This window comes from Tachyglossus aculeatus, chromosome 25 (assembly GCF_015852505.1).
Source record: "Tachyglossus aculeatus isolate mTacAcu1 chromosome 25, mTacAcu1.pri, whole genome shotgun sequence".
Lineage (NCBI taxonomy): Eukaryota > Metazoa > Chordata > Mammalia > Monotremata > Tachyglossidae > Tachyglossus > Tachyglossus aculeatus.
In genome coordinates, this window is record NC_052090.1 from 27,030,089 (window position 1) to 27,091,036 (window position 60,948).

The window sequence follows — 60,948 nt, forward strand, 5'->3', positions numbered from 1 at the left end:
TCCCCAAAGAACCCCTACCCCATAGACCAGCCTTCAGGGGGTGGGCTGGAATGCTGCTCTTGTTTCAGGACCAACAAACTTGCTGCTGAACTTGGTGAGCAAGAGCAACGAATCACTTGGGCAACGGGTACAAACACGCAACACACACACACACACACACACACTCTCTCTCTCTCTCTCTCTCTCTCTCTCTCTCTCAGGCTGATGGGACTGTATGACCAACAAGCGGGGGGGAATTAGGAAAGGCCTCCTGTACGACGAGGTGAATTTTTAGGAGGCTTCGAAGGAGGGAAGGAAAATGGTTTGGCAGAGTGGGAGGGAGTACCAGGGAAAGGAGGGAGCAATGGGTTGGAGATGGAAGAATTGGGAGGGAGGGACAGTTAGAGGACTAGCTTGGAGCGAGCAAAGAGTTGGGGTTGAGAAGGGTAGCTGGAGAAGAGAGCAGCTAGGTCAGAGGGAGACAGCCATTGGAGGACCTTGAGAAGAAATAAGTTGCCATAGGAGGTTTTTGGAAAGAGAAGTGATATACTTTTTTAATCAATCAGGCAATTATTTGCATTTATTGAGTGCTTACTGCGTGCACAGCACTGTACTAAGCACTTGGGAAAGTACGATATAAGACTATAACAGACATATTCCCTGCCCACAACTTACAGTATAGAAGTGGAGACAGACATTCATACAAATAAATTATTATTGATAATAATAATGGAACTTAAGTGCTTACTATGTGCCAATCAGTGTTCTAAGTGTTGGGGTAGGAATAAGGTTATCCCCTGTCCCACATGGGGCTCAAAATCTTAATCCCCATTTTACAGATGAGGGAACTGAGGCCCAGAGAAGTTAAGTGACTTGACCAAGGTCACACAGCAGACATGTAGCAGAGCTGGAATTAGAACCCAGGTCCTTCTAACTCCCAGGCCTGTGCTCTATCCACTAAGCCCTACTGTTTCTTTAATTAGGGCTATGTGCATAAATGCTGTGGGGCTGGGTAGGGGGATGGATAAAGGGAGCAAGTCAGGGCAACGCAGAAGGGAGAGGGAGAAAAAAGAGGGCTTAGTTAGGGAAGGCCTCTTGGAGGAGATGTGCCTTCAATAAGGCTTTGAAAGATGGGCCTTGAAAAGATGATCAGGCCTAGACTGTAGCATAGATTAAAGAAGAGCAAGGCTGGAGGTGGGGAGGCCGGTTAGAAGGGTATTGCATTAGTCTAACTTGGGGCTGATGGTTTGGACAAGGTTGATGGATGGAGAGGTGGAGAGGCAGAGGCAGCTCTCCGTATCAGTTAATCAATCAGTCATATTTATTGATCGCTTACTGTGTGCAGAGTACTGTACTAGGCACTTGGGAGAGTACAATATGACAAAGTTGGTAGACATTTTCCCTGCCCAAAATGAGTTTCCAGTCTAGAGTAAAGAGCCGCAAGATTAAGATACAGGCTGATTGGGAAAGGAAAGGGTTACTGTTAAGCCTCCTGACAGGAGGGAGGTTTCTAGGGGAAACCAACTCCCTAAGATAACCCTGGACTGTGGGGAGAGAACAGAGGGGGAAAATACAGAAACAGACTTGCAGCACCGACTGGAACTTGCCTAGGCGCCCCCATCCCCCACCCCCCGCTGGGATGGAAGTGGTGTTGACCACCTGAGAGGTGACCTCTGCCCTCGCCATAGCAACCAGACATGCACAGCAGAGGAGATGACGATTTTTCCTTAGCAAGAGACTCGCCTGAATGGTCCTGTCCAGTGTACATAGCACAAGAGAGCATCCTATGTAGATGCGGTGGTCGGTGTGGGCGGAAGAGGAAATGACCAGCATCGCTCTGCCCTCTGCGTGGAGCTCGCAGGAAGCAAGGGGAGAAAATGTGCCATCTGAGTGCAGGACAGATGTTTTTGTCTGTGGAGTCTGCGGGCTGGGGCCTGAGCCCCCCAAGGCCTGGGTCTCCTGCTCTTTGGGTCTCGTTGGGAGACAAGGGTCTGTTCACCTAATGAGCATTGCTTTCTGTTAGGTAATTCAGAGGTGATAACTGTCAGCTCGTTGTGGACAGGGAACGTGCCTACTAACTTGATCGCAGTGTACTCTCCCAAGCGCTTAGTACAGTGCTCTGCATATGGTAAGCACTCACTAATTATCATTGATGATGGTAAAATCAGCACCCGGATACCCCAGGCGTCCGAGTGAAAGAAAACAGGGGGAGGAGTCGGCTGGGATCCTAGATAATAAGACTGAATGTGGGAGGTAAAAGCAGAGAAGAGTCAAATCGATCAGTCGTATTTATTGACCACTTATTGTGTGCACAGCACTGTACTAAGCGCTTGGGAGAGTACACTATAACAGATTTGGAAGAGATGTTCCCTGCCCACAACGAGCTTTCAGTCTAGAGGGAGACACAGCCATTAATATAAAGAAACTACGGATAAGTACATAAATGCTGCGGGGCTGAGGGAGGGGTGAATCAAGGGTGTGAAACCAAGTGCAAGGGTGACCCAGAAGGGGGTGGGAGAAGAGTCGGTCAATCCATCGATCAATCTAAAAGCAGCATGACCTAGTGGATACAGCCCAGGCCTGGGTGTCAGAAGGACCTGGGTTCTAATCCCGGATCCACTGCTTGTCTGCTTTGTGACCTTGTCAGGTCACTTCACTTCTCGGGGCCTCAGTTACCTCATCTGTAAAAAACGGGATTAAGACCGTGAGCCCCACGTGGGACAGGGACAGTGTCCAACCCAATTAGCTTGTATCTATACCCTAGCACTTAGAACGCTGTGCTAAGCACTTGGGAGAATGCAATATAACAACGTAACAGACACATTCCCTGCCCACAACAATCTTACGGTCAAGAGGGGGAGACAGACATTAATAGAAATAAATAAATACATTCCGGATACAGACATAAGTGCTGTGGGGGTGGGGGTGAATAAAGGGAGAAAATCAGAGCGATGCAGAAGGAAATGGGAGAAGAGGAAATGAAGGCTTAAACAGGGAGGGCTTCTTGGAGGAGATATGCTTTTAATAGGTTTTGAAGGTGGGGAAAATGATCATCTGTCACATATGAAGAGGGAGGGTGTTCCAGGCCAGAAGCAGAATGTGGGCGAGAGGTCTGTGGTGAGATAGACGAGATGGAGGGACAGTGAGAAGGTTGACATTATAGGAGGGAAGTTTGTGGGCTGGGTTGCAGAAAGAAATCAGGGAGGTGAGGTAGGAAGGCGCAGGGGGATCGAGTGATTTAAAGATGATGGTAAGGAGTTTCTCTTTGATGTGAAAGTGGATGGGCAACCACTGGACGTTCTTGAGGAGTGGGGAAATATGGACTAAATGTTTTTGTAGAAAAATAATCTGGGCGGCCGAATGAAGCGTACTTCCCAAGCGCTTAGTACAGTGCTCTGCACACAGTAAGCACTCAATAAATACGATTGATTGATTGACTGGGGTGGGGAGAGACAGGAGGCAGGGAGGTCAGCAAGGAGGCTGATATGGTAATCAAAGCACAATAAGTTAAGGCCTTGGATTAAGGTGATCTCAATTTGGATGGAAAGGAGAGGGCAGATTATAGTGATGTAGTGAAAGTTGAACTGAGAGGATTTAGTGATAGATTGAATATGTGTTGAATGGGGGGGGCGTTGTCAAGGATAACGCCCAGGTTATGGGGTTGTGAGACAGAAAGGATGGTGGTGCTGTCTACAGTGATGGGAAAGTCATGGGGAGGACAGGGTTTGGGTGGAAAGAAGAGTTGAAGAAGACACCAAGATGGACGGCATTATGAAAGTGATTGGAGGTAGCAGGAGAAAAATTTCTTATCGCCATGCTCATATAAATAAATGAGTAAACTCTAGTCATTAGACCTGATGGATAAATGTGAGGAGCATCTTGTGAAGTGGTATTGTATTATTTTGCCACTGGTGTTTCACGATAATAATAATTATGGTATTTGTTAAGCGCTTACTATGTGCCAAGCACTGTTCTAAGCACTGAGGTAGACAAAGGGTAAACAGGTTGTCCCACGTAGGGCTCACGGTTTTAATCCCCATTTTACAGATGAGGTAACGGAGGCCCAGAGAAGTGATGTGGCATGCCCAAGGTCACACAGCAGACAGGTGGCGGAGCTGGGATTAGAACCCATGTCCTCTGACACCCAAGCCCGTGCTCTTGCCAGTAAGCCACAGACACATTCTAATGACCCAGCGCTTAGAACAATGCTTTGTACATAGTAAGCGCTTAATAAATGCCATCATTATTATTATTTAATAATATTTTGAAACCAAAAATAATAAACTGGCATTGGTGATACGTACAATTCACGTTTCATAATTGCCAATCATAACAGGAAGAGTCAGAATTCCACTCCCGTCGAGAAGCCGCAACTGAAAAGCGGTCTGTCGTGTGTCCATAGGCAGGCTGGTTGGGATTTGCTGCTCGTGGCTGTTTGGGGTGAATTTCACCAAGCTAAGTCCAATTCCATAGACCCAACGGCCCCCTGAACTGAAACTCTGGGGGTGTCTAGTTCAGCTGCAGGCTTGGTGCCTGGGAAGATGGGAATTTGGGGGGACCGAGGGAGGCTGATTCTAGGGATGCAAGAAGGCCGAGGCCAGCACTTTCTCCAGGTCTAAAGAAACACTATTCTTTTTTACGGTATTTGTTAAGCTCTCACTACGACTGGCACTCTACTAAGCGCAGGGGTAGATACAAGCTAATCAGGTGGAACACAGTCCATGTCTCACATAGGGCTCACAGTCTTAATCCCCATTTTCCAGACGAGGAAACTGAGGCACAAACAAGTGAAGTGACTTCCCCGTAGTAGCAGTAGTAGTGGCTTCAGCAACATTTATTGAGTGCCCACATGGGGCAGTGGCACTGTGCTATGAAGGTGATTGAAGGTGATTCTCCCCCTTTTAGACTGTGAGCCCACTGTTGGATAGGGACTGTCTCTATATGTTGCCAACTTGTACTTCCCAAGCGCTTAGTACAGTGCTCTGCACACAGTAAGCGCTCAATAAATACGACTGATGATGAAGATGATGATTGAGGAGTGCGGCCTTCTGAGCCTGTTTTCCACCTCAAACCAAGGTGAGCGTAACAGACAACAGGGAGAAGAAGCAGATCAGAAATATTTTGCTTCCAATCTCGGAGCGTACCGAACCACGTTTGATTTATTATGGTATTGGTGCAGAACCTGCCGCCCCCAATCCCAAGCCAGACAGGACTTTGTGTTCTCATTTCCAGACTGCACGGAACCTTGTGTTCTCAGAACCAGATAATAATAATAATAATAATAATAATAATAATAATAATAATAATAATAATAATGGCATTTATTAAGCGCTTACTATGTGCAAAGCACTGTTCTAAGCACTGGGGAGTTTACAAGGTAATCAGGTTGTCCCATGGGGGGCTCACAGTCTTAATCCCCATTTTACAGATGAGGGAACTGAGGCCCAGAGAAGTGAAGTGACTTGCCCAAAGTCACACAGCTGACAATTGGCAGAGCCGGGATTTGAACCCATGAACTCTGACTCCAAAGCCCGGGCTCTTTCCAGTGAGCCACGTGGCACAGAAACTTGTGTTCCTGGTCCCAGACTGTACAGAACTTTGTGTTCTCAGACCCAAATGGTGCAAAACTTGCGCTGAACAGAACCTCGTGGTCTCAGACCCAGACTCTATGGAACCTTGTGCTCCCAGCCCTACGCTGTACAGAGCCATGTGTTATAATTATTATTGTATTAGTAGTGGTAGTAGCATGGTATTTGTTCAGAAACTTGTGTTATTATTATAATTATAATTGTGTTATTATAATGGCCCTACTGAGAGCTCATCTCCTCCAGGAGGCCTTCACAGACTGAGCCCCTTCCTTCCTCTCCCCCTCGTCCCCCTCTCCATGCCCCATCTTACCGCCTTCCCTTCCCCACAGCACATATGTGTATATATGTTTGTACAGATTTATTACTCTATTTATTTATTTTACTTGTTACCTATCTATTCTATTTATTTTATTTTGTTAGTATGTTTGGTTTTGTTCTCTGTCTCCCCCTTCTAGACTGTGAGCCCACTGTTGGGTAGGGACTGTCTCTATATGTTGCCAGCTTGTACTTCCCAAGCGCTTAGTACGGTGCTCTGCACACAGTAAGCGCTCAATAAATACGATTGATTGATTGATTGATTGATTGATTGACAATTGTGTTTTTTCAGAACCTTGCGTTCTCAGTCCCAAACCGTACAGAACCTTGTATTCCCAGCCCTGGGCTTCACAGAACCTTGTGCTCCCAGCCCCAGGCTGCTCAGAATCCTGCATTATCATGATCACCTGTATATATGTTTGTACAGATTTATTACTCTATTTATGTTACTTGTACATATTTACTATTCTATTTTGTTAATGATGTGCATCTAGCTTTATTTCTATTTATTCTGATGACACCTGTCCACATGTTTTGTTTTGTTGTCTGTCTCTCCCTTCTAGACTGTGAGCCCGTTGTTGGGTAGGGACCGTCTCTATACGTTGCCAACTTGTACTTCCCAAGAGCTCAGTACACACAGTAAGCGCTCAGTAATACGATTGAATGAATGAATGAATGATCATTATTATTTTTATTACTCTATTTGTACAGTCCCTCGTGTTCTCAGCCCCAGACTACAGAACCTTGAGTTCCCAGATCTAAACTGGAAAGAACCTTGAGTTCTCAGTCCCAGATTGTATAGAACCTTGTGTTCTCAAACCCAGACTGTAGAGAAACTTCTGTTCCCAGCTCCAGGCTGTACAACACCTTGTGTTATCATTATCATCATCATTATTATTGTATTTGCACAGAACCTTGTTTTCTCAGTCCCAGACTGAACAGAACCTTGTGTTCTCAGACTCAGACTGTACAGAACCTTATATTCTCAGATCCGAACTGTAGAAAACCTTGTGTTCTCAGACACAAGCTGTACAGAACCTTGCGTTATCATTGTCATCATTATTATAACTGTATTTGTACAGAAACTTGTGTTCCCCAGTCCCAGACTGTACAGAACCTGGTGTTCTCAATCAATACATATCAACTGATGGCACTACTGGCCCTCTATCTACCAAGTGCTAGGAACCGTACTAGTACTGAGGAAAGTACACATTGCTTTCCCTCCAGGAGGTCACCGTTTATCAAGGGAGGTGGACTAAAATGATTTATCAACGGGGCAAGCCGGAGCAGGAAAAGAAGAAGAAGCAAGCAGCAGTGCAAACCCATCGGTTTAGCTTGGTTAGTGAGACTAAGTCACAATTGGAACAGAAGTTGCTTCTGAAAATAAGGTGGGGGGGGCGGGGGGGCTTTGTCCTCTCTTAAATGCAGTCCAGCCTTGTTCCAACACGTGCGAAGGACATAAGCAGCAGCCAAACACTGGAAGGGTCTCGGGGGCTGTGGTACTTGGGGCGGTCACTGTGGCTGCAGCTCTGACGAGCCCATGACTCCGCTCCTTTGGCCTTGGTGTCCTACGCAGGTTTGCTTTTATCTTGTTTATTTGTCCTTGGGCCTCTGTGTTCTTTTAGTGTTTTTATTCATTCAATTGTATTTATTGAGGGCTTACTGTGTGCAGAGCACTGTACTAAGCACTTGGGAAGTACAAGTTGGCAACATATAGAGACAGTCCCTACCCAACAGCAGGCTCACAGTCTAGAAGACTGTTACCGTTCATTGTTTCACCTTCCCTTATGAGTCTGGCACCAGTCCCTTCTCCCCACTTTTATCCTTGTACCAGGAGTCTGGGGCCGTCCCCCGCCCCCAGGATCGGCGTGATCCCAGGATCACAGGCCCAGGGAGCCATTTTGGGCTGACAGCCGTAGCCCCCGAGTCCTCCGGTGCTGGCCGAGAGTGGTGGAGGCGGGAGGAACCATGGAATCATGACTCCGGGTGGGGTCGGGACCCTTTCAATACAGGCATCTTGTGCCCTTTCATGGCCCCATCATTCATTGTCCGTGGGCTCAGACGGGCCTCCCTCCCGGCTCCGCCACTAGGTAACGGGCCAAACGCAATCACTTCTCCTCTCTCCAACACAGGTGCAAAAGGAAGAGCTCGCTGGATGACTTCTTATCCATCTGCCATGGAGGCCCAACCTCTTGTCTTCATTCCGTGGAGAACTGCGCCAGGAACGCCGGACAGCCAACTCCTGGGTCGCGGCTTTTGCCCGGTGAGCCCATAACATCACCCCACTTGCCCTTACCATCACCTTGCCCCCCACCGCCCCAACTGCCCTTCAGGTCCTCTCATAGGCCAAGCAGCCCACCATGAACCGTTCCACTTGAAGTGAGCTCCGCTCCAGACTTGGAGGAGGGCCTTTTCAAGGTGCAGATTTTCTCAGAAACTCTGGGGACAGGACCAGCAACCATGGTACGAGGGGGAAAAGCAAAACCAAAAACCAAACACCCTTTCCTCTCAGTAAATCCCATGGTCTAGTAGGTAGTTTCTGGACCCCAAACTCATGAAAATGGAAACGTTGTTTCAATTAAGGAAACCACTTTCAAGGTGTTTTCAGGAATTCTAACTGGACGGGTCAGATTTTATAAAGCACAACTGTCTCCATCTAGGGATTCTAGGTACTGAAAAATGTAAACTCTACACAGAGGGGGTGATTTAGTCAGGAAGACCTGAAAGAAAGAATAAATTGTGTCTAAAATATTCAACAAAGTCTTTATTGTTCACGGAATTCAAGACTGCCTATAGCAAAATCCAGGAGTACTTACTCAGAGCAGACCATTACTCAAAATGCTTTGCCAGAGGACGCCCACTCAAATACATTCTGCGATTAGTCACATACAATTCGCTTTTGCAGCAGCACGTCAAAAATCGATTTTCTGCACGTCGCAGAGCGCAGGCACTGCACTGTTCCTTCAACGTCCCGCTGCCACTCTCGGAGACAGAATCCTGGGCCGGACGGCTGAAGTTTTGACTCGGGAACGACATCTCTCCTTGGGTTCACTGCCGGGAATCTATCGGTCGGTCAGTGGTATTTTCTGATCGCATCTAATTAATGTAATTAATTGATTATGGTAATTGTTAAGCTCTTACTATGTGCCAAACACTGTTCTAAGCGCTGCGGTAGATACAAGCTAATCATTGGATGCAGTCCCTGTCCCACATGGGGCTCACACTCTTCTCTCCATTTTCCAAATGAGGTCACTGAGGCCCAGAGAAGTGAAGTGACTTGCCCAAGGTCACACAGAAGACACGTGGCGGAGTTAGGATTAGAACCAGGTCCTTCTGACTCCGAGGCCCGGGCTGTATCCACGGAGCCCTGTGGGAACCATATAAGACTTACTGAGTGAGGCACTATACTAAGCCCCTGGGAGACTACACTGGAAATAGCCACCCTCATCCTCATATCTATTTGAGCACCTACTGGATGCAGAGCACTGTTCTGAGCACGTGGGAGTGTTGCTGCTGTGAGCTGATGCTGAAAGCCGTGACTCCCATGAAGAGGAGTCAGGTTGTTGGGATGAAATCCTAAGTGTTGATTTGGGCCGCTCACGGAGCTTCCAGCAGGTCACAAGGCCCTGCCTTTCTCACCCGGCCGTGCACGAGCCAGGGACCAGTCCATCCTCCTCCCATTCCCGGTCCCAAGTGCTGCCCTCTTCCTGCCCCCAACCCCCTCCCCATCGCCTTCTTTTTCCCTCTGGGTGCTTTGAGGGCCCTTAAAGGGACTGTGTATGCGCACAGAGAGATGTCCCCTCTGAGTCAACTTGTTTTCCGATAGTGCCCGCGTTACCCTGGAAATGCAGACTTGGGATGTGCTTATCCGATGGGTCCCCTGGCAGACAGACAGGAAGCCCTGGCTCCAATATATGCCGTCCTAAGGAAGTGATTCCCCACATACAGGGACCATCTTGGCCCCAGGGTGTCTGTGTGGAGCCCCGGAGTCCCCAGAGAAACAGGAAAACACGAGCACAATGGATGCCACCTTTAGGGCTGCCCGCAAAACAGGGAGCACCTGGGCCCCACAGGATGTGGAGGAGCCCCGAGTCCCCCTGAGAAACAGGAAAACCTGAGCACAATGGATACAGCCCGGGCCTACAAGCCAGAAGGACCTGGGTTCTAATCCCAGCTTCTCCACTTGGCTGCTTTGGGACCCTGGGTGAGTCACTTCACTTCTCTGGGCCTCAGTTCCCTCATCTGGAAAATGGTGATTGAAACTGTGAGCCCCATGTGGGACAGGGATTGAGTCCAACGTGATTACCTTGTATCTATCCCAGCGCCTAGAACAGTGCCTGGCACAGGGTGCCTAACAGATACCATTTAAAAAATGGCTTTTCCTGGCACACAACGGGTTAGGCTGAACCATCCACATCTGCCTGGCTGAACTCCCCCACGAGTGAATAATAATAACTGTGGTATTTGTTATGTATGTCAAACACTGTACTAAGCGCTGGGGTGGATACAAGCAAATCGAGTTGGACACAGTCCCTGTTCCACATGTGCTCACAGTCTCATTCCCCTTTTTACACAGGAGGTAACTGAGGCCCAGAGAAGTGAAGTGACTCTCCCAAGGTCACCCAGCAGAGAAGCAAATCTGTCCACACGCACGGTGACCCGGCAGGTTATAGATGGAGGAAGACCAGCCCCCATGGGTAGTTTGGACAGATCTGCACCTCCTTATCCAGAGTCAGGGCACGGCAGAGCTGAAACTGAGTAAGTAAGCAACAAGTGAGCAACAAGAAAGCCGGGCAAGTTGGGCTACACGCTGGGAAACTCAAAGCAATGAGATCAAGCTATAACAGTCAATCAAAGGCATTTATTATTATTATTATTATTATTAATAATAATAATAATGGTATTTGTTAAGTGCTTACATGTGCCATGCACTGTTCTAAGTGCTGGGGTAGCTACAAGGTCTTCAGGTTGTCCCATGTTGGGCTCACAGTCTTAATCACCATTTTACAGATGAGGTAACTAAGGCACAGAGAGATTAAGCAGCTTGCCCAAGGTCACACAGCGACAAGTGGCAGAGCCAGGATTAGAACCCAAGCCCGTGCTCTTGCCACTAAGCCACACTGCCTTGCTTAGTGTGTTTAGAGCACCGTACGAAGCAGTTGGAAGCGTGCATTGCAACAGAGTTGGTAGAAATTATTCCTGTCCGAAAGGAATTTACAGACCAGAGGGGGAGACGGCCATTAAAATCAATTGCAGAAGGATATATAAAGTGCTCTCGGGGTGGGGAGAAAAATCAAAGGCCTTAAGGGTTACAGACCCGAGGGCATTGTCGATGCAGAAAGGAGGGCAAATGAGGGACTTATTTATAAGGTCTTAGGGAAGACCTCTTGGAGGTGGTGCGATTCGATTAGGGCTCTGAAGATAGGGGGAATGGTGGTCTGTCGGAAAGGGAGGTCAGAGAGAGGATGGGGCCAGGGGTCGGCAGCGAGAAAGATGAGATCGAGGTACAGTGAGTAAGTTGGCATTAGAGGAGCAAAGCGCGCAGGTTGGGTCGAAGGTAGAAGAAGATCCTCTAGATTGCAAACTCGTGTGGGCAGGGAATGTGTCCATTTATTGTTGTATCATACTCTCCCAAGTGCTTAGTACAGTGCTCTGCACACTGTAAGCGCTCAGTAAATACGACTGAATGAATCACTGAAGTAGGAGGAGGTTACCAGCAATGTTGGTCTCTTACCATGTGTACAGTTCGCCAGCAATCTAATTATTTATTGTGGCAATGCTGGTGCTACACCTGTTCCAGGCTCTGTGAGCTGAATTTGAATTCCTCTTGATAGGACCACAGTTCATATTAATAATAAGGGGTAATTAAATGTTGATGCCTCTGGTTAGTTAAAAAAAAACTCCAATAAATCAGCTTCTGTCTTTGCACTCGCAGGCATGTAAATATTACAATCGATTAGCTAGGGGAATGCGTGATTTAAGAGAGTGTTTTCTTTCCTCCGATGAGAATGACTGTGGTTGAGAGGGAGTGTAGCCAACCTCTCCCGTCACCTCCCTGATGCAAGTACTGAGTGGCATAGGCAAGCCGGCCCAACGGTGGTTCACTGAATCACGGAATTCATTCATTCATTCACTCATATTTATTGAGCGCTTACTGTGTGCAAAGCTGTACTAAGTGCATGGGACAGTACAATATAACTGTGTGCAAAGCTGTACTAAGTGCATGGGACAGTACAATATAACAACAAACAGACACATTCCTGCTCACAGCGAGCTCACAATCTAGACAGGGAGACAGACATTAATATAAATGAATGGAGAGATAAATAAATACATAAATTACAGATATATACAGAGATATACATATGTGCTGTGGAGACGGGAGGGAGAATGAATGAAGGAGCAAGTAAGAGCGGCACAGAAGGGAGTGGGAAAAGAGGAGAGGAGGGCTGAGTCAGGGAAGGCTTCTTGGAGGAGATGTGTCTTCAGTAAGGTTTTGAAGTGGGGAAGAACAATTATCTGTCTGATATGAGGAGGGAGGGTGTTCCAGGCCAGAGGTCATATGTGAGCGAGAGGTCGGTGGCGTGATAGTTGAGATTGAGGTCCAGCGAGAAGGTCAGCATTAGAGGAATGAAGTGCATGGGCTGAGTTGTTAGAGTAGTGAGGTGAGGTAGGAGCGGGCAAGGTGATTAAGTGCTTTAAAGCCAATGGTGAGGAGTTTTTGTTTGATGAGACAGTGGATGGGCAACCACTGGAGATTCTTGAGGAGTGGGGAAACACGGTCTGAACGTTTTTGAAGGAAAATGATTTGGGCAGCAAAATGGAGTATGGACTGGAGTGGGGAGAGACAGGAGGCAGGGAGGTCAGCAAGGAGGCTGATAGAGTAATCAAGGCGGGATAGGATAAGTGCCTGTATTAGTGTGGTAGCAGTTTGGATGGAGAGAAAAGGGCAGATTTTGGCGATGTTGTGAAGCCAGAAATGACAGGATTTAGTGATGGCTTGAGATAAGGGGGGGAACAAGAGAGAGGAATCAAGGATACTGCCAAGGTTACTGGCTTGTGAAACAGGAAGGATGGTGGTGCCGTCAACAGTGATGGGAAAGGGAGCAGGAGGACAGGGTTTGGGTGGGAAGATAAGAAGTTCAGTTTTAGCCATATTAAGTTTAAGGTGATGGGAGGACATCCAAGCAGAGATGTCTTGAAAGTAGGATGAAGTGTGAGATTGCAGAAAATTGGCTGTAGCGCTCCTGTGATCCTTAATATCATCTGCTAATAACATTAAAAATTTGCTTTTTCTTCCCATTTTTCTTTGGTTATGGGGGAATCCATTGTTACGTTTTTGTTTTGTTTTTATGGTACTTGTTGAGCGCTTACTTTCTGCCAGGCACTGTACTAAGTGCTGGGGTGGATACAAACACACAGAATGTCCAAATGGTCTCCAGGTTTGTGTTTGCTGGTGCAACGCCAATACAATCAATCAACTGTATTACTCTATTTATTTTACTTGTACATATTTACTATTCTATTTATTTTATTTTGTTAATACGTTTTGTTTTGTTGTCTGTCTCCCCCTTCTAGACTGTGAGCCCGCTGTTGGGTAGGGACCGTCTCCATATGTTGCCAACTTGTACTTCCTAAGCGCTTAGTACAGTGCTCTGCACACAGTAAGCGCTCAATAAATACGATTGAATGAATGAATGAATTGTATTTATTAAGTGTTCACTGTGTGTACAGCACTGTACTAAGCGCTTGGGAGAGTTGTATTGTCTTGTTATATTGTTGTTATACAACAATATAACAGACACATTCCCTGCCCACAACGAGCTTACAACCCAGAAGGGGAGACAGACATTAATATAAATAAATTACGGATATGGACATAAGTGGTGTGGAGCTGGAAGGGGGAGGAGTGAATAAAGGGAGGAAGTCAGGGTGATGCGGAAGGGAGTGGGAGAAAAGGAAATGAGGGCTTAGTCAGGAAAGGCCTCTTGAAAGAGATGGGCCTTCAGTAAGACTTGGGAGGTGGGGAGAGTCCTGTAGTAATTCGACTTCTGTCATAATTCCGTCTCCTTGATTTTTCTCCTGCAACTTCTCAGGCTCCGAGGACATTCAAGAGGTCCGCCGACTTTAGCCATCCCTCCACCCTTCTACAAAGTCTCTTCACTTCCTACTTCCGCAGGATCTCGTAACTCCCAGGACCCAGATGCACTTAATGGAGAGTGCAGAAAAACAGTCACCTGCAAAAAAAGTTTTACAATCACAAATCTGCTAGTATATTGATTAATTCCAAAGTCGCGGCTAAGAAATGCATCTCACCCGGCTATACGGATTTTAAAATGGAAAGACATAAATTAGGAGAAATGGAAAACACGTCGGCCATCAATACTGAAATCGCCAACATTATGTTACGGCTTGAATTATGGATCACAGCTTCTCGCTCTACTTATTGCTTCGCTCTCCCGAGCGCCTTGTAACGTCCCCTGCACACAGTGCGCACTCAGCCCACCTGCCCGACCCTGCTTCTTTTGGTATTTGCTAAGCGTTTACTATGTGCCAGACACTGTACAAAGCGCTGGGGGTAAATACAAGCTAATCAGATTGTTGATTGTGAAGCCTGGGACCTGGATTCTAGTTTCGGCTCTGCCTCTTGTCTGCTGTGTGACCTTGGCCAAGTCACTCAACTCGTCTGGGCCTGTTACCTTATTTGTAAAATGGGAATTAAGACTGTGAGCCCCACAGGGGACATGGACTGTGTCCAACCTGATTACCTTGTATCTACTCCAGCCTGTACGTAAGTACTGTGGGGCTGAGGATGGGGTGACTATCATATGTTTAAAAGACAATAATAATAATGGTATTTGTTAAGCGCTTATTAAGTGCCAATGTAGATCCAAGTGAAAGGATGTCAAGTCTCTCCTTTTTGCCCTTCTCCCCCCACCCTCCCTTCATCTCTTTCCCCACCCACTCTTAGGTCCACTCCCCTCTTCTCTGGACCCGCCCGGGCGCTGACCTCCCCACTCCTGACTGACCCCTCAATGCTCACCTGAGTAAACATCTGGAAGAATGGACAAGAAAATCCATCAATCTGTAAGAGTTAGGGTTAGATGAAACAACAGCAAGCTGGGAAAGTCTGGGTGAGAGCAGTTCAATTGGAACCCTAATTGTGGACTGAAGGGTGGGGAGAAGGGGGAATGTGATCTTGCAAACCACCCGCCCCGCAGCTGCAGCATGGCTGCCTGCATGCCTGCCTCCATGTACGCCTGCAGCTGCATTTCCCAGCGTGGGACTTGCCTCAGCTGAAAGGTTTGGAAACGCTGGGCTGCCACTAGGCTTTTCCTTGACACGATGGGGAGCGACAGCCCTTTTTTTCAGCGTGGTGGTTGCAAGCACCTAGTTCTGGCTCTGCCACTTGTCTGCTGTGTGACCTTGGGCAAGCCGTTTCACTTCTCTGGGCCTCAGTTCCCTCATCTTTAAAATGGGGATTGAGACTTTGAGCCCTGTGTGGGACGGGGACGGTACCCAACCCGACTAGCTTGTATCTACCCCAGCACTTTTGAACGGTTTTTGACACGTAGTCAGTGTTTAACAAATACATCGCCTCATTATTATTATTATTATAGGACTTGTGCATTCAGCCCCGGACTGGCATGCCCGTGAGTCGACAGCCGCGAGCTCCAGGCCCACGTAGACCCATCACATGCCACCAGGTCTCCCTTCTCTCCTCGCCCACGCCGGCTGCGGACTTCGGCCCCCTCAGCTGACCGCCTCAGGCCTTCGGGGTCCCTCCCTCCGGAGGCTCCGTCTTCCTCTCCCTGCTACTCAGCACAAGGAGGTGAATCCTCCTCGGTCACTCATTACCACCACTGCTTCTGAAGACACCTTCGGCGGAACGATCCCATAATCCAGGCCGAACCTGCGTAGTTCCTTGGACCTTTCCTCGTGGGGGTCTACACTGCGATTCTGTCATCATCTTCGGGGGTCCTGCTGTGGACCCTCCCCGTGCCCTCCGGTGCCTCAGGCTGGGGAGCCTGATAGTGGACCTGGGCCTCTAAGGAGGATCAGTCGAGCCCATCCCCTACCCCCGCCTCACATCCACCCACCCAACAGGAGAGGCATATCAAGGCCCGTGAAGGCCACGCTGGCCCATGAGAAACTCTGGCATGAAGAAGGAGAGAAGGGAAATGTGGAGAGGAGAGGCCCCAGGCCCCTGCAAACTGGAAAGGAACCCCATGCGAAGCTGGGGTCAGAATCCCCCCAGAAACCCCAGAGGCCCTGGGAAGACTAGGGTAGGGGGAGAAAGCCATCCCGGCACCGGGGCCAAGTCAGGACTCAAACTGCCCCGGCGGAGGAGACAAGGAGGCGGCTCAAACCTGAGAAACAAGGCCCCCGGGGCATACGAGGCCCAAAATAGGCTTGCAGGTGGTGTTGGGAACTTGTCTACCAACTTTGTTATAAAAACATAGTGGCCTAGCGGAAAGAGCCGGGGCCTGGGAATCAGAGGACGTGGGCTCTCATACTGGCTCTGCCGCCTGTCTGCCGTGTGACCGTGGCCAAGACACTTCACTTCTCTGGGCCTCGGTTCCCTCGCCTGCAAAATGGGGATTCAATCCCTGTGCTCCCGGTGACTTAGACTGTGAGCCCCATCTGGGACCTGACAATATTCTACCATCCCCAGCGCTTAGTACAGTGCCTGGAACGGAGTATAAATACCACAGTTATTATCGCTATTATCCCAAGCACTTAGTACAGTGCTCTGCCCACGGTAAGTGCTCCATCAAAACGAATGACTGATAGGGGCTGGAGTTGCCGATGCCGATCCTGCGTCTGCGGGATCCAGACTCCGAGGGTGGGCAGTCTCCGAGGCGCAAAGACAGGTGGTGCCAACGGCTCGCGGCGCGGCCCGACCTGGCAATGGGAAACCGAGGGCACCCTCCCCGGCCTGACTCACCGGACAGCCTCGGGCGAGTCCCGTAACCTTCCCGGGCTTCGGATTCCCGGTTTATGAAATGAGGATAATGATACCTACTCCTCGAACTCAAAAGGTTGTTGTGGAAACTAATTGCATAATGTCTTTCCCTCACTCTGAGCTCCTCAGAGAAAGGCTCTAATACTATAAAGCGCTATTATTATAATTATCATAATTAATACTATTATATTTAATAGAAATGTAACGGAAACAGATTGGTCCTCAGAGGCCGTCTTTTTCCTTCTTCCTTGGACTGCAGCCAGAGGAACCGAACCCTCCCAACCGCACCCCATCGTGCCTTCACCAGGCCGGCGGGCCGGGGGCCCCAGGCTCCATCCTCCCTCACGCGCTCGCTTTCTTCGGTTCCCTGCCCCGGTCCCAGAGGCCGTAGGGAGCAGGACCCTAGGAGAAGCAGCGTGACAGTGGAAAGAACACAGGCTTGGGAGTCAGAGGTTGTGGGTTCTAATCCCTGCTCCTCCACTTGTCAGCTGGGTGACTCTGGGCAAGTCACTTCCCTTCTCTGAGCCTCAGTGACCTCACCTGGAAAATGGGGATTAAGACTGTGAGCCCCACGTGGGACAACCCGATTACCTTGTATCTACCCCAGCGTTTGGCACACGGTGAGTGCTTAACAAATATTACTGTATTATTGTATTTAGGACCACCGTCAGAAGACCAGCCAGGCCGGCCTGAGAAGATTGGCTCCCCGAGCACCAGTTTGGCCGTGGTAGGGCAGTACAGTCCCATTGGAGTTCTGGTGAGCCAGGCTTTGGGTTGCCCCCCAACCCCCACCCCTCGTGCCGTGGGTCCGGGTGGGCCAGGAAGAAGATGAGGGTGGGGGGTTAGGGAGGAAGGGCGGGCGGGCGGGCAGGCTTGCCTCCTTTAGGGACCCCACCACCCTCTTGTCCCACACAGGGTTCCCTCACATCCTTCTGCATCCCTCTGGGGAAGGGTCCTGGGGTGTCTCGGGGTTGGCCTAAATGGATTTTTTTTTTGCCCGAATCACCCATCTGGAAGAAATTCACCCTAATAATTTTTTTCAATAGTACTTTCATTCATTCAGTCGTATTTACTGTGCGCTTACTGTGTGCAGAACACTGTACTAAGCGCCTGGGAAGTCCAAGTTGGCAACATATAGAGATGGTCCCTACCCAACAACGGGCTCACAGTCTATGCTTACTATATGCCGGGCACTATACTAAAGTGCTGGGGTAGATACAATCTCATCAGGTTGGACACAGTCCACGTCGCACATGGGGCTCACAGTCTTCACCCCCATTTTTCTGAGGAATTAACTGAGGCACACAGATGTGAAGTAACTTGCCCATGGTTCCCATAGTAGACGAGCGGAAGAGGCAGGATTAGAAACTGGGTCCTTCTGACTCTGAGGCCCGGGTTCTAGCCACTAGTGGCTTCTCAGTCGGCTCACTCCCCAGCCCCCTGGGCCTCTGCACTCTCTTTATGCTCTCGGGGCATCTGCCTTGGCTGGGACGTGCAGGACAGAGGTCTCAGGCCTGGGTGTGTCTTGGGCCCGAGGCAGGTCAGCCTAATCTTGTCCAACCCACCCACCCCACCGGCCAGCCGGTCCCTCTCGCTCCCTTTAAAAGCTGGAACTGTCCGACCTAGGCTGGAGCCTGGCTCGGTTTCGGTCCGGCGGCCTGGTCATTCGTTCATTCATTCAATCGTATTTATTGAGCGCTTACTGTGTGCAGAGCACTGTTACTAAGTGTTTGGAAACTACAATTCAGCAACAGAGACAATCCCTGCCCATGACAGGCTTAGAGTCTAGAGGGCTTTGTACTCCAGATGCTCAGATTGCTCAGGTGGACGACTCTCTTTATGCCACTCTTTCATTCATTCAATCGGATAGGAAGCAGCGTGGCTCAGTGGAAAGAGCACAGGCTTGGGAGTCAGATCTGGCTCATGGGTTCTAATCCCCGCTCCACTGCTTGTCAGCTGTGTGACTCTGGGCAAGTCACTTAACTTTTCTGTGCCTCAGTTACCTCATTTGTAAAATGGGGATTAAAACTGTGAGCCCCCCCCTACTCCGGGACAACCTGATCACCTTGTAACCTCCCCAGCACTTAGAATAGTGCTTTGCACATAGTAAGCGTTTAACAAATACCATCATTGTTATTATCATCATCATCATTATTTATTTAGTGCTTACTGTGTGCAGAGCACTTTCTCTCCCGGCGCGCAGCCCCCGGGGCAGCCCGGGAGGGCAACCTGAAGCGTTCCCCGGCTTTCAATAAAAAGGAGGCCTTCAACTAGTTGGGCAGACGAGTGGGTGGGGGCCCGGTCAATCGTATGAAGAGGTGAATATCAGTTTTGCCCTTTCTGTCCGTTTTCCCGCCCTTCCTCATTTGAGCCCGAAGGCCCCACACAAGCCGGGAAATAAGAGCAGGGTCCGCACGGCCCCAAGCGCCCCCGGCCTTGGCCCAACAGTCCCGTTGATTTGAAGACTGGGGGCGTGCCCCCCCCGACTCCTTCAGGCCCTCAAACTCGGTTTGCACTTTGAGTTTTCCACCCACGAGGCACGTTTGCTTAAGGCATTAAGCAAAAGCCAAGGTGTCTATGGGGTCTCCCGGAGTGGGGCCCAAAGTGAAAACGGTCCTAATCCCAGTTTTGTGGGGTGGGGGTGGGGGCAACCTCCAAGCAGGAGACACCATAGCGTGCATTTGAATGGAGCAAAGAGAAAGGCTCGAAAAGGGCAAATCCTCCCAGTTTAACCCGCGGGCCTAATTGCAGAGAGGCCTGGACCCAGCAGAAGCTCAGCAGGAACCCCCTTTTAAGAACCCCTCAAATGCCTGATCATTTCTCACAGAAACCCAACATCAAGAAAGTATGGGAAAGCAAAGTGGTCTCACGCTACCACTCCTCTTTGACTTAAACCCACTGTGGGCAGGGAAGGTGCCAGTTTACTGTTATAATGTCCTCTCCCAAGCGCCTAGTGCAGTGCTCTGCACCCAGTAATTGCTCAGTAGAGACGGTTGACTGACAGACTGTAAACTCGCAGTGGGCAGGGGACTAGTCTACTGACTGTTATAGTGAACTCTCCCAAGCGCTTAGTACAGTGCTCAGTAAAAGCACACCGTAAGCGCTCAATAAAGGGCACTTTATTAGGAGAAGCAGCGTGGCTCAGTGGAAAGAGCAGGGTTTTGGAGTCAGAGGTCATGGGTTCAAATCCCAGCTCTGCCAATTGTCAGCTGTGTGACTTTGGGCAAGTCACTTAACTTCTCTGTGCCTCAGTTACCTCATCTGTAAAATGGGGATTAAGACTGTGAGCCCCCCGTGGGACAACCTGATCACCTTGTAACCTCCCCGGCGCTTAGAACAGTGCTTTGCACATAGTAAGCGCTTAATAAATGTCATTATTATTATTATTAATAATAAATGGGATTGTTTGAAAAGAATTAGCAATATCAATATTTGGTCATGTGCGTTGCAGGACATTTTCAGAGTGTTTTTATAATGATTGGTTGTTCCACAGTGGTTCATTCATTCATTCATTCAATCGTATTTATTGAGCGCTTACTGTGTGCAGAGCACTGTACTAAGCGCTTGGGAAGTACAAGTCGGCAACAGATAGAGACGGTCCCTACCCAACAACGGGCTCACAGTCTAGAAGGGGGAAACAGACAACAAAACAAAACGCAGACAGGTGTCCAAACCATCAGAATAAATAGAATTATAGCTATATGCACATCATTAATAAAATACAGTAGTAAATATGTACAAGTAAAATAGAGTAATAAATCTGTACAAATGTATACAAGTGCTGTGGTTAGGGGAAGGAGGTAGGGCGGGGGGGGATGGGGATGAGGAGAGGAAAAAGGGGGCTCAGTCTGGGAAGGCCTCCTGGAGGAGGTGAGTTCTCAGTAGGGCTTTGAAAAGAGGAAGAGAGCCAGCTTGGTGGATGGGCAGAGGGAGGGCATTCCGGGCCAGGGGAAGGATGTGGGCCAGGGGGTCGACGGCGGGATGGGAGAGAATGAGGCCCAGTGAGGAGGTTAGCGGTGGCAGAGGAGCGGAGGGTGCGGGGAGGTAGGAGGGGGCGAGGTGATGGCCAGCCTTGAAGCCGAGAGTGAGGAGTCTTTGCTTGATTCGTAGGTGGACAGGCAACCACTGGTTCTCAGGTATGGATGAGGAAATAGAGTTTTCTCAGTAAAATCCCGGGCGGGGGGAATGTCGCAGAATATCGTTGAAATACTGTAAATCTTATGAGGTCTCTCCTAGTGCACGGCGAAGGTAAACCCAGGCCTCCCAAATGCCTATTCATGGAGCTACCAGACCTAACTAAAGGCTTTTAGGTAGCGTGTAAAAAAGGATTTTAGTAATAAAAATAATAATTGTGATATCCGTTAAGTGCTTACTCTGTGCCAGGCATCGTACTAAGCGCTGGAGTGGATACGAGGAAATCGGATTGGACACAGTCCCTGTCTGGCATGGGGCTCACCATCTCAATCCCCATTTTACAGATGAGGCAACTGAGGCACAGAGGCACGAAGTGGCTTGCCCAAGGCCACACGGCAGACAAGTGGCGGGGCCGGGATGAGAACTCACGACCTTCTGCCTCCCATGGCCGGTGCTCTATCCACTACGCCCTGCTGCTTCCAGTAGTTAATTAGTGATCTTGTAGGGAGCTCGCTTTGAAGAAATTGTTAAGCATAATACTATGATTGAAAGCTTTTTTTTTTTTTTTAAGAAAAAAAAGCAATCTCCCTATCTGAGGTTTGAACAGAAGCCCCTACGTGCGGTGGGGGGCAAACCGGCTAAAAAGAGACAGAATGAGAGAGTTCCGAACTGGAACTCACCTCCAGGAGGCATTCCCAGACTGAGCCCCCTCCTTCCTCTCCCGCTCGTCCCCCTCTCCATTCCCCTCGTCTTACCTCCTTCCCTTCCCCACAGCACCTGAATATATGTATATATGTTTCTACCTATTTATTACTCTATTATTTATTTATTTTGCTTGTACATATCTATTCTATTTATTTTATTTTGTTAATATGTTTGGTTTTGTTCTCTGTCTCCCCCTTCTAGACTGTGAGCCCACTGTTGGGTACGGACCGTCTCTATATGTTGCCAACTTGTACTTCCCAAGCGCTTAGTACAGTACTCTGCACACAGTAAGCGCTCAATAAATAGAATTGATTGATTGATGGACAGACCAGCACTAGGCCATGAGGGGAAGCACTCCCTCCCTCATTCATTTCTCCAGTCCATCAATTCTCACAGAAACCCAACATCAAGGAGGTATGGGAAAGCAAAGTGGTCTCACGGTACCACTCCTCTTTGACTGTAAACCCACTGTGGGCAGGGAAGGTGCCAGTTTACCGTTATGATATCCTCTCCCAAGCGCCCAGTGCAGTGCTCTGCACCCAGTAATTGCTCAGTAGAGACGGTTGACTGATTAGACGGTAAACTCGTTGTGGGCAGAGGACTAGTGTACTGACTGTTACAGTGAACTCTCCCCAACAACAACAGCCCCTTCCCTTTCGCTAGGATACTCGGGGAGAGGGGGCCGGCCTCTTCCCTTTCACTTTCCTACGCCGGGAGCCCCTTTTTGGGTAGGGATTCGTTCATTCGATTGTATTTATTGAGCGCTTACTGTGTGCGGAGCACCGGACTAAGCGCTTGGGAAGTACAAGTTGGCAACATTCATTCATTCAATCGTATTTATTGAGCGCTTCCTGTGTGCGGAGCACTGGACTAAGCGCTTGGGAAATACAAGTCGGCAACAATTAAGAGACGGTCCCGACCCAACAACGGGCTCACGATCTAGAAGGGGGAGAGTCTCGATCTCTTGCCGAGCACTGGAGTAAGAGCTTGGAAAGTACAATTTGGCAACTGGAGGTCGCGACTCTCCCCCTTCTAGACCGTCAGCCCATTGTTGGGTCGGGACCGTCTCTATCCGTTGCCGGCTTGTAGAGAAGCAGCGTGGCTCAGTGGAAAGAGCCCGGGCTTTGGAGTCCGAGGTCATGGGTTCAAATCCTGCCTCCGCCAACTGTCAGCTGTGGGCCGTTGGGCAAGTCACTTCACTTCTCTGGGCCTCAGGGACCTCATCTGCAAAATGGGGATGAAGACTGTGAGCCCTCCGAGGGCCAACCTGATCACCTTGTAACCTCCCCAGCGCTTACAACTGTGCTTGGCACATAGTAAGCGCTTAGTAACCGCCGCTATCATTATTGCACTTCCCAAGCGCTTAGTAACCGCCGCTATCATTATTGCACTTCCCAAGCGCTTAGTAACCGCCGCTATCATTATTGCACTTCCCAAGCGCTTAGTCCAGCGCTCTGCACACGGTAAGCGCTCAATATCAATCAATCAAATTTATTGAGCGCTTACCGTGTGCAGAGCACTGGACTAAGCGCCTGGGAAGTACAAGTCGGCAACACATAGAGACAGGCCCTACTCAACAGCGGGCTCACGGTCTAGAAGGGGAAGACAGAGAACAAAACCAAACATGCTGACAAAATGAAATAGAATACATATGTACAAGATAGAGTAATAAATCTGTGCAAACATATATACATATATACAGGTGGTGTGGGGAAGGGAAGGAGGTAAGATGGGGGGGATGGAGAGGGGGAGAGGAAGGAAGGGGCTCAGTCTGGGAAGGCCTCCCGGAGGAGGTGAGCTCTCAGTAGGGCCTCTCAATAAGTACGATCGAACGACTCCCTAGCCAAGAAGAGGCTCCCGGCGTGGGAGAGTGAAAGGGCAGGGTCCGGCTCCCTCTCGCCGAGTATCCTAGCGAAAGGGAAGGAAGGGGCTGTTGTCTGGGCATTGTCCGGCCGGCGGACCCCACCGGGCCCAAGATAGGCTCCCGCCGGCGGGGCCCGACACGTGGAGGCCGGACCCGCCTGGCTCCTCCCTCCCTCCCTGCCCGCGCCGGCCGGGGAAAACCCTGCCTAATATTTATAACGCTATGACATACCGGGAAGGCTCGCAAGGTGGTGGCGGCGGCGGCGGCGGCGGCGGCGGGAGCGGCGGGTTCGTCGGCGGCGGTGAGAGGAGAAACAGGGCCGGAGCGTGGGGATTGGCTGCCGGTGATGTAACGGCCCGTGTCAATACTTCCCCGAGAACGCACGTGTTCGACCTTTTCTTTCCATTTCATCAGAGCGCCGGGGCGGCCGCGGCTCGGGGATGGGCCCCGGGGTGGGGGTGGGGGGGGCTCCCCTGTCCGCCGCCTCCTCCTCCTCCCGGGGGGCCTCCGGCCGGCGGCGGCGGCGGCGGCGGCTCGGGCCTTTGTGAGGGGCAGCGGGGCCAAGGCGGCGGCGCTTTAGGACCCCTCTGCTGCTTGCTGCTGCTGCTGCTGCTTCTTCCTCCTCCTCCTCTCCGGGCGGTCCGGTGGGGTGGGGGTGGGGGTGGGGGGGGTCCCGGGCCCCAACGTGCCACGCCAGTCTCCGGCTGTCCGTCCCCTCGTCCGCCCGCCCGTCCCCGGGCCCGCCCCCCCGCAGGCCCCGCCCGTTCGCCGGCCCACCCGCCCGCCGGCCCGGGCCCCGTCCCCCTTCTCGCCCCGTGCGCCCCCCGCCCCCCCTCCAGCGGTTACTGCTACCCCGGTGCATTGTGGGCGCCCACTCCGTTGTTCATTTGCCATTCGACCTCCGCCGCCGCCGGGGCCTGCTCCGACCGAAACGCCCGCTCCGCCCGATCCATTGTCGGGGGCCGCCGGGCCGGGACGGGACGCGGCCGTCAGCGGGTTCTCGTCCGTCCGTCCGTCCGTCCTCCCGCCGAGGAGGAGGAGGAGGAAGGGTGGGGGGTGGGCGCCCTCCGCCTCGGCCCTTGTCCGGTAAGGCCCCCCCCCCCGCGGCGGGGAACGAGGGCACCGAGGGCAGCGGCCTCCGACACGAGGAGCCCCGCCAGCGCCGGACGCGTGAGACGCGGGAGAGGGAGCGGGAGCGGGAGCGGGAGCGCGAACGGGAGCGGGAGCGCGCGCCCGGCGGGGAGGGGAGGGGAGGGCAGGGCGCCGCCGCCGCCGCGCAGCGGCCAGGGACCGCGCGTGCGTGCGCGCGCGCGCGAGCGAACGGGGGACCGGGGAGCGTGTGCGCGCGCGCGCCCGCCCGAGCCCGAGCGCGCGCCCGCCCCAGCTAGCTGGGGGGCCGGGCGGGGGGCCCCCGGGGCGGGGGAGCGCGCGCGCACGCGCGGCCGAGCGAGCCGGAGACGGGGGCCCGGAGCCAGCGCCAGCCGGGGGCACCGGGGGCACCGGGCGGCGGCGGCGGCGGCGGCGGCGGCACCGGGCGGCGGCGGCGGCGGGGGCGCGCGCCATGTTCGCGGAGATGAACCGCAGGACGCTGGCGTTCCGGGGCGGCGGGCTGGTCACCGCCGGCGGCGGGGGGAGCGGCGGCGGGAGCGGCGGCGGGAACGGCGGCCCGGCGAACAATAACCCCGGCGGCGAGGCCTTGGCCTGGCCGCCCCCGGCCGCCCGGCAGCCGCCCCCGGAGTCCCCGTCCCCGTCCCCGTCCCCGCCGGCGGCGGCGGCGGCGCAGCTGAACGGGCGCGGGGCGGCGGAGGAAGCGGAGCCGGGGGGCCTGGAGCCCGACGACCTGGAGGCCGCCGCCGTGGCCGCCGCCGCCGCCGCCGAGGAGAGCAAGGACCTGCTGCTGCTGCTCGGCGGGGGCGGGGGCGGCCGCGCAGCCCTAACGGGACCGGCCACGGCCGCGGCCACGGCGGCGGGAGGAGGAGGAGGAGGAGGGGGGCGGCGGCCCCCGCGGTCGCCGAGAGGAACCGCCGGACCCTGGCCTTCCGCGGGGGCGGCGGCGGCGGCGGCGGCGGCGGCGGCGGCGGCGGCGGCGGGGGTCCCGGCCACAATGGCAGCGGCGGCGAGGCGGCGGCGGCGGCGACGTGGGCCCCGCGGCCCCTCAATGGGCGGGTCCCGGCCCCGGCCCCGGGGGAGCGGCGGCTGGACGGCCCGGAGGGGAACGAGCCGGCGCACGACGGGGCGTCCCTCACCGACACCAACGGCAGCAGCGACAGCAGCGACAGCAGCGAGGACGAAGATGACGAAGAGGACGACGACGAGGAGGAGGAGGAGGACGACGACGACGAGGAGGAGGAGGAGGAGGGGGCGGCCAGCCTGGGCGAGGGCAGCGGCGCGGACGGGGGCGGCGGCGGCGGCCGCTCGGCCGGGGAGGAGGCGGAGGGCGGCGGCGGCGGCGCCCGAGGAGGAGGAGGAGGAGGAGGAGGAGAAGGAGAAGACGGGGCCGCCGCCGGAGGAGGAGGCGGAGGCGGCGGAGGAGAGCGGGCCGCGGAGGGCGAGGGCCCCGTCCGGCACCTGCCCCTGCCGCGGTCCCGCTCGCTCCTGCAGAAGCCGCACTGCTCGTTCCAGGAGTCGTGGCTGCACGAGTTCCCCTGGCTGCACTTCTGCCAGGAGAGCGGCCTCATGTCGTGCGCCTGGTGCCGGCGGGGGCCCGAGGGCGGCGGGGCCCGGGGCCCCAGCAGCCCCCCGACGCCCCACGACGAGCTGGCCCGGGGCACCCGCAACTACAAGCGCACGCTGCTCCTGCGACACCACCTCTCCGCCGACCACCGACTCCGAGAGCCCAACGCCCAGGTCAGGCCCCCGCCCCACCCCGATAAACCCAGTCCTCCCCTTCTCTCTTCCTCCCCATTCTCCCTTTCTCCATTCTCTCTTCTCCCCGTTCTCCCTTCCCCCCATTCTCCCTTCCCCCCATTCTCCCTTCCCCCCATTCTCCCTTCCCCCCATTCTCCCTTCCCCCCATTCTCCCTTCCCCCCATTCTCCCTTCCCCCCATTCTCCCTTCCCCCCATTCTCCCTTCCCCCCATTCTCCCTTCCCCCCATTCTCCCTTCCCCCCATTCTCCCTTCCCCCCATTCTCCCTTCCCCCCATTCTCCCTTCCCCCCATTCTCCCTTCCCCCCATTCTCCCTTCCCCCCATTCTCCCTTCCCCCCATTCTCCCTTCCCCCCATTCTCCCTTCCCCCCATTCTCCCTTCCCCCCATTCTCCCTTCCCCCCATTCTCCCTTCCCCCCATTCTCCCTTCCCCCCATTCTCTCTTTCCCCCATTCTCTCCTCACCCCCACTCTCTCTTCCCCTCATTCTCTCCTCACCCCCACTATCTCTTCCCCCACGCTCTCTTCCCCCCCATGCTCTCTTCCCCTCATTCTCTCCTCCCCCATTCTCTTCCCCCATTCTCTCTTCCCTCATTCTCTCCTTCCCCCAGTCTCTCTTCCCCCACTCTCTTTCCCCCTTCTCTCTTTCCCCCCTTCTCTCTTCCCTCTTCGCCACCCATTCTCTCGCCCCCCATTCTCCCTTCACCCCCCATTCTCTCTTTCCCCCCTGTTCCCTCTTCCTCCCCATTCTCTTTTTTCCCCCATTAATAGTAGTAATAGCAGTGGTGGTATTTGTAAAGTGTTTACTATGTGCCAAGCACAGTTCTAAGTGCTGGGGTAGCTACAGCGTGATTCTTCTAGACTGTGAGCCCGCTGTTGGGTAGGGACGTTCTCTATGTGTTGCCGCCTTGTACTTCCCAAGCGCTTAGTACAGTGCTCTGCACACAGTAAGCGCTCAATAAACATGATTGGTTGTCCCACGTGGGGCTCACAGTCTTAATCCCCACTTTACAGATGAGGGAACTGAGTCACAGAGAAATGGAGTAGCTTGTAATTCTCTCCCCCGCCCCCCTTTCCCGCGGGCCCCCCAGAGAGCGGCCTGTGGGGGGGGTCGGGGGGGCGGCTGGACAGGGGAGGGCCGGACAACGGGGCGGTCGGTTCTGTGGCCGGGCTGAGGCCGGATCGGTTGCGACTGAGCCTGGGGCTCAGAAAGGGGGGCCCGCCGCCGGAGGCCCCCTCCCCCCTTCCATCGGCCCGAGCCATCGTTGGAAACAGACCGGCCAGCCCGGATTTGGGGCGGGGGGGGGCCGAGGAGGAGGAGGACCGCCCCCCTCTTCGGCCGCCTCGGAACCCCCTTTTATCTTGGCTTAGAAGACGAAATGAGGTCTGCTCTGACGTATGCCGAGGGAGTTTATATTGCGGGTTCCTCTTCCCGAATCTTTTCCCCTTCCACTCACTTTTTTTTAAGGCAGGAAGAATTTTTGCAGGATGTTCGGTTAGGTTTTTTTTTTTTTCCATATACACAAACACGGTCATTCTTCCAAAAGTCTGGCTTGCAGTAACCCCGCTGGAGCGCCGGGCTGAGAATCCATTACCTTGTTTCGTGTTCTTCCCCTCTTCAGTTGCTGTAAAACTGCTTGTAAACAAGATATTGTTTATATAAGACTTTTGGTGTTCTTAAGAGGCGTTTAGTATGAACAGATACGGCCACGGTATTTCTGTTCGACAGTTGAATAATTAACATCGTCCTTATCAGCTCTAGAGTAATCGTGATTTTTTTTTTTTAAGTTTTCTTTTAAGAGAGCGTGTCTGCTAGTTTGTAGCGGTTTGCAGGGACTGCCTTTTTTCAATCCCTTGATCTGATGTATCGCGTTGCTACGTGGGGCTGTAGGGGGAAAAAATGTAAAGCCTGGAGCCGCCACCTTGATCTCATCAAAGCTCCCAAGCCCAACAGGTCTGCCTTGGTCAGCATTTAGAGATAACACTCGCGCAGATAACCCGTGCACTTCAGTGAGTAGGTGGAGTTCATTCCTGGGCCGAATTTGTCACGGGGCAGTGCTCCTGGAGATGCGACCTGTTGTTGGGTGTGGCTCTCGGGACTGTTGTGCGCCAGTCTCCTCGTCTTTTGCACCGGCCCCCTTACTCCCCGCCCCAACCTCGAGACTGCAAGCTGCCTGTGGGCGGGGAACCCTTCTGCCAACTCTTATATTATCCTCTCCCAGGCGCCGAGTACAGCGCACCGCTCACAGGGAGCATGCGATAAATACCATCAGTTGACCACCTCCAGGCCTGCAAGAGCCGGGGCGGAAGCCTCACGGGAGACAAGCTGGAGCTTGGGCCCTTCCCCTGCCCGGTGATTGCGAGGAACTGGAGTGGGTGTAAGGGGTCTCGGAGAGTGACCTCTTTTCCAGCAGACCCTCTTGCCAGAAGTCCTCTTTAGTGATAAAAACACTTCGAAAGATTTGCTTTGATGCTTGCCTTGAGGAGTGGCCAAGGAGCATCCACCATTAACGGCCTCTCGGTCCCATAGGCCTCGCTAAGGTCTTCTTTCTGACGCAGATGGGAGCATCTGCCTGGTGTTCCCGCCGTGGCCTTCGGTGACCGTTGGAGGAATAAGGGGAGGGGGCTTCCCGTCCTTCAGGCGCTGGCAGGGTGCACTCTTTTCCTGTCGGTTCCCTGGAGCCCTTCCCAGCTGCGTGTCTCTCTCTTTCCGTCGGCGAACGGTTCCGTCGGCCCGGGCTTAGCCGTTCCTGGTCCCTGCCGCTCTGTCCCGTGGCCACCACAGTCCACCCGGTTTAAGACCAGTTCCTCCGTGTCCATCCCGCCGGGCTTGTTTCCCCCAACACTTCTCAGTCACCCACAGAAACTCTTCGGATTAAATGCCAAAATTGAGGTCTGGGTAATGTGTCATCAAGTGCCCCGTGGTTTTAAGCGAGAACTGGGTCGGGGGTTTGGAAGTGGGCTAACGCTTGGCCTTCCTGGTGTCTTCCTTAAGTTCCACATCCTCTTGGGCTTCATTGCCTGACCTTTAGGTAGCGATTCTGAATTTACGCTTTCTCTTTTCACCACAGGTGGCCGGGTGCGTTTTAACTTCATTCCCACCAGAGGAAAGAGCTGTAATGTCAAGGGAGGTCCACTCTTACTCTGAGTTGTTGGACGAATTCATTCAAAACAAAATAAGAATCTGCTCCTTCTGAAAACGAAAATTTTCCATTTCCGTATTAGCCGAGGACTTATTCGGTACAGAGGCCTTTCAGCTTGCGTTTGAACGCAAAATTTAAAAGTTTAGCCAGATTAGAGCAGAACTGTGACTATCCATCTCTTTCCACTTTTCCCACCCTCCCCAACCATGTGGCCAAGGCAGTGGGAGGGTAAACCTGGTTTATGGAGTTTTGCTTATCCTTGATATAACTGTTTCTCTAGCGTGTATGGGGGCGGGGGGAAAGGGGAGAGAAGGGCTTAGTTCTTGTGTTGTTATTAAGGGATTGCCCCCATCCACCCACCAACCAACCGAAACCCCCCACCCACCTTTATTCCTGCATCCCCTGGGCTACCATCTTCTCTGGTCTCCTTTGGCAGCAGCCTGCCTACCTTCTCGCCTGTATTAGAACTGTAGCATGGCTGTCCCTTCTAGTAGAGAGGGTACTTACTGAGTGTCCACCGGGTCCAACCCACGACACCAAGTGGGTTAGTGACAACAGATGCAAGAGACGTGTTTCCCTGCCTGCAGGGAGTTTCCCAGCTCATGGGAGACGGGTGGTAAAATGTTGACAAATAGTGGTATCAGAGTGTATATTTGAATGTACTCAGCGCTTAGAACAGTGCTTTGCACACAGTAGGCACTTAATAAATGCTATCGTCATTCTTCTTCTTATTAATGTAGGTAGATACTTAAGTGCCGAGCACGGGTACAAATAAAACCACTTGCCAAGTGCTAAGAGACGTGCCCGTCTTCCCAAGCCACCCCCCAACTGACTTCTGGCACGTCTCTCAGCGGCTTCTCCATTAACTTGTCTCTCATCTCATCTCTTCCCCGTGCTCCACATTCACACTGGTCTTCGTCGCCTCGCCCTAGCCACCATCTGTCGGTCTTCCGGCCCTCCGCCTCTGAGCAAGGAACAGGCCATCCCCGTGCCGTCCTTTCCCTTTGTGGCGGTGAGGGTTTTCCCTCTGGCATTGCCGGGTGGCGACCTAGGAAGAAGAACTCGGTTTTCAAGGAGCGAGGAGCTTACCGTGTGCAGAACGCTGTACTAAGTGCTTGGGAGAGTGCAATACAACGGATTTGGTCGACCCGTGCCCTGCCCACGAGCAGCTGCCGGTCTAGAGGAGTGGGCCTGGTAGGGAAACTAATAATAACACTAAGGGTTTTTGTTAAGCACTTACTATGTGCAAAGCACTGTTCTAAGCACTGGGGTATATACAGGTTAATCGGGTTGTCCCACGTGGGGCTCCCAGTCTCAATCCCCATTTTACTGAGAAGTTTAGTGACTTTCCCAAAGTCACCCGGCTAAGTGGCGGAGGCAGGGTTCGAACCCACGACCTCTGCCTCCCAAGCCGGCTCTTGCCACTAAGCCACGGGGTGCGGCCTCTGGTCCTGCAACAGAAACTGTATTCTGGCCTCCTTCTGGAGCTGTGCCGTAGCCCACAAGTGAAGGGAGGCTCCCCTCTGGGGTCTCTGGGGCGCAGCATTGCTCCCGTTGTTGTGCACTGCTGGCCTCCCCTCTCCACGGGGGCAGGGGAAGGCACGGGCTGCCCTCCTCACCGGTTGTCTGTCTGTGGACCCAGGTGGGCCTGGGATGCACGGGGCGGGTCCTAACCTGGTGTGAAGCTTTTGCCCTCGTTTGATCTAATCACCCGAAAGCATTCTTTTCTCCTAGAGTTTGCCCCTTTTGAAATCTTGAGGGCGACAGCTGTGTAAAGTAAGGGGGTTCGCACTTCGTCAGGCTGCTTAGGCTTGTTGGGGGTGGGGGTAGGGGAGAGAGAGAGAGAAAAAACCTCTCTCTCCCCCAAACAGGGGCTGGTGGCCCCTGGCCAGCCTCCTTAGCTTCCAGGAGGCGGGGATGGGACGCCTATGTTAACGGGGCGGGCCGTCGACCAAATACCTGAAGTTCTTTAAAATGCAGATGGTGGGAATGGGCAGGCAAAAACCTTCCCTGCATTCAGAGCCCTCCTGACACCCCACCTCCTCCAACGAGCCTTCTCCGATTGATTGCCCCACTTGCCCTGTCCGGCACTTGGACCCGCCGTTCTCAGCAGTCGTGTGTCGGGAAATCTTTTTTTTTTAATGCCCGGCTCCCCTGTTAGAGTGTCAGCTGTACTTGGTCAGAGAACGAGTCACTTTGTTGTTTTGTTTTGTCTCTTGGATAAATGCCGTTGCTGCTATCAGCACTGCTAATGTAGACCGGTGAGGAGAGGAGGGCAGGGATTCTGGCCAGAGAATAGGTCGACCGACTGTTGTACTCTCCCCAGCCCTTAGTACAGTGTTGTGCACAGAGTGAGCGCTCAGTAAATAGCATCGATTGATTTAGTGCATTGGAAAAGAGGAGGAAACATTTAGCCGGAGCATTGCGGCTCTCTGCGATCCCTCGTTTGACTCTGCTGGCCTTGAGCATGTGGAACGATCAGCAAGGATCATCTGAGCCGCCTCCTGCTTGCCGAACACCACGCGGACCACGCGGGAATGCCAGAGGGAGGGAAGAGCATCCTTGGCCTTAAGAAGCTTGGGTTCTAACGGGGGCGGGGAGCAGACTCGCTATCGTTTTCAGATTGGAGGTAGAATAATAATAATGATGGCATTTGTTAAGCGCTTACTATGTGCAAAGCACTGTTGTAAGCACTGGCGAGGATTCGAGGTGATCAGGTTGTCCCACTTGGGGCTCAGTCTTAATCCCCATTTTACAGGTGAGGTAACTGAGGCACAGAGAAGTTAAGTGACTTGCCCCAAGTCACACAGCTGACAATTGGAGGAGCTGGGATTTGAACCCATGACCTCTGACTCCAAAGCCCGGGCTCTTTCCACTGAGCCATACTGCGATGTGTAGTGACCTCGAGGTGGGATTCATTTTAAGTAGCCACGTGGCCGGGCCTGAGTGAGGAGGAGAGGGAAATCAAGTGTGAGGCTGCAGGTCGAATCTGTGGCTCCGGAGGGCCGGCCCCGGCTAATGATAATAATGATTTTGTAAGTGCTTATTATGTGCCAAGCACTGTTCTAGCCTCCGTCTCGCCTCGGGCTGTCTCCCTCACACAGCTGACAAGCGGTGGAGCCTGGATTTGAACCCATGACCTCTGACTCCCAAGCCCGTGCTCTTTCTACTGAGCCACGCTGCTTCTCTAGAAGAGAGTGGAAAGACGGATAGGTGAATGAAGAACTGCTTCATTCTCTGTGCCCTTCCTACCCCACACCCGTATTCAGGTGTCACCCACCATCACTACCAACACCACCATCATCACAAGCGTTTCTTACCTGCCTGTTTGTGCCTGTCGCTCTCTGCTGGGAATTTCTGCCCTCTGGCAGTTTGCAACATAAAGGGATCCTGAATAAGGATGGAGGGCGTAGGGACATAGAGCCCATTAATCAGTTCGGCAGTGGTATGTATTGGAGCACTGTGTGTGCAGAGCAGGGTACTAAGCCCTTGGGAGAGTACGGTAGACTGAGTAGAGACGATCCCTCTTTACCATCTAGCAGGGGAGAAAAAAGCCTAAAAGAAATAACTTGTAGGGGGAAGCAGCAGTTTAAAGATATGGAAATAAGTTGGGGGGAGGTGTGGGGGGAGGCAGCCGGCTGGGACCTGAAGGGGAAAAGAGTGAGTCCTCAGGTGCTTGGGTGTCCGGGAAGTGCTGAAGTGGCAATAGGTGACAATGGGGTGGAGAGAGGAGAGATTAATCATGGAAGGCCCCCTGGAGGAGGTGGGATTTCAGAAGCACTTTGGAGAGTCCTGGTCGGCAGGCCGGATGTGGGCGGGGGTGGGGGCCCTGGTGGAGGGAGGGAGATGTGGACGGGGGGAGGGTGGGCTGCCCAAGAGGTCAGCAGTGAAAGAGGCCTAGTAAGTTGGCCGGTGGTGAAGGAGCGAAGGATGTGGGCGGGGAGAGAGCAGATGGCCTGCCCTAAAGCCACTGGGCAGGAGCTTCTCTGTTGGGAAGCAGCGTGGCCTAGTGGAGAGCATGTGAGCCTGGGGGTCTGAGGACCTGGGTTTGAATTCCGACTCCACTGCTTGCCTGCTGGGTGACCTCTGTCCAGTCAAGGAGCTTCTCTGTTGGGAAGCAGCGTGGCCTAGTGGAGAGTGTGTGAGCCTGGGGGTCGGAGGACCTGGGTTTGAATTCCGACTCCACCGCTTGCCTGCTGGGTGACCTGTGTCCAGTCAAGGAGCTTCTCTGTTGGGAAGCAGCGTGGCCTAGTGGAGAGCGTGTGAGCCTGGGGGTCGGAGGACCTGGGTTTGAATTCCGACTGCACCACTTGCCTGCTGGGTGACCCGTGTCCAGTCACTTCACTTGTGTGCCTCCGTTTTCTCACCTTTAAAATGGGGATTCCATGCCTGTTCTCCCTATGTCCCTGATTATCCCATCACTACCCCCTCACTTGGTACAGTGACAGGGTAGAGAGAAGCAGCGTGGCTCTGTGGAAAGAGCCCGGGCTTTGGAGTCGGAGGTCATGGGCTCAAATCCCGGCTCCGCCAATTGTCAGCTCTGTGACTCTGGGCAAGTCACTTCGCTTCCCTGGGCCTCAGTTCCCTCATCTGTAAAATGGGGGTGAAGACTGTGAGCCCCCCGTGGGACAACCTGATCACCATGTAACCTCCCCAGCGCTTAGAACAGTGCTTTGCACATAGTAAGCGCTTAATAAATGCCATCATTATTATTATTACAGCGCTTGGCGTGTAGCAAGCACTTGATGATGATGATGGTATTTGTTAAGTGCTTACTATGTGCCAAGCACTGTTCTAAGCGCTGGGGTAGGTACAAGGTAATCAGGTTATCCCACGTGGGGCTCACAGGCTTCATCCCCATTTTACAGATGAGGTAACTGAGGCACAGGGAAGTTAAGTGACTTGCCCAAAGTCACATTCATTCATTCATTCATTCATTCAATTGTATTTATTGAGCGCTTACTGTGTGCAGAGCACTGTACTAAGCGCTTGGGAAGTGCAAGTTGGCAACATATAGAGACGGTCCCTACCCAGCAACAAGCCCACAGTCTAGAAGCTGACAAGTGGCGGAGGAGGGATCAGAACCCACGTCCTCTGACTCCCAAGCCCGTGCTCCTTCCACTGAGCCATGCTGCCTCTAACCAGTATGTTGATTTTTATTATTCGGAGAGGAGGAGGCAACCACTGGAGATTTTAGGAAAACAGGCAGATGGATGCCAAATAATGGCAGAGAAAACTGCTCTGCGTGGTAGAATGAAGTATGGGCTGGAGATAATCAATCAGTCGTATTTATTGAGCGCTTACTGTGTGCAGAGCACTGTGCTAAGTGCTTGGGAAGTACAAGTTGGCAACATATAGAGACAGTCCCTACCCAACAGTGGGCTCACAGTCTAGAAGAGAGCCTAATAATAATAATGGCATTTACTAAGTGCTTACTATGTGCAAAGCACTGTTCTAAGCGCTGGGGAGGTTACAAGGTGATCAGGTTGTCCTTTGGGGGGCTCACGGTCTTAATCCCCATTTTACGGATGAGGTAACTGAGGCACAGAGAAGTGAAGTGACTTGCCCAAAGTCACCCAGCTGACAATTGGCGGAGCCGGGGTTTGAACCCATGACCTCTGACTCCAAAGCCCGGGCTCTTTCCACTGAGCCACGCTGCCTAGCAGGGAGTATCGTCACGGGATTCGGCAAGCGGTTGGACTGGCGTGGTGGCAGCGTGTGTGGAGACGAAGGGGCCGGACCGGTCAGATTTGGTGACCGCCTTCCCGAACAGGCTGTAAATGAAAGAGGAGTCAAGGGTGATGCCAGGGGTGTGGGTTTGAGAGAAGGAGGATGCTGGCGACCGACGGGAAGGAGAAGGTGAGGCCAGTTTTCCCCAAGAGACTCTGGAAGTGGGGCGTCCTTGCAGAGAGGGTCTGGAGGCGGGAGGAGGCTGGACACTGCAGCGAAGGGGGCCAGGACAGGGCTGTGGAGGTAGACGCCGGAGGTGGCGACAGTTGGAAACGGGACAGACCGGGAATGGAGGGCGGAGGGACCCAGAGTTGAACCCCGAAGGTCACCCGCAGTTAGGGTGTCGGGGGGCTGAGGGCGAGCCGGGTTATGGTGAAAGAAAGAGCGGCCTCAGGGGTAGAGAGGAGAACCCAAAACCTGGGTGAGAGAGAGTGTTTCCGAGGGACCTGGGGGGGTGGGAGTTGGCGGGTTGAGTGGGGGGGGGTCCACAGGTCAGAGGGGATAAGGGAGTCAGACCTGGCTTCTATCTTGGCATCGCCAGTTGCCTGCAGTGTGACTTGGGGCAGGTCACTTCTCCTTGCCTCAGCGTCTCCATCAGCAAAAGGGGAACTCTCCTATTTATACTGTGAACGCCATGTGGGAGGGAGATTGTGCCCAACCTTATGATCATGTACCTACCCCAGTGCTTGGCATATAGTAAGTGCTTAACAAGTACCTCAGTTATTATTGTTGTTATTCTTATCCTGACGGCAGCACCTGGCCCCTGTGTGACCGTGGGCAAATCAAATGACTTCTCTGTGCCTCGGTCGCCGCACCTGGAAAATGGGGATTAAGACCGTGAACACTATTTGGGACAGGGACTGTGTCCAACACAATTAGCTAGTATCTACCCCAGCGCTTAGTATAGTGCCTGGCACATAGTAAGTACTTAACAAATGCCCCAGTCATTCCTACTGTTATTTTTATGTCACTTAAGTTCTCTGCCTCAGTTTCCTCCTCTTAAAATGGAGATTGAACGGCTGTTCTCAGCCCTCCTCTCTTCCTTAGACTGAGCCACGTACGGGACAGAGATTGATCTGCATTCCTAATGCAGTGCGTGGTACTAAGCGCTTAACGAATATCTCCGTTTTCATGTCCTTAAAGAGAGCAGTTTCAGTGGAGTGAAGGGGTTAGAAGCTGGAGAGAGAGCAGAGGCAACTGGTGTCAACAAGCCATTCAGGGACGGAGGGAGATGGGGTGATAGCATGTTGGTCCAGGGAGTTTTTTTTAGGATAGGAGACACATAGGTGAGTTTGAAAGCAGCGGGGGAGACCGATGAAGAAACAGTGGAAAACGCAGCAATTAAGTGGTATTTCCAGTCGTGAATTGGTCCGTGCGGTGGGGAGGCAAGTTGAGGAATGCACTGAGGTGCGGTGTTACCGGTGAGCTGGGGACCCCAGGGCTACTCAAAAGGAGATTTTAGAAGTGTTTTTTTTTCTTTTTTAAAGTTTTCTTCCCTTTTGTAGAGGTTTCCCAAATTCCACTTCATACACATGTAACGTAGTGTGAGCGGGGGGCCAAGTGGGCCAGCACACATCAAGAAGTTGCCATGTCGTGGCTCCTCCAGTGACATTTAGTCAATCAGGAGATTTCATTGAGCGCCTGTTACAGCTCCTCTAGACTAAAAACTTTTTGTGGGCAGGGAACGTGTCAACCGATTCTGTTGAGCTGTACTCTCCCAAGAGCTTAATACGGAGCTCTGCACACAGTAAGCGCCCGATAAAAACCACTCACTGATGGATTCTCAGGTGTGCCAGCCCTGCTCTGGGGTTTCAAGGGGCCCGGGCTCCGGTCCCGATTCTGCTTGTAGTTGGCAGCGGGGGCGAAGACCACCCGTGCCCAGCACCCCTGAGCGCCTTCACGCTCGTTCACGCTCCAGGCGAGGACAGGCAACCTTTGGAAGAGTGGGGGAGGTGTTCTAAGGAAGCGACATTTTGGGAAAATGATCTGGACAGCGGAGTGTGGACTGGAGAAGGGGAGATGGGCGAGGAGGCTGATGAAGTAGTCGGCATAACTGTAAAATTGGTACAGATCTTTTTTTGTTTGCTTTTTGCTTTCTTGCCCACCCACTTGAAGCTCATGTTCCGGTTATTTTTCCTTCTGCTCTTTTTTTGGGCTCTGCCTATTTCGATTATGCCTCCTAGCTGGGCCCATCTGCGGTCTTTGGAAGTACTGGATTTGAAAAGTTCACTCTCAACTTTCTAAAGCGAGGAAATAGGCTCCCGATCTGAATCTTCCCTGAAGAACCCGGAGCCCCCATCCTTGCTTTCCCCCGGCCAAGGAAGCACGACCCCGGCCTGGGGAGGAGGAGGGCGCGCGTCCTCGGTGCCCCGGACGGTAGTGTCGCCTGGGCTCAGAATAAGCTCCCCGGACCCCGGAAAGACCAGTCCGGAGGGAAGCGGACGTGACCATTCCCCCGGCGCAGTGTTGGTTTTTATGGCTCTGGAATGCCGGCCCTAGCTAATCGGTTTGATTGCGTTGCACCACGGGGTCAAAACTTTGGTTACGTAACAACTAGACCGGGGCCTTTCCCTCAAATCCTTTTTCAAATCCTTGTGGGAACGAGTCATCTTTCAGGCGAGTGCTTTCGCTTTCTCTCTTAGAAAATGTGTGTGTGTGTTATGTGTGTGTTCTTGACTCAACAAGCTTCCACCGGAGGGCATATTTAACAGTTGCTAATAACAAACAGATGGCGAGTGCTACTCTCTGAGTGTGAAAAGGAAGCAGTAGGTGTCGGGCACCACCAGCCCGTAGAAACTGAGGGCGCTTTACTTGAGGGACGTTTTTTCCATGGAAGTCACAGAGAGGCGAGGTGAATTCGGAGCCATCTGAGTGGTTTCTCCTCAGGCTCTCGAGGGTCGGGAGCCCACTGTTGGGTAGGGACTGTATATGTTGCCAATTTGTACTTCCCAAGCGCTTAGTACAGTGCTCTGCACATAGTAAGCGCTCAATAAATATGATTGATGATGATGATGATTTAGTTCCCCATATTCACACCCAGCTTGGAGTTACGGTTTAAAGAAGTCCTCCCACTCCCCGCTCCTCCCGTCCCCACCTGGCAGAGCCCGGCTGAGGCCCTGCTCTTTGATTCCTTCGTCGCCCCTGGAGCCACACCGGGCTGTCAGCTGGTCCTTGGGGCCCCCCCGGCCCCCTGGATGGTTGCTGGGATCCCCGAGTCCTGCCAGGATGCTGGCTGCCTGCCTGAGTAAATGATCTGGCTTTCCAGAAATCTGGGATCTGGGTTGGCCACACCCCTGCATGCTCCCAGCAACTGCGGTATTTTTCTCTCTCTTTGGGGGGGATGTTTGGTACCGGAGGAAAACTTGAATAGTACATATAAAAATTGGATGAAAATTTCAGGATTTCTAGAAGAAACTACTGTAGGTGGTTTGCTATGTTAAAAAAATTAAAATGTTGAAGTCAGAGAAATAATGAAATCCTGACTTCCTGATGCCAAAATCCCTAACTTACATGTCTCAATTTATTGAGACAAGTATTTGAAAGGTAGCCCAGGTGGATCAGAGGAACAGGGACGGGGAAAGGATTCACTTTAATGAAAAAAAATCCAATCCGGGCCTGACCAGCGATTTTAGTAGCTCAGCCCCGCTTTCAGTCGATCGAATTGGAGTGGGTGAGTACAGTAGCGGTAGAAAACGTAATCCCTGACTGCGAGGAGTTTACAGTTCAGTGGGGGCGACAGACACTTGGTAATTTAAGGGCGAGTGTACAGTAATATAGTGGAGTATGTAAACTGATATTTTCAAAAATGCACTTGGAGGAGGAAGGTGAATCCAGGAAAGCCATCTGGAGGAGTTGGGATTTCAGAAAGGCTTCAGAGATCGTGGGAGAGCTGAGGAGTGGTCAGTTTGAAGCGGGCAGGTGGGGGATAGTATTCCAGGCAGGAGGAAGGGTGGGAGCCAGGGCTCGGAGCCGGGAGAATCAAGAAGGTGAGAGTGGATAGGTAAATGGATGACGATCGATGGACTGCATCAAAGCTGATGGTCGGGATTTTCCACTCTGTGTGGAGAGGAACCAGGAATCGGCCAGAGAGAGGTGCGGAACTGAATTCTAGGGGGTCTAGTCTTTTAGACCGGAGAAGGGAGGTGCTGGAGGCTGGAAGACCAGTGAGGAGGCCAGTCCAGTAGCCGAACCAGGAAAGGGCAAGGGTCTGGATCAGGGTCGAGGCCATTTGAATAGAGAGGAAGAGGAAGATCTTGGGACTGCCGGGGTGGAAAAATGGGTAGGATTTAGCCACCGACCGAATATGCAAGATGAAAGAGCGAGGAGTCATGGGTAACGCCAAGCGTCATGGACTTGGGAGACCAGGAGGATGTTGGTGGTGCTACCTGTGGTGGAAAAGTTAGGTTGGGGGAGAATTTGAGAGGAAAGATAAGGTCCGAGTTGGACCTGCTAAGCCCTGAGGGGCCTGGAGGAGAGGCGCCATCCGCGGGGAGAGGTCCTGGAGGGAGGGGGGAATGTCAGACTGAAGGAGGGGACGGCAGGTTAGGGCCAGCGAGGTAGCTTTCTTCATTTCTGTAACGTGCTCAAATCTGAATCCAATTGGCGATCGCAAAAGCCCTTCAGTTGGAACCCGTTCCTCCAGTTCGTTCTGTGGGTGATAGGGGATTCACCTAACGGCTTTGGTCCCAGTCCTAGTTAGAAGGCTGGTTGCTCAGTCGATACTGTTATTACTACTACACCTCTCTGCTTGTTTTTTGATGGCATTTGTTAAGCGCTTACTATGTGCCAAACCCTGTTCTAAGCGCTGGGGGGGATACAAGGTAATCAGGTTGTCCCACGTGGGGCTCACAGTCTTCATCCCCATTTTACAGATGAGGTAACTGAGACACGGAGAAGGCAAGTGACTTGCCCAAAGTCACACAGCCGACAAGTGGCGGAGCCGGGATTAGAACGCATGACCTCTGACTCCTAAGCCCGGGCTCTTTCCACTGAGCCACGCTGCTTCTCCGAGCCCGAGCACATAATAGTCGTGGCAGTGGGGGCAGCAATAATGTAGTCAGAGTACTTAGATTTCTGCCCTGTATGAGTACACTAAGGCGTCTTCAGGATCCAGGCCACCTTCCTGCCTCCACATAGGTTGCTGTAAACCCACGCTGTCTCAAAAGATCCAGTTCTTCTCCTTACAGGTCCAGAGAAGTAAAATACCTTCAAGGAGAGGCCAGTCGCTGTCCTGACTTGTTTTGGGTGGGTTCTGATGTTCAGTTTGGGGAAAGTTCAGCATAGGAGAGACGAGGGCAGGGGCTCGGTTAGTGAAAGTCTTTTCTTCGCATGTGTCTTAAGCTCCCACGGCCTCCGGGGCCCAATCCAAGTCCCGCGTCGCCGCTCACAAAGCAACCGCTTCTCTCCTCCGTGGGAATCCGGGGTGAGCCTCACCCGTGTCCCCTGTGTTTCCAGTTGCAGGATTCCGAGGATCTCCCGTCAGAACTGACCAACGAGGAGGCCTTCTGCGACTATAACAGCAGGCCCAATGAGAACTCGTACTGCTACCAGCTCCTCCAGGAACTGAATGAGCAGCGGAAGAAAGGCATCCTCTGCGACGTCAACATCGTGGTGAGCGGAAGGGTCTTCCGAGCTCACAAGAACATCCTGGTGGCGGGCAGCCGCTTCTTCAAGACTCTGTATTGCTTCACCAACAAAGAGAGCCGTAACCAAACCACCGTCACCTACTTGGACGTCGTCGCCGTGCAGGGGTTTTCCGTCATCTTGGACTTCTTGTATTCCGGGAACCTGGTGCTCACGAGCCAAAACGCCATCGAGGTGATGTCCGTGGCCAGCTACCTGCAGATGACCGAGGTGGTCCAGTCCTGCCGCAACTTCATCAAAGATGCCTTAAATATCAGCATAAAGTCGGAGGCTCCCGAGGCCGTGGTGGTGGACTACAACCGGCGGTCCGTGAGCCGGGAAGGCCTGCCGTCGGCCCGCGACCCGAAGGTGGCCAGCTTCTGGGCCACCCGCAACCTCACCAGCCTGGCCAGCAGCATCAAAAGCGAGAGCGACGGCTGCTACGGCCTGGACGAGGGCCAGGCGGAGAGCTACCACCTGAACGACTGCGGTTGGGCCCAGGACAGCTCGCCCGAGGTGGCCGAGAACGAGGCCGCCGGGCAGCAGCAGGGCAAGGTGTTCGTCTGGAATGACGTGAGCTCCCAGGGGGCTCCCGAAGCCGCCAAGGCCAGGAGGAAAAACCAGACCACCAAGAGATTTATTTATAATATCCCGCCCAACCACGAAGAAGGCATGGAAGATTGTTCGGTGATGCAGCCCTCCGTCTCCTACCCCGAAGAGGATTTACAGTTTATCAAGGAAGAGCCAGGTGAGCGCCCGGGGTCCGGAGGGGACTCGGGGGGAGGCCCGATTGGCCTTGTCGCCGCTCTACCGCCGGGGTGGCGTTGTTGGAGCACGACGGGGCGGGGAGGGAGGGGAGACTGCCTGCCGAGACGAGACGCTTCTTCTCTAGGAACCCCCTGGTGCTCCCCTGTTGGCTGCCCTGGGTTTGAGCCTCAGGGAAAGGGAAGCGTCCTTCCCTGTGGGTGTGCGGGATTGATGAGGAGCGGCAGCAACAACAGAAATAAGAATACTGGATACGTGCGGCATTTGTCCGGCACATGCTCTGTGCCAAGCCCCATGCCGGGCACTGGGGTAGAGACCATCGGACCCAGGCCCGGTTGCCCGTGGGGCTCACAGTCGGGAGGCGGAGGGAGAGCGGGTATCGGATCCCCATTTGTCAGATGAGGAAGCCGAGGCCCAGAGACCCGTCCGAGGTCACGTGGGTGGCGAGAGGCGGAGATGGGACTAGAGACCGGGTCTCCCGCCCCCCAGCCCCGTGCTGTTCCCAGCAGGCCCCGCCGCTTCTTGGAAGAGAATGAGAGCGGTCTCGTGCGGTCGCTCTTGGAATCTGTGAACGTGGCAGGTCCCGGGCGGCTCCCGGGCAGAAGGTCGAGGGCCCAGACCGATCAGTTGAGGTGACTTGCTGAAGTTTGGGTTTCCCCGCGTTTCCCGTCTGGGCGGTGCCTGGCTGAGAGTCTCTTTGATTTGAAGAAGCAGCCCAGTGGCTTTGAGGTTTCCTCCGAGGACCTCAGATGCTCCACCGCTATCAGACGTGACTTAATACTCCGGCGGCCCGAGAGGGTTGAGGCTGCCGTTGCTATTGCTACTGCTGGGTGTGGGACAGGTCTCCGACAGCGACCGGTTTGACGGCGCTTTGCCGACCGACCGGGGCCCTGAGATGCAACTGTTCCTGCCTGCCGAGCCAGCCCCGTGGCCTTCCCTCGGCCAGCACTGGTTCCTCTGCTCTAGTTTCAGTCTCACTGACATGGGGAGGGGCGGGGAGGTCTTCTTCAGTCACGTTCCCCGCCTCCCATGCCTCCGGGCTTCCCTTTTCAGGCAGCCATTTTTTTCCCTGGCCAAAGGACAAGGGAAATGGCAAGTGCAGTTTTGGGCTGGTGTCTGGCTGCCTGTCTCTCTTGTCCCTCCCTCAGTAGTCGTCCCCCATCCTCCCTCCCGACAACCTGCGGTGTCTCTCAGCCCCTTGCTTGAATCACCGGCTTTTCCGCTGTGCCACCCCGAACCCGTCGTACCCGCCTGGAGGTGGACTGCTCTTGTCCTAATTTGGTAGCAACAAAGCTGAGCCCACTCCCCCTCAACATGACTGCCCCAGCAAGCCAATTCCTGGACGGGACCGAGCCCCCGGCCCCGTGTGGCCTTCCCAGCTCCCAGAGTACCTGTGCTGCTGGGCACAGGAGTGGAGGTCACGTGGGTTGGGGAAAGGGGGGCGTGGAGGTGTGTGTCGGGTTGGGGGGTGGGGTTTTTCAGGCCCTGATCCGGTGTTCCCCATATCTTGAAGTAATTTAAATTCCACTTGTGTCAGCACCGTGGAGATAGCCCCTGTCTTTCAAGGACATCCCAAAAGGGAAAGATCAAACTGAGCTACAGCCCTGTTCTTCAGACAGTTTGATTTTTTTTTTAACAAAGGTGAAAACGGGCACTTTCACAGCATCCTAAACTCCCGCTCCCCCGGCGGAGACTGCCAGATAGATGTGTCCCCGAGTTATCGAGGAGGTCATTTTGGTTGGCCAGTTTCTAGCCTGGTCCCCTGGTCCCCCTGGGCCGCTTGAGGCCCAGAGAAAGATGTATGTGTTGGTGGACCCGTTCGATCCCAAGCGGACGGTGACCAGCTCCCTTCCTCTCTGGCTGCCTCCGCCCTCTGGCCTTCAGCGTCTGTAAGTTCTTCCTCTCCGCCGTGGCTTCTGCGTATTCCGTCTTGGCCCGCCGCTTCCTCAAGTGGCCACCATTTTAGCTCCAGCTTCTCCGGAGGTCAAGACTTTGGTCACCCTCAGGGCCTCACGCCCTTTTCCAGCCCATCTCGACTGGCCAGGCTGAACCGCTGTGGGATTATCCATTGAGCTCTCAGGCCGCGGAGGTGACCGGGCGAGGGGCTGGCGACCAGGTGGTTTGCGGCGTCGGCCCACGTGTTTTTCGCGCTGGCCGGCCGAGGCTTCGGCTGCTGGTGCCCTTTAGTTTGGTACTCACCGCTCGGGCGGTGTTTACCAATTCCCTGCTTTAGCGGAGGCCTTGGTGAAGTGTCACCATCTGGGCAGTGGGGCCGCAGGAATCAAAGCGAGGGGTAGCCACCTTGGTCTGGGCCATTCTTCTTCCTGAGCCAAATGGAAAGCATTCACGTGAAAGCGGAGCCTCTCGAGGGGCGGACTGCCCGAGGGTCCCACCCCCGCCCTGACCCCGGGTCTGGAGCCAGGGTCGCATCTGTGCCGGCCCCCCTCTTGTCGAGCGGGCAGCTGGGTCCACCTTGGGACCCCATTCTCATCGCCCTTCCCCCGATCGGCCTGCTGGGAATGCTCCCTGAGGTCTTTTCCCCCTCTAGATCCCAGGGGTTGGTAGTGACAGTTGATGGACAGAGATGGTGGTTTACCGACCGCTGATTTCCTACCAATTGTTTTCAACTCTGTCAAAGCCTAGACAAGCCGATCAGGTCAGATATTGGCCCCGGGGACGTCTGGCTTACCTTCTCTTCAGTTCTGAGAGTGACATCTTGTTTCTCTGTGGTCAGAGGTGGCCATTGGATGTAAACAGAAGAGCTCTCTCTCTCTCTCTCTCTCTCTCTCTCTCTCTCTCTCTCTCTCTCTCTCTCTCTCTCTCCCTCTCCCTCTCCCTCTCCCTCTCCCTCTCTCCCCACCCTCAGGGTGGGACCTTAGAAACCCCTAGGTGTGGGAGTGGTCACTGAATCAGGAGTCCATTCAGTGGGCTGCATCGGGTTCTTCTTTCTTTTCCTCCCTCCCCTACTCTCCCTGAGCCTCTGACTATTTTTCCCCAAACCCCCACTGGGCACCAGTCAAGAATGGCAGCAGAATCCTGGACTGTACCATGTACTGAGCACCGTGAACGAGGTAGACGGGAGAATTAGCCATGACACCTGGCCCCCACGGGGCTCGAGCCCTAAGAGTGATTGAGGCAAAGAGGGGGATAGACGAGAGGTGAGCGAGCAACTGACAGGGACTCCAAGAGCGGCGGGGCATGACGGGCTCGGGGACCGGAGTCCAGCAGGCACCCCCGCTGGGGTTGCCAGCCTTCCCGACGAGGCAGTCGGTGTGGGGGCGTCCGCGTCTGTGGCCCGCTGCTGCCAGGCAGCACGGGAGCGCGGCCCTGGGGAGGCCCCGAGGTGGCCCCGGCAGCTCGTGGGGCTGCTGCCCTGACCTTCCCGCTGGCGCCGAGGGCTCGTGCGAAGCAGTAGCTGAAGTGTGGGCTCATTTTGGTCGTCATTATGGGTTCATATTAACCAGAATGTCTCTTGAAAAGTGTCTGTTTTCTTCATTGGATTACATTTGCCGAAACCAGCCGGGTTGGGTGCCGGCATGGCTGGACTCCAGAGGGCAGCAACCTTTCCTCTCTTCCCCCGGCAACTCCAGAAATACACGGGACTTGGCTGTGCTCACAGTTCTGGGAGCCTAAAACCGGCAGGAAGCAGTGCCCCCCCTCCCCCAGGTTAGGCGGGGCTGCCCAACACGGCAGGCGGCTTTTGTGGACCCTCAGTTTCTCTGGTCCTTGGAGCAGCAGAAGCAGCGAGGAATCTCTGCTGGGGCAGTTTGGGATCATTGGCAGCCGACGTGTAGCCGCCTCCCCTGGGAGCCACCAGTGAGCGGCAGGGACTGTTTTGGCCTCCCTCTCCCGGCCCCGTCCGGGGCTGCGTTCTGGCCCCCGGATGGCTTAGCATTGGTTAGCAGGTTGGTCGGGCTGGGGTGCGGCGAGGCTGTCGCTAACGCTGTGTGCTGTCTCTCCTTTTCTCCAGATCTGGATGGGGCCCTGCTGTCGGGTCCCGATGGTGAGCGGGGCCTGAGCGCCAATCTCCTGGCCGAAGCCAACTCCAGTCAAGATGGAGGCGATGCAGGTAGGTGTCGGGGTTGGGGTGGAAACCTGATGATTTGACGCTCTGTGTGTGTGTGTGTGTGTGTGTGTGTGTGTGTGTGTGTGTGTGTGTGTGTGTGTGTCTCTCTCTCTATATGTGTCTGTGTCTGTGTGTCCGTCCCCGTGCACGCGTGTTCCAGAGTGCTCAGTTCAACCACTGGGAAGCCCAGGCGAGCAGAAGGGTTAGCACAGGTAGCCCCATGGTACCCCGTACAAAGTTGTGTAATCATCATCACTGTGGTATCTGTTCAGCTCCTACTCTGTGCCAAGCACTGTACTGGGTTCTGGGGTAGATAGAAAAGAAGCAGGTCGGACACAGTCTCTGTTCCACGCAGGGCAGGGAGCCCGGATATCAAATCCCTGTTTTACGGGTGAGGAAACTAAGGCCCAGAGAAATTAAGGGATTTCCCCACGGTACTTCTAGACAATTTTCTTTTCTCTTGGGTGGTTTTTTTTCTTGGTTTTGGTTTTGGTTTTGTTTTTCTTAAATGGTAATTGTTAAGTACTTACTATGTGTCAGGCTCTGTACTAAGCTCTAGGGTAAGTACAGTTAATCAGATTGGACACAGTCCATGTCCCACGTGGGACTCACAGTCCCAATCCCCGTTTTTACAGATGAGGTAACTAAGGCTCAGGGAAGTGAAGTGATTTGCCCAAGGACGTACAGCAGACAAGTGGCATGAGATGGAATTAGAACCCAGATCCTTCTGACTCCCAGGCCCAGATTCAGGTGGAGATTTGTAGCGACTAGGCTAAGCCCTGGCTTCCCCTATTTGCCTTCCCTTCTGCATCAGCTGTGCATTTGGATCTGGATCCCTTGAGGGCTTTGATTTTTTTTTTTTTTTTTTCCACTCCACGCTCCCACGACTTAAGTGCATCTCCACCTGTAATGTGTCTGAATGTCCGTCTCTCCCTCTAGCCTGCAAGCCCTTTTTGGACAGGGGTTGCTAGACACCTCCTCTTTGGCATCGTCCTCCCCCAAGCACGTAGAGTACAGTGTTCTGCACACACTGTGACGGCACAGTAAATAATGTTGACTGTCTTTTCCATTCCATTCAACCTCTGATCAACGTAGCATCTCACTTAAAGTGACCTTCAGTTAGTCAGCGGCATTTATTGCGTGCTTTCTTCATATGGAGCGCCGTACTAAGCACTTGGAAAGATACAATAGAGGCAGACACACGACCCCTACCCTTCAGGGGCTCTCGGTTTTGAGGACAGCCCCTGCCACTGGTTTCTTGTTTGTTAATTCCATTCTGAGGGTAAGTCATTTGCATCTTCATTGCAGGCAGGGAATACGTCTGTTGCTGTGTGTCTAGTACAGTGCTCTGCACAGAGTAAGCACTCAGTAAATACCACTGATGATGAGAAGGAGGAGAATCTGCAGTGCCTTGGATCTCATCCACCTGGCTCTTTGAATGCTTTGTGCTCTGGTGGGCTTGGGGCCGGATACCTCTGAGTGAGCATGAATTGGTATGGTTGGAGCCAGGTGTTCTGTTTGGGGGGCCCTGAGGAGGTGGAACGGGGAGAAGGGGCGTGGGCACAACCACTTGGAAGCCTAGGTTGGAGGCAGGGAAGGAAGTTGCTCCTTAAAGTCTTTGTCGTGGTAGTGATGAGAGCAGCGGGGGCCGGAAGAGGAAATCCCTTCCCTACAAATTCTCCCTGGCCCATCTCGTGTCCTGTCACCATGGTTGCTCTCGCCTCAGTTTAGGGAGCTGAAGAAGGAAAATCACCTGGAGAGTGGGAGGCTGTGGAGGGTGGTGGAGTGGGGTGGAGGGAGAAAGAAAGATTGACTGACTGACTCTGACCGCAAGCACTGCCAGGGGAGCCTGGTTGAGGAATTTGCTGGCGGGGGAGTGGGAGGACCTGCCTCCGGACCCCCAGTCCTTTTTTTTTTTTTTTTGACACCCCCTCCCTCCCCCCGCCCCGTGCACACACACCCCCGGCCACTGTTCCACTTTGGACATAGGATTTGTATGTCCTGCCCAGAGAGAGCAGGGAGGTCTGGGCTGTGGCGGAGCTGCTAAGCCGTGGGCACCCAGACATCTTCAGAAGAAAGGGGATTGGCCTTTCCCATCAGGGACTGGGCGATTTGGAGGAAAAACTCCCTGGATTTCATCAGCGGATCTGAATCCGAGTCTGGGGCGGGTGCGGTGGCTGCTGCCTCGGCTTCCCCGTCAGCTGTCTTTCCCCGTTGGGTCAGGCCGGGGCGGCTCTGGGCCGCTCCAGTCGCTCTTCTGTCTTGCCTTTCCCTACCCCAAAATGCTCATGGTTTCATCCGGACCTGTGCTGGTCGAGCACCGCAAGTAAACTAGAATCAGCGGCCCCCAGGTTGATGCACCAGTTTATGTTCAGCAGTCAGGTGGTAGCCTCAGATGATTTCAATTTGTTTAATTTGGCCAAGCCTCCTTGGCCTAGGAGGAGGTTGGGCCCACAGGGCTCTGAGATTTAGACTTCATCCTCCTCCTACCCTTCATGGACTTGGTCCGCTCTGGCTTGGATTGGGGCCACACGGCCCCGTCCTCTCTCCCCCTTGCCCTTCGTGTCCACCTCAAACCCAGCGGCAGCCTTGCTCGGGGCAGAGCGGTGGATGGGGGTGGGTGCCTCCGAATGAAAGGTCTGGCCGTCTTCCCCCAAAAAAGAAGAGCTGGGGGATTCGAGGGTGGGGAAGCGCTGTTCCGGCGGGGAAGCGCTGTTCCGGCGTGGAAGCCGTCGCTGAGGGCAATGGGATGATTTGGGGAGGGTGGAGAAGGGGAAATGTGGGTGTGAGGCTGAGTAGTGGCAGTGCTGGGGTTTCTGGATAGGGTGAGGCTGCCATTGCCGGGCCTTCTCAGACCGCTCTTCCACTGGCTCATCAGGGCAGCGTGTGGGAAGACGGTTGGGAGCCGGGTGCCTTTCAGTCCAGCTTGCACGTTTTAGGAGAACGAGTGAGTGTTCGAGGACGAGAGTGGTCTTTGGCTGACCTGGAGAGTCGGGTAGAAAAGCCCACCCTGGTGATTTTTTCAGTTTTGTTGGTGGATCTAGAAGAGGGATTGTAGGCTCTGATGTCTGGAAAGCTCTAATCAGGAGACCACCTATATTGGGTGGGTGGGTTTGGGCAGGGTGTAGGAGGATAGAAGGTTAGTCAGTGTTGGGCTGTCAGAGGATTTTCCCTCTTTCCCTAGCCTCCCAAGAATGCCTGCTGGGAACCTTCAGGTAATGGGAGCAGGTTTCTCGAGTGTTTGTGGTATCCCTGGCCCAGAACCCAGATTCCCCCGGTGGGCGTCCTCCAGCCGTCCTGCCTCGGTCCCCCCACCACCATCCTTGGCGAAGTTCGGTGGCCAAACAAGTGCTCCAGGATTTCCGACTGGGCTGGAGCAGGTGGCCACTTGCTAATCCGGTCCTCTTTAGTGTGATGGTACTGTGTACATCTTTTGGCTGGGGGCTAAGTAGGTGCGGGATTTGTAGCCATCAAATTGCTCGGGGGCGGGCGGGGGGGGGCATGCTCTGGAGGCCTCTCCCACCCGTGTGCCCAGGGATCCTCTCCAGCCTTGCTGTTGTTGCCACTGACAAATGGAAAATTCCCCTGCCTGTTCTTAACGTTGGGCCGGCGTGTGGCCCACCCAGCCCAAACCTACCCTCCCATCATTGGCTCGAACCAAAGCCCTGACACCCCTCCCCGCCTCCGCAGGAGGAATTTGGGAAGTTAGAACTTCCTGGATCTGCACTGTGTCACCAAAGAGGATGGGTTTGCTCTGCCCTCTCCTGAATGGGAAAGGAATGAGTTGAGGTCTTCCCGAGCCCCCGTTTCAGAGGAAGCGGGGCAGGGGGAAAGAACAGGGTGAGAGTGGGGTGGGACGGACCCTTTGGGATTTCTGTCTGCTCCTCGCTGGGTAATTCTCAGGATTTTAGTCTGTAGCCACTCTCCGACTGTCCTCTGTGGCCCCGGGCGAGTGGGTTTTGGACGAGTCTCTCTGGCTAATGAGCATAGGCGGATCACAGCCCACAACATCCCAGCTTCTGGGCTGCAGCTCTCTGGTTCCTTCTCCTTTCCAGTTGTGGTGGTGGTACCCGTTAGGTCCCCTGGCTCCAGACTGGGGAGAGACCCTGGCCCGTGCCTGTGCGGAAGGCTGTGTCAAGCGTGGTGGGGTTTTTTTGTTTTTTTGAGTGGTACTGGTTAGGCACTTACTGTGTGCCGTGCATTGTCTTAAGCATTGGGATAGATAGAAGCTAATCAGATTGGACCCAGACTGAGCCCCCTCCTTCCTCCCCCTCCCCATCCCCCCCGCCTTACCTCCTTCCCCTCCCCACAGCACCTGTATATATGTTTATACGTATTTATTACTCTATGTATTTTATTTGTACATATTTACTTATTTTGTAAATATGTTTTGTTTTGTTGTCTGTCTCCCCCTTCTAGATTGTGAGCCCGCTGTTGGGTAGGGACCGTCTCTATACGTTGCCAACTTGTACTTCCCAAGCACTTAGCACAGTGCTCTGCACACAGTAAGCACTCAATAAATACGATTGAATGAATGAATGAGTGAATTGGACACGGTCCCTGTCCCACAGTGGGGCTCACAGAGTCTTAATTGGAGGGAGGAAGATTTAATCCCCATTTTACAGGTAAGGTAATCGAGGCTTAGTGAAGTGATTTGCCCAGGGTTACACAGCAGAGAGTTGACAGAACCGGGAGTAGAATCCAGGTCCTCCGACTCTTATGCCTGTGCTCTTTCCATTAGGCCACGCTGATTTATTTTTCTGCTGCAGGCCGTTTCTGACGAGCTTGCTGTATCTGTGGGGATTTGGAGGTGGCAGTGCCAGCCCCCTGGACCTATTTTGGACCTTGGCGAAAGGCTGTGGTGCTGCGAGAGAAACCATACCCACCGTCGGTCTGGTTTCCCCTGCTGCCTTGAGAGGGAGAGGGGTGGCTTCCTGTGCTTCAGAAGCCGCCTCCTCCTGACCCTCTGGGGGACCACGGGGCCCCCGACCCACCCAGGTGAGGTGTGGCGGTCTGGGCAGGGTGGCCCGGATTGAAGACCGGAGGGGAGGAAGGACGCTGGGGTGGCCTGTTGCCCAGGCTGCGTTTGCAGAGGGACAGGCAGCTCCCTAACTCAGCGGAGCCTCCGCGGGGGGTCCACGGTGCTGAAAGAGCGGTGCCCGCGGCCTGCTCCGACCCTCCTGGACGCGGGCTCCCAGCACCGCCCAGCCTGCTGGGACCAGTTGGCTTGAGTCTGATCACTGTGCTCGTTACTTTTGTAGCTGTGGGCGCCCCATCCCCTGCCCCGGGGGTTAATGATAATAGTAATAATAATAATAATAATAACGGTAGTAATTATAAGGGTTTACTATATCCCAAGCACTGTTCTAAACACCGGGGTAAATACAAGCTAATCAGGTTGGACACAGTCCCTGTCCCACATGGGGCTCACACTCTTAATCCCCATTTTACTGAGGCCCAGTGAAGTGAATTGCCCAGGGCCACGCAGCAGACAAGTGGCGGAGGTGAGATTAGAACCCAGGTCCTTCTGGTTCCCCGGCCCGGGCTCTAGCCACTAAGCCACGCTCTCTGCCCGTCCCTGATGGTGGAGGGGCCGAGGCAGGGACTTCTGCTGTGTCCTCCCCGGGCCAGTGCAGAAGAGCACAAAGCGTTGCCAGGGCCCGATCCGGTTCACACCCAATCACTGTGGCCGCTGTTACTTCGTTTATTTTTTTATTCTTTTTGGCACTCTGGGTGGGAAGGCGGGCACACAGCTTCGCTTTCCTTCTGGTCTTTCCCCTCATATTTCACCTGAGCAGCGCCACCTTTTTTTTTTTATGGCATTTGTTAAGCGCTCACTATGTGGCAGGTACTGTACCAAGCGCTGATCAGGTTGGTCAATAGTCCATATCCCACAGTGGAGTTTCCGTGCTGTGGTGGGGAGAGGTGGGGGTGAAGGTTGAGTGTTTGAGGGCAGCCGGCAGGGAGTCCCCAGCTCCCCACAGGAAAGAATTGGGGCAAAGCGTTCCACCCGCCGGGAGAGACCCGTGGCAAAAAGCAGCAGCAGGTCAAACCCTGGAAAAAACAGGCACCCTTCTGCAGCCCTCGGGGATCCCAGTGGTCCCGGCATCTCCGTGGTAGTTAGTGTCGCTCAGCGAGTCCAGCTGCCTTTTCAGGTTTCCCATCACTCCCCCAGCCAGAGGGCTGGCGCAGGGCGGGGCCCGATTCTGGACTCGGAATGCTAGGACACGGATCGGGACTCAACCAGGACCCCGCCGAGTCCAGCAACTGCACAGCCACCTCGGTTACTTATTTACCCCGTAAGCCAGTTCCTCCTCTTCCTCCTCCCCGCTCCTCAGCCCCCCAACAAGTTGTCCCTGAGAGGACGAGAGCCCGAGGTTACCTGTCCGTGCTGATTGTCAGCTGGCCAGTCGTGGCAGAGGAATCCGTTGTCGGCGCTGATTGCGACCTGGCCGGTTGTGACCGTCCTGCCTGTAGTTTGCTTACGGTGCCCAGCGGGCAGCCGTCACCTCTCTCCCCCAGCCCCCGCTCTCCGGGGGCACGTCGGGGGCCTTGCCATTCGGAGCAGAAATATTCCAGGGGGCCCCCCGTGTGACCCCAGTCCCAGTGCAGGTAGGGAAGACAAATGGAGAATCCGTGGGCCTCCAGGGAGCAGCCCGTCACCCACTCTGATCACCGGCCCACAGCAGGCCCGGCGCTGCTGCACTTAGCCACCCCGGGAGAATTGGGGGCAAACGGCAACACTCAGTCGGTGGTCTCATTAAACCCTTGTACTGTGAACCCTGTGTGGAACACGCACTGCGTCCGTTCCAATCGGCTTGTATCTGCACCAGTGTCTAGTATAATGGTGGACACGGAGTAAACTCTTAACAGTTACCACAGTTGTATCCGTTGAGCCCTTGTCTCTGCGTACAGAGCACTGTGCCTGGGAGAGTTCAGTAGAGCCGACCAGTGTAGCAGGGGCGATGGACACATTAAAACCATTTACAGATAGGGGAAGCGGCCCAGTTTCAGGATAAGGACAGAAGCACCGTGGGGGAAGTGAGTGTCAAAGGTCTTAGGGGATGCAGACCCTAATGTGCAGTGAGAGGTTAGTCCGGGAAGGCTTCCAGAAGGAAGAATGATTTTAGCGGGGTTCCGCGCATGGGGAGTGCGGTTGTCTGTCGCCCTTGTGACTATTGTGACAGTAATAGGGACGGTCCCTCCTACCCTGAGGGAGGGTGGTGCTGGGGAATTGGAGGTCCTGGGCTGGTGGACCCCCGTTTGTTCCTTGTGTGTCCATGTCCATACTGCCTGTTGTGTCAAAATGTGGTCATTTTCCCCTCGACCCCCAAATCCTTTTTTTTTTTTTGTTTTGGTCAAGGTGCTAGTCAAAAAGAAGTGTTTGCTTTTGAAGTGACACCAACTAGTGTGCTGGGCCACTTTCCATCTAGGAGACAGGCGTGTGAGAGAGACAGAGAGAGAGAGAGTCTGTGTGTGCATGCGTGCGTGTGCATGCGTGCGTATGCGTGTAATGGTGATCTTTGACGTGTCCAACAGTGGGGTGATGGTCGTGCTTATTTTGGCTCCTAGTTTTGATTCTGCCTTTGGAAAGGCAGGGCTGGTTTCTCTCCCAAGTGCTCAGGACAGGGCCTTGCCTTCAGGAGGTGCTCTGCACATACCATGGAGTGACTGGGAGGAAGAAAAAAACACAACCCAACTCCTACTAATCTCTGCCATACCAAGAAAGGAAAACCAGGCCTTTCTTGAGTTAAAATATTTTTCTCTGCCGTTGTTTGTACTGTTCACTGTACAGAACAGACACTGAAGTATTGTATTGGAACATGAGAACCAGGAAGGGAAAGTTACTAGAAATGGTGTCCAAGATAAGCAGTGCACAAAGTAAATTCCATTTTCTGAATTTCCAAGCATTCAGTAGTAGAGGTAAAAGTATTTTTTATAAATAATTTTTCATTCTTCCCCACTCTTCCCCCCACACCCTTTCCCCCTTTTCCTTCCCCCCTTCCTTCCTTCTTTCTCTCTCCTTCTTTCTCTCTCCTCTCTCATTCTCTCTCTCTCCCCTCCCCCTAATAATAATAGTAATAATGATGGTATTTATTAAGTGCTTATTATGTGCCAATAACCATTCTAAGTGATGGGGGAGATACAAGGTAATCAGGTTGTCCCACTCGGGCCTCACAGTCCCCATTATACAGATGAGGGAACTGAGGCACAGAGAGGTTAAGTGATTTGCCCAAAGTCACCCAGCTGACAAGTGACGGAGCTAGGATTAGAACCCACAATCTCTGACTCCCAAGCCCTTGCTCTTTCCACTGAGCCACAATCTCCCTCCCCCTCACCCCCCCGCCTTCCCTCTGACTCTTCTTCCTTCTCCTCCCCTCTTTCCTTCCCTCTCTCTTCCCCCCTTTCAAGGTGGCAGACAGGCAGGCACACTTTCCCTCCCACAAAAACCATCTTTTGGAATACTTCGGAGGGTAACACATTTTAGGGTTTTACAATGAGCTGCCTTGTCTAGCGGCTCACCCATAATATATAAATAGAATGAATTTTTCCCTACCCAGGTCCCTTTTAGTTATTTTGTCCCATGGTACTGAAGTCTTTGGTAGCAACTTGTTTATTGCCAATAAGATTTTCTGAAATGACTTTATATTTGTAATAGGTACTTCAAATGATTTCAAGTATGGGTTGTTGCCCGGAACTTCAAACGATTTCAAGTATGGATTGTTACCAGAATCTTGGCCAAAGCAAGAAGCCTGGGAAAATGGCAAGTATACCGATCCAGTGGGTATGCCAGTTTTGCAAGGCACGAGGGCAGGGTGCGTTCTTTGGGCTGCAAGTGGATTTCTGCAGCCAGGTCGGGCTAACAGGGCAACCCTGCAGTCTTCGCTAGGGTTGGGATCCATGGGCATGGTCCTTTTCCATCCCTGGGCCAGGACACCTGGAGCAACAGTGACCGGGTGGGTTGGAATCCTTGGTCTCGGGCCCCGGAGCCGCCCCTGGTGCGGCCAGGTGGGTTGGGTCAGGTCTCCCAAGGATGGGTGCCCTCCCCTGTGCTGCTGGACCACCGGGCTTTCCCCTGATGAAAAAATTTCAGCACTCCTCCCCTCTCATCCCAGGGCCAAGGGCGACTTGCAGGCAGGACCAGTGATGGACCAGGGCCACGTTGGCTGTAGAGGGAAACTTTCCGATCAAGTCAGTCGGTCGTATTTAGTGAGCGCTTACTGGGTACGGAGCACTGTATTAAGTGCTTGGGAGAGGACAGGTTAATAGAGTTCATAGATATGTTCCCTGCCCGCAAGGAACTTACAGTCTAGAGGGGGATCCACAGCTGCCACCTCCACAGTGAGCCCCAGCTTTGCTGAGCATCGATTGGTGATTGGTGATTAATGCGCTAACCGATTTGGAGGAGCCAGGTTCTTCAGAGATTTGAGTCCCAACTTTGGCTTCAAGCTGTTCTTGGAGTGAGTGGTGTTGGGGCTCTTGGCTTTGTCCATCAGTGGTATTTATTGAGTGCTTACCATGCAGAGCACTGTACTAAGTGCTGGGGAAAATACATTATGACAGTTGGTAGACCCTATCCCAGCCCACAAGAAGCTTACAGTCTACAGGGGTAGGCAGGCAGACATTACTCTTTCCCTTATTCCTAATTTGAGAGTATAAAAGGGCTGGGGTGAATATCGTAGTGTTTTAAGGATCCGCAGCCAAGTTCGTAGTTGGTGCAGTGGGGAGAGTGGATAGAGGAAATACAGAGCTTATTCTGGGAAGGCCTCTGGAGGAGATGTGATTTTAGGAGGGTTTTGAAGGTGAGAGAATGGTAGACTGTCATATATGAAGAGGGAGGGGGTTTCAGGCCCCAGGGAGGATATGGGCAAGGGGGCAGTGGAGGGATAGGTGATACTGAGGTACAGAGAGTAGGTTGATGGTAGAGGAGTGGAGGGTGCAGATTGGGTGGTGGCAGGAGATCAGTAAGATAAGGTAGGCGGGAGAGAGTTGAGTGTCTTAGTCTGTGGTGAGGAGTTTCTGGTAGATGTGGAGGTGGAAGGGCAGCCAGTGGAGGTTTTTGTGTGGGGAGGTATGGACTTAGTGTGGTTTTTCAGGCATGGAGGCAGGTGGTAAGGGAGACATGCCTTAGTTGGTTTTTCCATCCTTTACCAAAAAAAATAACTTACCAGGTTCAGTTTATGGGTTGTCAGCCTGTTCTGCTTGCCCCCCTTTTTTAAATTCCCTTTCAAATACCATGCATGCTCCAGAGAGAGGGCAGAAGAATGGAGAGGTCAAAGTCCAGCAGACTTTGTTAAATGTCTGCAAAATATGGGCAGCAGAGACTGGGCTGACTAGCCTGGCACCTGGCACCTAACTGCCTGCAGGGCTGTGGGGTTGTGGCCCAGCCGACCCAGACTGGGCCCTGTGCCCTGGTCCCTGCCCAGAAAGGGACCTTGCCCATAGAGTCATCCATTTTTTTATTCAGTCGCATTTATTGAGCGCTTACTGTGTGCGGAGCACTGTACTGAGCGCTTGGAAAATACAGTTCAGCAGTAACGAGAGGCAGTCCCTGCCCACACTGGGCTTACAGTGTGGAAGAGGAGAGACAGGTATCAAAACAAGTAAACAGGAATCAATATAAATAAATAGAATTATAGATATATACACATCAAAACAAGTAAGCGGGCAAAACAAGTAGGGGGCAGTGTAATTAAATAGAATTATTGAAATGTACATATTTGCGCAAGTTGGGTGGGGAAGGGGGGTAGAGCAAAGGGAGCGAGTTGGGGCGTCGTGGAGGGGAGCGGGAGCTGAAGAAAAGGGGGGCTTAGTCTGGGAAGGCCTCTTGGAGGAGGTGAACCTTCAGTAGGGCTCTGATGGGGGAAAATGTGATTTGAGGTGGAAGGGCGTTCCAGGCCAGAGATAGGTTGTGGGTCAGGGATCCACAGGAGTCAGTCAGTCAGATTTATTTGGTGCTTTCCGTGTGCAGAGCACTGTACTAAGAGATTGGGAGAGTACAGTATAATGGACACATTCTCTGCCCACAACGAGCTTATGCACTAGAGGGGGAGATGGACATTGATATAGATCAGTAAATGACAGATATGTTCATAAGTGCTGTGGGGCTGGGAGAGGGGATGAATAAAGGGAGCAAGTCAGGGAGCTGCAGAAGGGAGTTGAAAAGAGGAAAGGAGGACGTAGTTGGGGAAGGCCTTGTGGAGGAGATGTGCCTTCAGTAAGGCTTTAAAGGAGGGGAGAGTAATTGTCTGTCAGGAGGGAAGGCGTTCTAGGCCAGAGGCAGGAAGCGGGCGAGTGGTCGGTGGCGAGGTAGATGAGATCGAGGTTCAGTGAGAAGGTTGGCATTAGAGGAGCCAAGTGTGAGGGCTGACTTGTAGTAGGTGAGTAGTGAGGTGAGGTAGGAGGGGGCGAGGTGATCGAGCACTTTAAAGCTGATGGTGAGGAGTTGCTGTATGATGCAGCGGTGGATGGGCAACCACTGGAGTTTCTTGAGGAGTGGGGAAACATGTCCTGAGTGTTTTTGTAGGAAAAGGATCTGGGCAGCAGAGCCAAGTATGGACTGGAATTGGGAGAGACAGGAGGCAAGGAGGTCAGCAAGGAGACTGATAGAGTAATCAAGGCAGGATAGGATAAGAGCTTGCATTAATGTGGTACTAGTTTGGATGGAGAAGTAAGGGTAGATTTTGGCGTTCTGGCACAAGCCTCATGGCGCCTGGCTAATGGAGCCCTCCAGAGCTTGCCGACAACCCCGCAGTTCCCTCCTCTGTGTGGGGGTCTCGGGTCCGTGGTCCCTGTGACGGGATCGAGCCCCATTCCAGACTCCGGATGGGAGATTCGCTCTGCACCATCCAGCATTTCGGTTCAAAGAAAACAAAGCGTGGAGGGGTGGGGAAGAGGGAAATGCCTGGCTTGAGTGAAGCTTTTGGATTTTGAGAATATTTTATTCCATCGGTGTTCCTTTTCCCCTAGAAACGGGCTTTTCCTGCTTGGCACAGGGAGCTGCCTGGAGGATGACTGGGGGCGGTCGTGAGATCTGCCCGTGTGGAAGGGCATCATTGGGTGGGGTGGGGGGTGGGAGGGCCATGGCCATTGGGGGAAGTGGTGGCTTCCAGGGGGCTGGATAGTTTGTGAGCCACCGGAGCCTTTTTCCAACAGCTTTCCCACAAAGCCTCCTTCTCCAGAGGTGGCCTAGCCGGGCTCTCCAGACTCGTGGGCCCCCACGGTGCTCCTCGGAACCGATCTAGGGAGAAGAGGAGCGCCCTGGGGAAAGTCACCGCTACTCAATTAACTTCTGGGAACCTCGAACTCCTGCCCTCCCTCGCCTGCGGGCTTCCGGGGTTGACGCCGTGACTTGTCTTCCTCAGGTGAATCATCGTCACTCATCATGAACAAACTGAAATGTCCTCACTGCAACTACGTAGCCAAGTATAGACGAACACTAAAGAGGCACCTGCTCATCCATACGGGCGTGAGATCATTCAGCTGCGACATCTGCGGGAAGCTGTTTACCCGGAGAGAGCACGTGAAGAGACATTCCTTGGTAGGTAGCGCCTCCAGCCTGCTTCAGGGCCCTGGTTCATGTTGAGAGGATGGGCTTGAAGGACGGATCTGACGCCCGCGAGCCCGAGTCGCTGGGTGGAGGAACAATTTTAAGCCCCGGGGGAGCAGTCTGCGATGTTCACAAGACCCCGGCCGACTCTGAACCCCCGAGAGGCAGCCACCTTCTTGCCCTCCAACCCCGGGCAGGGGACGTGTACGGGGAGGCCTGAAGGGCATCTGCCTCCCTGCTCTCTCTCCCTAGGCTGCGGGGAGGCGGGGGGTTGTATCATCATCATCATCAATTGTATTTATTGAGCGCTTACTATGTGCAGAGCACTGTACTAAGCGCTTGGGAAGTACAAATTGGCAACATATAGAGACAGTCCCTACCCAACAGTGGGCTCACAGTCTAAAACAGTCTAAACAGTATCCCCGGGCCCCTCGCCTCATCAGAGCGGGCCCAGAGTCCAGGTCTGGGGGCGGGGGCCGGGGAGGACGAGTCACTGCCCCAGTGAGCGAACGCCAGCCCGATTCCATCCAGGTTGCTCTCTCCCACTCCCAGGCCCCGCTGTGCCAGACGGCATCAAAGCGGTCCAGGGCCCGCCCCGCCCCGCAGAAAGAGAATCAATCCAACGAGGCCAGGCATCTCTCATTCTCTCATTCTGCAGACCCGGGGTATCTCAGCGCCCAGAGGCCTCGGAGCTGGTGGGCAAGCCAGCTGTCGCTCCTCCCGTGGCACGATTCCGTGTCACACGGTTCTCCCCCTTAAATCTGTCTCTTCTCGATCAGGTGCACAAAAAGGATAAAAAATACAAATGCATGGTGTGCAAGAAGATCTTCATGTTGGCCGCCAGTGTCGGAATAAGGCACGGATCTCGGCGCTACGGCGTCTGCGTAGACTGTGCGGACAAATCCCAGCCGGGCGGGCAGGAGGGCGTAGACCAGGGCCAGGACCCAGACTTCCCCAGGGAAGAAGAATACGAGGAGAACGAGGTGGGGGAGGCCGACGAGGAGCTGGGGGACGACGCGGACGAGCAGGCCGACCCGTCGCGGTGGGACGAACCGGGCGACGTCTGCATGGCGCTGGAGGATTGACCGGCCCGATCGTCGGGCCGCCCTGGGCCCGGCCGTCTGAGTTCTGGGACTTGAAGGCTTGCGAAATATGGTACACGCTGGACAGGAGTTGTGCTGTGAAATCTGTAGGGCCAGAGCCTTATAGTGAAAAAACAAAACAACAAAAAAAAAAAGACTCCATTTTTATATTTGCACAGGACTGTACAGCCAACAACCATATGTGGTTGCGTTAGAGAGTCCTCACATCTCCAATCAGTTAGCAAAGGAAAAATATTTTTTATTATTTATAGGATATACAGTAGCTATTTGGGTCCTAATAAAACGTAGTAACTGTCCTTGTAATGATTTTACATTCATGGTTTGTGAACATGAATGAAGAAAAAAAAATCCATTTGTGCAAGTACAATGACAGCTTCCTGAAACCCAATTACACTGTCATCCAACCACTCAGGCTAGCTCACGCTAGGAGTTTTTTGTTCCTGGTTTTTTTTAATTATTATTATTCAGTTTTTTTTTAAATGATCCAGATCCTCAGCGAAGGGGTGGGTTTTTGTTTTTTTTTTTTGTTTGTTTGTTTTGGTTTTCTTCTTCCTCTTCTCCCCTTCCCTCCCTGGTGGTTGAGCATTGTTGGGTTGAACTGTCCACTTTAATTTACTTTATTACCCAAGCCAGCTCCACCCCACCCCCGGGGTTGGAAGGGAAGTTTCCTGGCTCAGCGCTCCGTCGGCGGCCCCCTTCGGAGAGCCTGGAAAGTTATTTATTAGAATGAGCTATAACTGACTGTTCCTTCTCCCTGCACCCCAGTCTTCCCAGCACCCTTCTGACAGATTGGCAAAAGCAAGCGCCCTTCCACGGAGGGCACGCCGGCACTGCCACCTTGCTTAATGCCACTCGAGTGACCAGAATGGGAACGTCACCCTCTCCTTGCTGCTTCAGTTCCCTGTGACGAAAGGGGACCGGGTGCTCTCTGACATGAGCGCCCGGTTTTGGGTCTCTGTTACTTCGGCGTGATTTTCTGTCCTCCCCCCGCCCCCAACTCCCCTCCTCCTCTCCCCCCCAGCACATACCTCAGACTTTGGAGGCCTGAGTCGCCAAAGGCGGAAGTCCCAAGACGATGAAGTCACTAGATTTGGTTCTCTGGTTTGCCCCGCCTTTCTGGGTCAGGGAGGTTGCTGTGTGGTGTAAGCGGAAACATCAGGCTGTCTTTTCTGCCCAGGGCCCGTGCCCAGTCCTCATTAAAACAAACACAACAAATCGCTTTCTCTTTCTCTCTTTCTTTCTCCTTTGCTTTTGGTTTCATGTTTCCTGGGATTCCGAATGTTGGGAAATGACCAGTCAGTGAGCTTTAACTTCGTTTTAAAAGATGACGGTCGCGTACTGTATCTTTCGGTGGCGTGGTCGATCTTGACGCCGTTCTGCACGGTTTGGTTCCGGGGGGGTTGGGAGGGTGGGTGGCGGTCCGGGGAGGGGCGGGGGGGTGCCTTGGGCGAAGGATGGTTGTATCTGAGATTTGGAAGCCTCCGAGTTGTCCTAGTGATTGAAGACTTTTGTGTTGAGGGTGGCAAGAGTTCCAGTAAGCGCAAAGCCCTGG

The 60,948-nt window shown here is 53.5% G+C and overlaps 1 protein-coding gene across 1 annotated transcript; it reads left to right on the forward strand.

Moving 5' to 3' along the window:
• Positions 1-26,132: 26,132 nt before the first annotated feature.
• On the forward strand, positions 26,133-59,692 carry ZBTB10 (zinc finger and BTB domain containing 10). Its single transcript, XM_038766738.1, has 6 exons — positions 26,133-26,398; positions 40,751-41,660; positions 45,648-45,746; positions 54,403-54,507; positions 58,109-58,284; positions 59,073-59,692. Exons 1-6 carry the CDS (start codon positions 26,228-26,230, stop codon positions 59,376-59,378), a joined length of 1,767 nt encoding a protein of 588 aa, XP_038622666.1. The 5' UTR covers positions 26,133-26,227; the 3' UTR covers positions 59,379-59,692.
• The last annotated feature ends 1,256 nt before the right edge of the window (positions 59,693-60,948 follow it).

Excerpts from the sequence above, each read along its gene's own strand:
- ZBTB10 (XM_038766738.1), top strand. The coding sequence starts at position 26,228 with ATGTCGTGCGCCTGGTGCCGGCGGGGGCCCGAGGGCGGCGGGGCCCGG. Across the intron at positions 41,661-45,647 it reads GTTTATCAAGGAAGAGCCAG|ATCTGGATGGGGCCCTGCTG; the intron begins GTGAGCGCCCGG and ends CCTTTTCTCCAG. Across the intron at positions 45,747-54,402 it reads TCAAGATGGAGGCGATGCAG|GTACTTCAAATGATTTCAAG; the intron begins GTAGGTGTCGGG and ends TATTTGTAATAG.